At 44.3% G+C, this 72,089-nt stretch overlaps 2 long non-coding RNA genes across 2 annotated transcripts in view; both read right to left on the reverse strand.

The window, feature by feature from the left end:
• Positions 1–6,954, reverse strand: part of LOC116884593 — a 7,118-nt gene extending 164 nt beyond the window's left edge. Inside the window, exons 1-2 of the long non-coding RNA XR_004385885.1 lie at positions 6,811–6,954; positions 2,605–2,759 (exon numbers count right to left, since the gene is read on the reverse strand). This is a non-coding gene — a long non-coding RNA (uncharacterized LOC116884593). The remainder of the gene's footprint in view (positions 1–2,604; positions 2,760–6,810) is intronic.
• Positions 6,955–13,369: 6,415 nt separating this feature from the next.
• Positions 13,370–51,859, reverse strand: LOC116884594. The gene is made up of 3 exons (XR_004385886.1): positions 51,705–51,859; positions 14,153–14,231; positions 13,370–13,497 (listed from the first exon to the last, which is right to left on the reverse strand). It is a non-coding gene; the product is annotated as an uncharacterized LOC116884594 (long non-coding RNA).
• Between the last annotated feature and the right edge of the window lie 20,230 nt (positions 51,860–72,089).

A 72,089-nucleotide genomic window follows, 5' to 3' on the forward strand; every position in this document is an offset into this window, starting at 1 on the left:
AAGTAGCCTGATTCCTTAAACGCTGTTTCTTAGGAACCTGACTTTCTTCACCCTGGTTCTGTTTTCCTCAAACAACCCAAATATGTGTACAATCATTCATAGCTTCAGAGGTTCTGGAATTTGGGAGCAGCTTAGCTAGATGATTTTAGTTGATGTCCCTTGTGCAGTCACAATTGAGATGTCAATATATACTGTAGTTACCAGGAGAAGCTTGGGCTAGGGAGTGTTTTCTTGGCCACACATGCACATATGTGGCTAGCACACTGTCATGTATAACATTTTTTTTTTGGCCAAATATATGTACCAACTTTGATACCAAGATGACCCCACAGAGGCACAAATAATCAAACAGTCATGAGCTGAAGCCATTTTGATTTCTGGATGTGACAGAGAGGAGGGGTGAGTGGCAAAGGAAGAAGAGGATGCAAAAGGTGAGAAAAGAAAATTGCTCATCTGAGAATTTGGTTTTAAAAAGTGACACTGGGTTGAACTTTAGGGACAAAATTAAATCAGGATGGCTGATTGTAGTGGGGAGCTAGTAACGGCCACGCCATTGAATGAGCCAACTCATTTCTCAGCAGCTGTGGACGGTGTGTGCAGGATTCAGGTCGATGGTCTGACTTGCGATACTTCACCTTGGACACATGGCCTTCCTGTAAAATGTGTCTGTCAGGAAAAGATACCAGGCCATATAAGTCAAACTCTTGCTGGAGGCATATTGAGTTATTTGCCAAGAGGAGAGAGACAAAAGCTTGCCCTCATGAGAAGTCCTTTCTACGGCATGGCTCTGCTCACTGATCTTTCTCGCTCAGTCAAGATCTTTGTATCTGTGCATGACTGACACATCAAGGGCCTTCCATCGCCTCACCAAACTCGAACACACTCTCACCTCACAGAAGTACCATGAAGATTTAAGGCCCCTTTGTCTCTTGGTTCAGTGCGGAGTACACATCCTAGGAGAGACTTTGTCCCGCTGTTTATTTGGTGGCCAGGTTCCTTTATCAAATGCTGCTCCTCTCAGAAACTGTATCCTACCAAGCCAAGACTAGAGTTATTTTCTCCTAAGAAGGCAGGTGGGTCTTAGTGCAGACAATACTGAACTGGAGGTGGTCTAGCCCCACTGATGAACTACATCTCCAAATCCTGTCCTCCTTCATATCTAACTAGTGGGTCTTGTCATTATGGGATATGGGAGCTTCCTCTGGCCCTAGAGTTCCTAAAGAATGGAAGGAAGGTGTCTGGCCTCAATCCTAAACCTGTCCACCAGGGCAGGGAGTCCGCGTGCACATGCCCTTCCTTGCTCTTTTGTCTCTATCTTAGCTGGTGCCCCGGCAGGTCCTTTGATGCCACACCTCACTGGGAGTGTGTGAGTGACTTTGTATGGCTTGCCTCTGTTTGTGCAGATGAGCATCCAGTTCCACACACAATGGAAGAATAGCAGCAACACAAATTACAAATGTTAGGATGCATTATGCTTTGATTAAATAAGAAATGTGATCAGCTGAGCCCAAAAACCCAGAACTCGAATTCCGTCAAGAGCAAAGATGAATGAACAGAGCTGCAGTGACATCTGCTGGTCCCTCCCACAGAGTGGCTGGTTTCAATGCCACCAGAAGTCGGCGATGGAAAAAGATACTAACGATGAAGAGTCTGTGTGGAAAATGAATCTTTAAAGCATGCCTTTAGGTAAATACATATTAAGTTTAAGTGTTTTTATTGGCATGGTTGAAATGAGTAAACAAAGCATCACTAGGAGAGAGAACTGAGAATGGCTACGGGAGTTGATCCTAGTGGCAATGCAAGAGCCCAGGCAAGCCAGTGTCGTGTACGGTCACTGATGCTCAACCAGGACCTGACAGGCAAACAGGACCATGGAGGACGGGAGATGCATGTGAAAGAACGAACGACACTCAAAACTCTGAGTCTCAGGCTATTGACGTCCTCTTCATATTTTCCAGAAACTGAGGTTCAGTGACTCACCCTCTGGCCCATGATGTCTTACTTGGTTTCTCTGAAAAGCCTGCCTTCCACTGTGATGCTGCCATACATTAGAAAACATTAAGATGTAATCAGAAATTCCCTAGGGGCCAGGCTTTCTGTGGGATCAATAACCTTGGTCACCCTCTTGGCTTGCATTCGGGCAAATCTTCAATTATCAATGTTCATTGTCCTCTCTGCCAACAACTGGAGTGAGATCTTGCTCTCGGACTCAGCATTCTGAATACGGGATGCCCAAAGCTGCCTCCCCGGAGGCTAAAGAGAAGCCCAGCCAGGCAGCTCCCCACAGCCCCGCCTCTCTCGGCCATCACCTTTTGTGGAAAGGGCAGGGGTTTTGTGACATAACCCCCCCACCAAGCCGTGTCACAAAAGCAGCCATCATCAGGGCCCTGGATAATAAAGACTGTTCTGTTTTCAATAAAACACAAACCACAAGGATTACATATTTTCCCCCTAAGCGTAGCCCTAAACGTTTGCCTTTGGTGGATGGTGCTCACGAAAACAGATTCTAAGGCTGTCCTGACACTGCCACTTAGCACAAAAACTAGTGGACATTGTGTCTTTCAGCAATTATTGAAATTCTTTTTTAAAGTGATCTGTGTGTACCTTAGCTTCTGGGGTCTGATTGACAAAAGATGGCCATTGCGTGGTGAACAAAGGGCCTTTTTGTAGCTGCTTCGTGCTTGGTCTGTGGGACTGCTCATCGTCGGGAGGCCTGGCTGTCGTCGTCTCGCTGTGCTGAAAGCATCCTTACCCCACATCTGAATAAAGGACAAAGAGACTCCTGTCTAGGCAGCCTGCAGAGATGTGCACATCTAACAATAACCATGTATTGTGGGGAAGTATAAGTGTGAACAGACTGCACTTCTCAGAAGCTGAGTGTTCCAGCTATCCAGGTTCCCTTTAATGACTCCGAGGGACAATGCTGCACCCGCAAGTCTGCAGCACATTTGATAACACACCCTGGAGCCAGCACCTGTGGAACTCATTTAACAGACAGTCAAGCTGGGGGTTGGCTCCTAACTTTCTCCTTCCTTCCTTCCTTCCTTCCTTCTTTCCTTCCTTCCTTCCTTCTTTCCTTCTTTCCTTCCTTCCTTCCTTCTTTCCTTCCTTCCTTCTTTCCTTCTTTCCTTCCTTCCTTCCTTCCTTCCTTCTTTCCTCCTTTCCTTCCTTCCTTCCTTCCTTCCTTCCTTCCTTCTTTCCTTCCTTCCTTCTTTCCTTCCTTCCTTCCTTCTTTCCTTCCTTCCTTCCTTCCTTCCTTCTTTCCTTCTTTCCTTCTTTCCTTCCTTCTTTCTTCCTTCCTTCCTTCCTTCCTTCCTTCCTTCCTTCTTCCTTTCCTTCCTTCCTTCCTTCTTTCCTTCTTTCCTTCCTTCCCTTCCCTCCCCTGTCTCCCTCCTCCTTTCCTTGCTCTTTTCTTTTTTATTCCCCTCTCTCCCTCCCTCCCTCCTCTCTCACTCTCTCTCACCCTTCTTTCCTGTCTTTCTGTCCTGTCTTTCTATCTCTGCGTCTTTTTTCCTTCCTTGTATTTTAAACCACAGAGTTACACCCTGGCTACACACCTTACCTCATGGCTCAGGCCTGGTTATGTATCTATGGGTCCTCAATGTTTAAGCAAGTTTTTTTTACAAGTGGGGAGGGAGCGATAAACTAAATGATTTTCATGACAATTTCAATTCACTGAACCAATTCCCGTGAACTAGTTATGCCCTGGATAGTTCTCGGTGGTGAGCGACTTATAGATCCACAGCCAGGTTGATGCATTTCCCCCTCTTGGACCCATCCATCTGGTTCTAACAGCAACATATCCATTATTTCCATAAATAATGCTAAGGGAGGTAGCATTGGGTAGAATCCAGACTCTCTTTTCCTGCATTTCTCCCTAATTACAAGAGGTTGAACACCTTCTCCTCTGTACAACTCTACCATGATATATCTATTTGCAAGAAGAGGAACAGATTTCTAGAAACTTCACCACCTTCTTGTGAACACTGTCATTAGGTCCTTCAGCATCAGTAGGATGTCTTGATGGTCCTGTTGTCTGAAGCCAGCCTATAGCTCAAATCTTTTGCAATGATTAAACAGCTACTATGAATGGAGCAATGTAGGTCAGCAGCTGAATGCTAGCATAGGATTTGTAAAGCCTTGGGTTCGATACTCAAAACACAACATAAAATATAGAACTACTTTGTCATTTCCATCTACACAGACCACAGATCTGGTCACTAAAAGTCCTTTTTGAATATCCTTTTTGTGCTAAGTTCTGGCCCAGCCACATACACCTAACATTGTAATGCTTAATATTTCTGAGGCCAATGGGGTAGAAACACACATCAAGTTGACTAGAGAAAAGGGTGTTATCTGTGCTGTGGCAACACAGAAAGGGGACATTTTAAATGTGTGCCAAGTTCAGGTCAGCAAAGTTTCCAAATGGGGTACACATCAGAGCTAGCCTTTGCAGGGAATAGAATTCATCACATAAGGAAAGAAACCCATAACAGGTATGGGAAGGCAGGCACCATCAGTGAAGACAACCAGGAGAAGACCTGGATAGGTAGACAGCTGTCCTCAAGTGGTTGGAGAGAAAGGTATCTCATGAGTCCAGCCGAGTCATGCCTTGGGAGGCATTTCCATTTATGGGGTTCTGTAAGTTTGACAATCTGTTTTATTTAAGATTTGTGGAACAGCATTTGTATACAGAGGATTGTCCAACATCTTGACTTAGAAGAATTGAGAAGAATCCATCTCTGCTTTCCATATCCAGGACCCGTGAAGAGTCCACTGCACATCAGACTACCGGTCTCTCTGTGTCTCTGTCTAATTCAACCCACATGATAAGCCAGGAAAGGCATCACCCTCCCAAGTTCACAAGTGAGAGAACAGGAACCCTAAGAGCTAATGAGAATTTCCTACGATCAAGTACATGACCACACACACACACACACACACACACACACACACACACACACACACACACAGAGCTGCAAACAGAATACTTCAGGTTTCCTGTGACAATCACACCAGAGGGAAGAGAGAAGGTACGAATATCTGGGGTGACCATAGATCCCATTACCATGCAAGAACAATGACCCTAGAATATCTGGAAATTTCTAATGAGGACAGGAAACTCCTCAGAGATACACTTTGTCCCTCCTGTGCCCTCTTTCTTCTCCATCCCAAAGTCCTCCTTCCTTTTACACACCTTCTCCTCCCCTAAAGAAGCCCCTGCCTCTGGCCCACATAAGCAAGGCTCCCAGCTTCTCTCTGGACCTGCCATTGCCCATGGACTTTGGCATGGTGGCATTTCTTCCCCAAATCCTCCCCTTTCAGGCACTTTCCCAGCAATACAGAGGGAAGCTGAAAGCTACATATTCAGGAAAACACTGGGAGAGAGTATCAGGATTTGTTCCTAACAGTGACATTGTTTTCTAGGTAGAACAGTTCTGACACAGTAGCTGTCCTGAGTTAAAATACTTAAGACAATGCACATGTTTGACCCTGTGAAGGTCAGCCTCCTCCTGACATTCTTCCTCAGGTGATAAGCTCCATTTTTAACTCCCAGTCCTCTCCTCAATGATCTCTTCACCCCAAATGAAGAGGCCAAATAGATGAGCTGTGGCCTCTTGCAAAAGAGTTGGTGTCCCCCAAAAAACAGAAAGCAAAGGATACTCAGGAGTATCTTAAAAGCTCTCTAAGGGGCAGTCTGCTTACAAACAGAATGCTCTATGACATGCTCAACCTGTGGATCAAGACCCCTTTGAGAGTCACTGCCCCTTTTATGTGGGGCTGCACACCAGATAGGCTGTACATAAGATATGTGCATTATGATGCATAGCAGTAGGAAAATTACAATTATGAAGTAGGACGACATAATTTTTATGGTTGGGGGGTCACTGTCCTCAGGCCCTTTAACGGTCATGTCCTCAGAATGTGTGGGGCCCTTCTTTCTCAGAAAGAAGAAAGGGGGTGAAAGGAAGGAGGGAGAGAAAGGGAAGGGATTGAGTAGGGGGCAAAGAAAGATGAACTTAACAGCTAGCTCTCTGTTAGAGCAGAATGCTTCAGGTATGTTACACATATACAAGAAAACTCAAGGCTAAGATGGTTGTAAAAGCTGAATTCAGGTCTGGACACAGGTTGGACACCCCCAGAACTCTATGGATCTAGTTTATGCCCAAATTCCCCAAGTGCGAATGTCTTTTATGTTTGGTTTTGTACACTCAGAGTCCCCTAGGGCAAGGTCACACCCAATGCCAGTCTGTAGAGCCCTATTCTTTCAGACCCTCGGGTGTGTTTGCTCATTGCCTCTTTGGTCTTTGAGTCTTCAGTATTCCTAGAACATTGTATTTCTGAAGCGGTAATCCTTCACATCACAGAGGGAAATAGAAAAGGAAGACGCTGGAGGGAACATAAAGCGAGACAAAGACGAGAGACTTTGTCAGGAGTTTTAAACTTTCTTATTGAGTTAGAAGCGGCCCTGGGGAGAGGGTGTTTTAGATGTTTGGGCCTTCTGGGCTCACTGTTGCCGTGGAGAAGAAAGAGTGTGATGATTTAAAAGTGGTTGGGACACACCAGGGACTCGGGAGAAGGTGACTACCTCACAATTGCTCTTTGATGTGGGCATTAAGGCTATGACTGATATTGTCATCATTTACAGACTCTGCTTCCTTCCGAAAAGCAGGAGAAAATTTGGCCTTTTGACTAGAAAGAGAAAAGTTTCCAGGCTTTTCCTTACAATCCCTTGTCCCATGATTCTCAGCGTTAGACAAAGGGCCCGGGCACTTAAGGGAAGGGATTTCTAATTTATTATCCACTCACCTGTCCTGTGCATTTGGCCAACTCTTCAGCTCACTGACATTATACTGGTAACCGTTCATAGCTTGAGCAGGAAATAAGAGGACTTCTGAGGTAGCAAAGTGGCAAGAACATTTGTGGTTAGGCAAACATTCTAATAGGCAGTCTGCAGGGAATTAATATCAGGATCCACCCTCCAAAGAAACCCCAATCCACAGATGCTCAGGCCTCTGTGTCAAGGTGTTTGCACAGAACCCGCACATGCCTGCAAGATTGCTTTTTAATTGTCTCTAGATTAGTGAATAGCAAATTTGAGGGAAAGGCTGTGTAAATGACTGCTGTTCTGTATTGCTTAAGAGATAAAGACAAAAAAAAAAGAGTAAAGTATGTACATGTGTAGTGCTCTGAATGAAAATGGCCCACACATGCTCATAAGGAGTGACACTATTAGGAGGCGTGGCCTTGCTGGTGTAGGTATGACCTTGCTGGAGGAATTATGTCCCTAGGGTGGGCTTTCAGGTTTCAAGTGCTCAAGCCAGGTTCAGCCTGTTTTCCATCTGATTCGGATGCAGAACTCTCAGCTATCTCTGCAGCACATGTCTGCTTGCCTGTGGCCATGCTCACCGACATGATGGTAATGGACTAACCTCTGACTGTAAGCCCGCTCCAGTTGAAGGCTTTCCTTTAGAAGAGTTGCTTTGGTCATGGTGTCTCTTCACATCAATAGCAACCCAGACTAAAACAACGTAAATGCATACATGGACTATTTATTTATTTTCCTATTGTTTATACATTAGTGTGGATGCAGGTATGTGTGTGTGTGTGTGTGTGTGTGTGTGTGTGAGCAATGAGTGTTTTCTCAACACTCTCCACTTTATTTTCTTGAGACAGAATCTCTTACAATACACAGAGCTCAATGAAGTGGTTAGAGTGGCTGGTCTTAAGCCTTGGGCATCCTCCTGTCTCATTCTTCACCCTCAACAATACATACATGCACAATTGCTCCTGGCTTTTAGTGGGTGTTCTGGAGAACTTGGGGTCTCACACTGGTAAGTCATAAGCACCTTACTGACTATACCATCTCTCCAGATCCAGCTGTAGTTAAGAAAAAGACAGTTTCAATCTGCGGATGTTGCATCCAAGCATGCAAAGCCTGCAGGTACAGAGGGCTGGCTGAATGGAGATTGTAGCACTGAGGTTGAACTGTAAGGATGAAGGGGCAACAATGCTGGGGAAACGGGATGAGACCTAATCTCCCTCAGCTAATAAACAATCCACAGAACCTATGTGGTAGTTTTCCTTCTGTCTCACTTCTACTATAAATACTAAAAGTCAATGAAAGGGGTGGTACAAAATGGTTGCCGGTTTTATGAACATCAATAGGGTCATTGTCAATGGCTACCTAGCTTAGCACTTGGTCACCTATGAGATACTTTCTATATCTTCTGTTGCATTTCCTCAAAACTCAAATGTTGAAATCCTTCAACCTAAGTGCCTCAGAGTATGACTGTACAGTTTTGGTCTGTATTTGAGGGCTCCCCATCCACAGCCAAAAAGTATTTAGTGGACAAAAGCATCCACATGAACATGTGCAGGCCTTTCTTCTTGTCATTATTCCCCAATAATTGGTATAGTAGCTCTATAGGTGGGAATATGCATGAAGTATGAGAATATTCTGCCACTTTATAGGATCTATATATCTGCACATTTTGATATCTGTGGGACATACTGAATCAAATCTCCTTTGATATTAGAAGAATAACTATATTTGAAAATAAATCCTTGAAAGATATAGTTGAATTAAAAGGAATATTTTTTGATGTAGCTAAGGAGATGGTTTGATGAATCAAATACTTGGTGTGTGAGCATGGTAACCTGAGTTCAGAGTCCTAGCACTCAAGTCAGGCATGGAAGGGTGTGCTATAATCCCAGCACTAATGGTGAAGACTCCAGGATTCCAAGAGCTTGTCAAATTAGTGACCTACAAGTTCAATAAAAGACCCTGTCACAAAATTTGAAGTAGAAAAAGATGGGCAAAGACTCTAAAATGGGTCTCTGAACTATACATATGCACACACACACACACACACACACACACACACACACACACACACAAGCGTGCGCACTATTATTGCAGTGAGCAAGTGCTAATCCAATATGACAGATGCCCTTTAGGGAATAAAGCAGCTCATAGCCATACACAGAGGGAAGACCATGTGAAGAAACAGGGAATGGGGGACCATCTATTTACAAGCCAAGAGAAGAGTCCTCAGAAGAAAGCAACCCTGCTAATACTTTGATCTTGGATTTCTAGCCTCCAGAACTGTGGACAAACAAGTGTCTTCCCAGTCTATAGGGCTTTGTTATGGTGGCCCTATGAAGGTAATACTATGCCTGTGGTTTTAGACCAAGTAAAAACAAATAATAAATGAATCAACCAATAAATGTTGAATCACAGAAAACCAGAAATCTGTAGATGTTAAATTGAACAGTTTACATTATAAAACATACCCAAGTATTCTGGTTCTATCCATTTCACTGTTGCTATTCAGGCTTCTTAATGTCTCTGAGCATTAGATCTCCTCAGTGAAATGAAGACACTGCTACTTGATTATATGCTATGAACTTGGAAACTGCATGATGGGTCCTTGGCATATAAACATATGAAATGTAAACATATGACTCTTATGGTTCCTATTCTATATTGACGCTAAATAAGAAGAGAAAGAGATACACATAAATGGTTAAATGGTTAATGAAGAGCTTCCTGATGCTATAGAAACTTGTCCATATGTATGTATGGAAATATGTGCACATGTTAAGGCTGCTTAAGGCTAACTGTTGAGAAAGGATCTGGCAAAACCTTAGCAAGGTACAAGATGGTCTTAAGATTCACACAAACAGAAGGCTTGGGCATAAAGAAACATATCTGTAGGTAAGGGTGTTTGGGTGTGCATGGCAGAGAGCAACTGGGTTTAAGACAGGACAACTAGGTTGCTATGAAAGCCATCAAGGTCTCCAATGATAGGCTAAGTGATTTGGGCTTTGCTCAGTCAGTCATTAGGGGTCACATAAGGTTTCTTAGCAAAGGCATGGGTACGGATGGATCTGCCTTTTAGAAAGCAAACTTAGAAACTCATCTGTGATGAGTACTACTGAATGGAAGATGGATGAAAGGGAAGGCATTGAGAACAGCCAGCTGGCAGCAGGCACCTAGGGAATCTCAAGGAATCAGCAGAACTGGTTGGATAATAGATGTGAACCCAGACTTCAAGTAGCGATAATAATTGTGACTATTTTGTGGGACAGAAGAGAGAGGGAGAGAGTTCGTTGGTACATGTCAATGCTAATGAAGTTTACCAGGCAGTTTCGAGCAATTAGTTAATATTACACATAGCAAGCATATGGCACCAAGTAAGTTTCTTAGTTGGGAATTTAAGATGGTAATTAATTAATTGATAAAGTTCCTTCACTTAATATAAAATAGCTACTCATTTAAATTCAACAACCAACCAAGCAGAAGTAGGAAATAGCACCACAATCATTTCACTCCATCTTGACTGTAGTCTCTACAGATAATTTTGGTGGCAATGTGAAGAAATATGCAGACTACAGCAAGGGTGTTAAATTCTGTAGGCATGGCTCTTAAAGTTCTACTGACAAAAGTGCAAATAGCATCAGGTTAAGAAAACTGAATTGTGAACATCTCTACCCCCCAAATCTCCACCCAGCCCCCAAAAGTAACATTCCTAGACAGGAAGCTAACAAAGAGAACTTTAAGACATGTGACCGAGATAAGGAAATTAGCTCCCCACAGTGGATGACTTCTGATGGGATGTGGGAGAGGAACAACTAAGTTCTATTTCAAGAGCAGGCCACTGAGAGTTTGACCATGCTCCAGTGAGTATATAAATAACACAAATCGGACTCGTTTTTATTTTAATTTAAAAACTTTGGGGGAGTCACAAGGGTGCAGGCAGATTGGGGTGCATGATGTGAAGTTCCTGAAAATCCAGTACACTACATATAATATATATGTGTAAAACTTATAACATTATATATATATATATATATAGTATTGTGTATTCTTTACCAATATGCTTCCTCCTTTCTCTGTACTCTGTACCCCTTTGAGCTCTCAAAGCCCATATTTGCATGTATTGTACTGCAGAAGGAAACATTTACAAGCCTCTGTCTCCACTGAGAGCTCACAAGCTCGTCTTTATCATCCATTCCCCAGAGCCTAGCACAGTGCCTGCCTGGCTACAGCATTGTTTTCATTTTCATCTTAGGGTAGGGGTGTGTGTGTGTGTGTGTGTGTGTGTGTGTGTGTGTGTGTGTGTACTATAAACTCAGAACATAAAGCCATTCTCCCCTCAATAAATGAGCTGACACAATCTGGTGAGAATCACACATATCCATTTGCCTTGAACAAGATCTTCTACACAGAATCTCATTGTATGAAGGTAGAAAAATGCTTCTGCCTTGGTTCCAGTGGTCTGGTGTACCCAGGCTAAAATACATATGTGAACATGTTCAATGCCACATTCTTCAACAAATACTGAAACTTCTTCATTGTATTTTAGTTGGTTTGCTATTCAGAAATAGGGAAGGAAATTGCACAGTTGTTTGACATAGGAAGCATCAATAAAATGGCTAGGTGTCCTGATGTCCAGTGTTGTCAAGCTCGGTGTAGCCAGCACATGGCTTTTTCCTCATTTGTAATCTTTGTCGGGTGGCAGTGAGACCACATCGTGCTTTTAAACCTAGATTGTCTTGCTCTTCTACTGAGTCTCATGGGATTTGGGTAATCTTAGGATATACAGCTTAGGAAAGCACTCACGTTCAAAGGTACTTGATCCTCTGGCTTAGGTTTTAGTTCTATTTATAACTTACGTGTGAGTGTGTGTCTGGGTGGGTATATGCCCCATGTGTGTAGATGTACATGCAGCCACCCCTCCCCGAGAATGCATTGGATCCTCTGGAACTGTGTTAAAGGCGGTTGTGGGATGTCTAACATGGATGCTGGGAACCAAACTTGCGTCCTTTGGAAGATCGGCAAGTGCCCCGACCTATTTTTGAGAGCATTTACAACCTGTTACACTCAATCCGTTAAGTCCCTCTAGTCCTCATCAGCCATACATGATAAATGCCAGTTATGTATGTATGTATGTATGTATGTATGTATGTATGTATGTATGTATTTATGCCTGTTGGAAGAAGCATAAATCAAAGCAATAAGTTGTTTTTCTGGACTCTATCATACAGGAAGTGAGCTTGAGACTACATCTCTCTGATTTGCATCTGGCTTTAGCTTCTTTACCATGCAGCTCCAGCCGACTAAGGCAGTACCCAAGTCCTTGCCTCATCCACTTTCTCTGAAAACAGCAGTAGCTTCCAACATGAACTGAGAACTCCAAATATGTCAACAGATGACTAAGAGAGCAGTAATCATTAGCTGTGGCTCCAGAGGGAAGATTTATAAATAGCAAAATAGGGCTATTTTTGCACCTGTAGAACAATAACATCAACAACGGTAATAAGGATAACAGCGATCTACTTCATCTGTGGAGAAAACGTTATCAAGACATCTCCACGTGTGTGATCACGGCGAGGCAATGGGAGGCTCTGGGGCGAGCAGGTGCAATATCTTCACGTTGGTCCTATGGCCCCCCAAAGATCTGTGAGACTTCCCAAGAAACACCCAAGGGGTAATGACAAATGCTGGATAAATCATTCCAAAGCTATTACAGAGAGACTCACTCTGCCATATGGAAAAAGTGGTCAGGGAACAATTAACTTCAACAATGTATATTGCCCCTGGAAACAAACCTGAGCTAAGCTGCCACCATAAGGCTGACTGAAACCTCCATCAATTAGTCAGTAATAATGGCCATGGTTTGAAACCATAAAAACTTAGAAAAAGTGAAATGAATGCAGGCCATGAAGTCTTCTCGAAATGATTCAACAACAAATTTTGAGGAAGACACACTGAGCCCCTACTTCCTGTTTAATGGATTTCCTTCGCTAGCTTAAGGAAAGCATATGTTGGAGGAGCGTGAATGCTCTAGTGTCGCGAGGGTAATTGGCACTAGAATTATTGCAAGTGTTTAATAAAAGAACCCTTGTTTATGAAGTGCAGAGTGTGTAAAACAAGCTACAGAGGATGGGACGCAGGCTTCCATCGCTCCATGCCACCAGCAGGGTAAGCAAGCAGCCATGCTGTAAATCATGGGCTGGCCTTTGAAAGAGAAACGGAGAGATCGACACAGGAATCACTTAGGACCACAAGCTAAGTTAATCCAAAACATTCAAATATAGCACACCCAAGATAGTCACAGATCAAGAGTTTCAGGATGTAACATCAACAGTTTACTACGTGGTCAACTGGATGAGGTAAATAGAACCCTGGGCAGAGATAGAGCCTGGAGCCTTGTGTTTGAAGAGCAGCCTGGGTACCATGAAACCAAGATGTCCCTCCCAATCAGGGATTCATTAAGATGGAGTTTGTCATTTAGGGACCCCAAACATGCGCTATCTTAAAGAGACTTTATGGTTTAAATGTAAAACATTGCCTTCAAGGTTTATCTGGTGCATATGTCTTTCCCTGGCTGGTTGCAGAAGGTGGTCTGCAGCCCTACCCTCGTTTCCTGCTTGCTGTCTTCCAGTGGTCAGCAGTCTCCTCCTTCACACCTTCTGGACAGCAAGGGCCTAGAACCAACAGGGCCAAAGAATCAGGAACTGAAATCTCAGTGAAGCAAAGTCTGCAATTCTTCCCTTTAAGTTGTTTTTCTCAGGTGTCAGTCATGGCAGCAATGAAACTGGATAACACAGAAGAGTTATACATGAAATCTGTTAGCGTGATTACAAAGTACACCTTCTTAAGACCTTAATTTAACTTGTGTATATCAACGCAAGCACACCTATGTGTGTAGGACTGTATTATTGTGTGCATGTGTGATATATATATATGTATCTTTCATATATATATGATATATATATATGTATCTTTCATATATATATGATATATATATCTTTCATATATGTGATGTATATATGATATATATCATATATGTGACGTATATATGATATATACATATATATATGCACACATATATATATGTCTTTCATGTATCTGAAGCCCAGAGTTGATATTAGGATTCACCTTATTATTAGAGCAGACTCTTGATCAAACCCAGAGCTCACTGATATGCCTGGTCTCATTAGCCTGCTTGCTCTGGGGATCCTCGATCTCCACCTCTCAAAGGCAGGGATTTTAGGACTGTTAATGCTGCCTAGTGTTTGCTTTTATGTGGGTGTTAGGGATCCGAATTCTGGTCCTCACAGATGCACAGCAAATACTTACCCACTGAGCCATTTCCCCAGCCACAAACAAGGTTTATTCTTAAGGCCATGGAGTTGACAAAGACCATGGGTTTCCTGATCTATTAAATAATTAAGAGAGTCCAATGACAGAGCCAATATTAGAATATTTCTTCAGAACACTTGCACCACGTTTTCTTCTCCCATGATCAGCCCTCTGAGTTTAAAAGAGATATGAAATGTAAAATACTAGTTGATTATAAGAAAAACATGCATCCAAGTTGTGAGATACATTTAAATCTCATTAAACTAACTGAAAAATTCATGAGCAATACATGGATAATTTGTTTCTTATTAAAACATTAAACTTGTAGAGAATATTTAGCTGTTCAAATGTCAAGTAACGGGATAGCTATAGTAAGTTAATTAGCTACCAATTCATTGCTAAAGATACTTAATTGACATTTAATAAGCATATTAAATACCAATTAACCAACTATATTTAGAGCTAACTATATTTAGTCAAAGCTGTTTTGTTAATTGCTTGCTCAGTGTCTTAGTATCTATGGTCAATAGATTATAACCCAATTAAATATATACATTAATGTGTTTACATATATGTCTCCCCAGTGGGAACATTATCTGGATGCACATGTGAGGCTTTAACCATTGTCACCCATCTTGGTAAAGACAACAACTTCCAACAAGTCACCCTGACTCAGAGCTGAATCAGACTAGAGAGGATGTCAGAAATGTGTCTCTCTCTTGTCGCGGCTGAAAGCAAGGAGTCTCAAAGGTTCTGCCAAGTAGAAGCACAGGGCTTCTGGGGGCTGGGTCCACCATGCCCTTTGAGACCTGTGCAGAGGGGCCTTGGTGAACTCTCAGAAATACTGTTGATACTACGCTTTGGTAGAGGGAGAACAGACTTGTTGTGATAATTGCCTCCAGGATCTCATGGCTGCCCTGGGCTCGAGCGCTCTTGGCTGGCATTTTTTTGGACTGTTTGCTGAATAACATTGTCAGTCACATGCTGGGGGAACGGGATTGTGTATTCTGGTCACAACACTTTCCTGCAGACTTGATACTCAGCACAATAGAGGAGAGACACGTGAAAAGAGAGCAGGGACCAAAACACATTAACCTTGGGCCACTCTTCCCTGACCCCATGAAGGCATTTAATAGGTTTTGTAGGTCCTGATGTGGGGCACCCTTCCTGAGGTTTAAATATGCAGAAGCGCTGAAGAGTGGCATGAATCAGTTATCAGAGGGCTGAAGGGCGATGCTGGTGGTCCTGCAGGCAAGAAGCATCCAACATGGCCAGACCATTTAATCATTGCCTAAATCCAGGTGAATTGATATTAGAGAACCTTAAAGCTTGGGAGGTTCTTTCAATTGTAAAATAATTAACAGCTGCACCTCACGTTCACCGAGCTTCTACAGAGCAGAAATCCAGGAGTATGAACACATGGCTACATTTTTATATTAACAGTACAAGTCAGCCATTTGGCTAGTGAAGTAGGCAATTAGTTTTGAGTACTCCAAATAAAGAGAAGAATTGTTTTTAGGGAAGCCTGAAATCCAAAGTCCAGAGGAATAGCTGAGCCAAAAGCTAAGAGCACCATAGTTACAGAAGACAGAAGACAGCGACAGGCACAGAGAGATCATTGCCTGAATCGGGGTGAATTGGTATGATAGAATCCCAGGAATGCCAGTCTTACTACAGCCAACACTCCTAATCTGTGGGAGCCACATTCCAAGATCCTCAGTCAGTATATGAAATTGTGGATACACAGAACCCTATAGGCACTCTGACTGCTACAACAGCCTTGACCACCGAGTACCAGAATTAAAGCAACTTCCGAAGCCTTAGCACTTTCCTGTATCATTATTGTTGTGTTTTGAGGCAATTTATAGGTAAAGAGGGTCACCTGGATATAAGCAATATGAGGCCTCATTGTCAGTTTAATAACAGAGATGGCTGTGCTACTAACTAATGGGCAAGCAACCTACACAGTATGGATGCTTGTCACAGAGGGACGATTCACATCCCAGACCAGATGGAAAAGAGCAGCTTGGGATGTCAATGGGAACTTGCAGCCTTGGAACTGCTTATTTCTGTAATTTTCCATATACTATACTCCGATTGCTAGTGAATACGGGTTACTGAAACGGCGGAAAGTAAAACCATGAATAAAAAGAAATGAGAGTGGCTTGACTCTTGCCTTCCGTCGTCTTAAGGTACTACTGGCCATCTCTGAAGGCATGACCTCAAGAAAACTGGAAGAATAACTATAATTCAGATAGATCAAGGCTGATAAAATGAGGCACAGAGTGATCAGGGGAACAGTGATCATTTCAAAGGCTAATTGTTATACAGGCTGCATTTACAAGTGAAATAGCTGGCTACAAACAAAGACGTGGGAGCATTAATTGGCTACTGGTTGAGAGGGCTCCTGGTTATGGTGACTCTGGTTTATCTGTCCTGCCATCCCACCCACTGAGCGATGTCTCTGAGGACTTATTGTCATAGATACATCCTTGGTTACTGGAAGGACTGTATCTGTGTGGAGCAAGGGCCGACCTCCTTCTTCAGTGGACTGCTCCAGGCTCGGATGGGAATCTCCCCATCATCTTGAGACTTGGCAGCATGTTACCATGCAACCACGCCTTAAGCTGTCCCAGGGCGGGGTTTAAAAAAAATGCAGTTTAGCTCACTTGCCTCTTGCCTTGTTTTTTTCATTGCAAGGATCTGTGCACTTTGCCTGTTTTCATTAATGAATGACTGCAGTTCGCCTGTGAGCTTTGTTTGAAGATACCACAAAATGGAGGAGAAAATTCAGATCCATAGGGAAAGCCTTGTTACCCTGGATAAGTTTGATCAATGAGGGAAAGAAAGAGTTTGCATGAAAATTTAAATTCTCCAATATGAGATGCTTTTGGGTAAGCGGAACGCTCAAGCTAGGGTTAGTAATGAATTAGTTAACACAACAGAGGCCCAGAATCAGAGTCCACAGACAGAGCCAGCATTTCAATTTTCAGCTCAGTTGGCGTAGAATCAAGGTTGAGATGGGGCTTGGCATAAATCGTGAATTCCAGTGTATTGTGTTCTTGCCTTCTCGGGGGTTGGGTAAGCCACAGTTGACATATAGATTTGAGACTCAAAATCCAGTTATGGTGTTTACAGAGGAAAGGAAAGAAAGGGTAAAGATAGAGGTGTGGATAGCACAAGAAATATAGGTAATGGATTAGAGTCTCTTCTGTTGAAAGAGAAATGGACACAATGGGCTTCCATATTTAGTTCTAAAGGTAGGTGATTAAGGGGGCCATCCACATGAAGTATTAAAGCTGATGTCTTATAAATTTTTAGTTAATGATCAATTTGAGTTTATTAGGTAGATCAGAACAAAAGGACATAAATGCAAATCAGGAGGGGAGGTATGTAAAAGTCATTTAAAGAGCTACTTTATGGGCAAAATGATGACATTTAGGGTGAAGTTGATAATGATATGGATTCCGGTAAATTAAAGAACAAAATTGTTCTCCTTAGGGAAGAAACTCCCTGAATTTCAATGGTAGTCTGTATGGTACCTCAGGAAAGAAAACAGTGAGCTCACCTACATTGCAGAATTCCTAGCTGATCTGTCTCCTGAAAGACACAAGCCGTAAGTCAGTGGCTCAAAACCTTCCTAACCCAGTGACCCTTTAATATAGTTCCTCATGCTGTGGCGCCCCCTACCCATAGAATCATGTCATTGCTACTTCATAACTGCAACTTTGCTACTGTCTTAATTAGGATTTCTATTGCTGAGAAGAAACACCATGACCGTGGCAACACTTACAAAGGAAAATTAGGGCTGGTTTACAGTTTCAGAGATTTAGGTCACTATCGTCATGACAGGAAGCATGGCAGCGTGCAGGCAGACATGGTGCTGGAGAAGAAGCTAAGAGCTCTACATCTGGATCTGAAGGCAGCAGGAAGTGAGAAACACTGGACCTGGCTTGAGCTTCTGAGACCTTACATTTCCTCCCTCCATATATACTTCTTCCAACAAGGCCACACTTACTCCAACTAGGCCTCACGTCCTAGTAGTGCCACTCCCTGAGCCTATGGAGGCAATTTGTATTCAAACACTACAGCTATTATACATATTTGATATGCAGGATATCTAAATATGCAACTCGCCTGAGGGGCACGGCCCACAGCCTGAGAACCAAGGTCCTGGCAGAAGGTGTGAACATTGACAGAAGTTCATTTTTTTGAATGGTTCCACTTCTAAGCCCTTCAGAAGGCACCGAGCACGGTTCAGCAATATGTATTGGCAGTTCCTGATGCTCCATCCCTTATCCCAGGCTATATATGGCTGTCAGTCAGGGCTGGGAGCAGGTAAGACACAGCTTTCATTGGCCAGTGAGTACAGCAGAGGGAGTTTGGACTCCAAAAGGGGCTTCTCCTGATCCGGACTAAGGCCTGGGTTTCTGCTAGGACTGGGTTCTGCAGGACTGTGGAATGCTATCAACAGATCTTCCCCGGAAGGGAGATTTCCAGGGGTCAGGGTACTGTCTCATTCCCCCCTAATTTCAGCATGGTTAGCTCCGCATTGGTTCTGGTATGAGTATTTTCATCTTTATAATGAGATTCTGATAAATCAAGGTCATCCAGAGCATCAACAAGATTCTAGAAATAGGTTAAGCCGGTCTCAGGCACCCCACCCCAGTGGCTGGGAGTTCATGACAGCTGGGTAGTGAGTGGCTCTCAGTGCTCAGGTTGTAACTCTTTAACCAAGGAGCAGAGTCCAGCAGGCAACAGACTCTCCGTTTAGGGCTTTAGCGACATATGAAAGCTGGGAAGAAACACAGAACTTTGGACTCCACTGCAGACCTATGGAGTCAGAGGCCACATCCAGAGAGACCCTTAAGCAAGTCACATGTGCATTAAAGTTTGAGAAGCCTAGTGTAGGCCACCGGCTGGCTAAGGTGCAATGCTAGCAACTTGGCGTCGAGTCGTGGCTTCTCCCATCAAATGATCTTCATTATTTAATCTCTAAGTCTCGGTGTCATTTATATACAATGGAAATAATGGCATTCATGACTCGACAGGGCATAAAATGAAATTAGTATTACCAGTGGGAGAGCAAACTCTGAAATCACAATCCGGGCCCTCACTCTCTGACTTCGTCCCATCGTGTAACTTCACCGGGCCATGGTCTCTTCATATGGAGAGAAAAATGCAACAACAATTCCTATATGAAATCCAAGGATTCTAACATAGACATTCCAGTAGCATTCATAATGTTTACTTGTGTGTGTGCACATGCAGATGTGTGTATGAGGGGCACCTGTGTTGGGAAGTTGGGTGTACCATCAAAGAGGCCAATGAAAGACACTGGATGCCTTACTTTATTTTTTTTATTTTATTTATTTCTTTTGGTTCTTTTTTTCGGAGCTGGGGACCGAACCCAGGGCCTTGCGCTTCCTAGGCAAGCGCTCTACCACTGAGCTAAATCCCCAACCCACTTTATTACTTTCTTATTCCCCTGAAGCAGAGTCTCACGCTGAACCTGGAGCTCTCAGGTTCAAGGAGCCCCAACAATCCCCATGTGGCCATGCCCTACATTTTATGTGGGTGCTGGAGGACTGTGACCCAGGTGCCCATGCTTATGGAGCAAGAGCACTCAGCCCTGAACCGTCTCCCCAGCCCTGCAAAGCTCGCGGCATCTAGCTTACATAGATACGTGACTTGACGTACTCACATACAAGTACTACGCACATCAGCTAGCCAAAGAACAAATACGTATCCAGACCCAACATTGGTTTCAGTGTTAACTGTTCCTGGTAACACTGCTTGCAAAGGGCTCACTATTGCAGAAGCAGTTGTACCAAGAATGCGAGGTAGAGAACAGATTCAAACATTCAGTAATTATCCGTTTGTCATACATAGTACTTATCTTCAACCTCTAATAGGGAAATGCTTCTTGGCAAACCAAATCAGGAAAGTATTGTAGAATGTCTTTCCATTCAAGTGGGCTGGAAAACAAGTTAGTTCATACAACTCAGCTTAAAATTGCTCTTTTCCAAACAAAACAAAAGACTCCCCCTCCCCACTCTCCTAACTCCTTTGGTCTGAATTAACTTCTTTTTGACTCTGTAAATTCAATTTACCTCATTCAATCTACGTTTCTTTAAAGCGGTGCTTCTCTGTGTAGCCAGCAGGAGCAATCCATGTCCTAGCAGAGGGTAAGAGAACTGCCAGCTCTATTTTCTCTTCCTTCACCCCTTGCCCGCCTGTGACCTCCCTCCCTCACAGAGCTCATCAGCCCCCTTTAGCTACTTGAAGAACTCTCTTCCTGAAGAGCTGCCCTCCCCACTGCCTCCAGCCTTCTGACCTGGTTTCTGGCTTCAGGTCTCCTCCTGACCCTAGCTCAACCCCTCTCGCTCCTCACAGCATCATTTCTGAGACCTCAGGTTGCCAAGGACCACAAGAGTCTCCAATTCCACTGCCTTTTAGCAGCCTTTGCAACCCTGAAATAATTTGCCTCAAAGCCAGTTCTTGGAGAAGCTGGTCAGACAAACAAGGGATTGAACCGTATTTCCTTTTTGCAAGCGAATGCCGATGGCAACATTTGTCCACTGCAGCAAGAGTAGGATGCTGTTGTGTGCTCCTTCGCTACTCAGTCTGGCCCTTTCCCTGGTGGACCAGCCCCTCCCGCAGGGGTCACCTCACAGCGTTTCCTCTGGAGCCTAATCTGCTACACTAAGAAACTCATAACTAACTACTGTGAGTTCAGATCTTAACTTGGTCAGCTGTGTCGAAGAAAGGCTACCCTGGCCTCTCCAGTGCTGCAGATCTATAATTTATCCTCCGTAAAAAAGTCAATATTGGAGCAAAAAAAAAAATATGACATTTAAAAATCATAAAATAAGTAGTCTGGTATTTACCTTACATGTTCTTTCCTTCTCTTCGTTTTACGAGGCACGTACTGTCTTGTTGACTTTCTTGGGAGAGGTAACTCTCCAGTTTCCAGTGACTTCTGTGTAAGGGACAAAGCAAGGCCACCAAGAAAAGACAACAGAACTGTGGATGCTACCTCAGCAAGTTTGATCTTGGGAAATAGGTTAACTTTAAGACCCGTGATACGCAATTTAGTCTTTCTCCCCCATGATTCTAAAACTGCACTATAAATTTTTATAGCTTAACAGATTAAAGAATGATTAAAACCACACAGCACATGTTAATTACAAACAGCTCACCCATGGCAAATACACTTTCAGCCATGTCAGGGTGGTGAAAGCAATTCTCTCATCTCGAACCGAGGCAGGCTTCTCATCCTTCTAGAGCACAGAGGCCCCTCAGAAGGAGCCACTGGTTCAGGAAGGGCAAACAGAAATTTCACTCTCAGCCCCAGGAAAATTCTGCTTCAAGATAGCCCCTGAGGCTGAGGAGACAGCTCGGTGGGTAAAGCCCTTCCTGAGAAAACATGAGGACCTGAGTTTGACTCTCCAGCACTCACTTAAGGTCAGACATAGAGTTTCAACTGAAACCCCAGAGAGGAGGAGACAAGGGGTCCCTGAAGCTCACTCACCAGATAGTCTACTAGGTTTGGTGAGAGAGCCTGCCTCAAAAAAGTAAGTGGAGAATGACAGAGGAAGACATTGTCTGGCCATGCACCCATACTCAACACACATGACACACAGAGTCATCAACGTGCTTCTGATCCACCTCAGTGCCAAAGCCTGGCCTGATCCTTCATGTTCCTCAGGGGGAAATAGTTTTTAAACTTGTGACCTCTTTTGCTGGCCCAGGAAGGACATAAAGGAGGTTGGCTGGTTCATAATGGTTGGACTTTGGGGCATTACTAGTAGGGCCCTTTGGCCTCTGCAAAAAAAAAACAATATTATCAATGATCTGGAACAGGAAATAGGCAGAGCATGCAAGTCAAAGTCAGTGACAAATCACTATTTAGCTATTTAGCTAAGCCGTGATGAAGGACAGGTTGGCATGCATTAAATATTTGGACAGTTGTGTAGATGTATGAGAGTGCTATAGAATTTTCATTTTTTTCAGTAGGATGTATCAACACAATACTAAGCAAGTCACATGGCAAATCCATTGTGCTAAAAGAAGCATGAGGGAAATATAAAAATTAGTACATGAATTAAAATATTCTGCAAACTGTCTGATCATTTAATAAAGATGTGTGTGTGTGTGTGTGTGTGTGTGTGTGTTAAGTGTGGTGGATTGCACATGCTTGGCCAATGGGAAGTGGCACTATCAGGAGGCATATCCTTATTGGAGGAGGTGTGGCTCTGTTAGAGGAAGTGTGTCACTACGAAGCAAGGCTTTGAAGTCTCATCTATATACTGGGCAGTGTGACACAGAGAGTTCTTCTGACTGCCTTCAGATGAAGATGTATAACTTTTGGCCTCTCCAGTACCAAGTTTGCCTGAACAATGCCATGCTTCCTGACATGATGATAATGGACTGAACCTCTGAAACTGTAAGCCACCCCCAATTAAATGTTTGCCTTTATAAGAGTTGCCTTGGTCATGGTGTCTGTTAACAACAATAAAACCCTAAGACACTAAGTTATTATCAACACAAAATAACAAAATTCCATTATCACTAATGATGAAATATCTGTTTTATTGGCTTATTTATTTTTCTAACTTTTTCGTTGATATATAAAAAGTGGGTCTAGCGACAGTTTCACTCCTATATAAATAATTGTGTCCCATTATTCACCCCTGTCCTCTTGAGGCTCCCATTTTTCTCATTAAATATTTCTTCCTTCTTTCATGACATATCTACTGGATTCCCATTCTGGTTCCCTTCCTCTTCCCTTTAAATCTTCCTCACTCCCAAAGTTCTCTATCCTAAACACACACCATCTGCTTTCATCTCTCTCTCTCTCTCTCTCTCTCTCTCTCTCTCTCTCTCTCTCTCTCACACACACACACACACACACACACACACACACAAATCTAGATTGTGTATTTAAGACAAAGCATGTGCTTGTCTATCTTCCGGAGGCAGGGTTATTTTGCTTTATCTGGTGGGATATTGGTATATTTGACAGTATGGCATGGACAGTAACCAAACTACAGTTTTCAATGTATTTATCAGACATGAAGGGATCAAATTTATAAAACAAAAAGGAACAGAGCAAGACATGCGTATTTTAAAACATGCCCTGTTAAATTGGGACAACCTATTTAAAAAATGGCTACTGCACATACCTCAAGACCTTCAAGGTTGACCTCAAGCAGAAGTCCCCCAGGTCCACTGTGAGGTAAGTGTGAGAAGCGCTTAAAACATTTGGCCATTTCTCTTTAACAATGAAACTCACCTTCTGTTTGCCCAGAAACACATCTCCAAGGGCTGCACTCTGCATAAGACTTCCTCAAAGACCCACTCTGCACGCACATTGAGACCATGCTTAAATTGAGGTTCTATTTCCTCAATGAGAGTCACGAAAGAATAAATTCTTAACTGTCTAATAGTAGGTTGTTGCTTTTCAAGCTTGAAGTCCAAGCTTTGTTTGTCCATTGCCTCAACTTCATCTTCCCCATTCACAGCACAGACCTTCACAGTGCCTGGGCCACAGTGGACAGGGACAGCTCTGTGCTGTCTCCTACCCACGTTCAATCTGTAGTGATGTGCCCTGCAGGATACTGGCTAGTCTAGGACACAAGCTGGAGTCATCAGGCATAAGGGAATCGCAATTGAGAAAATGCCTCCGTAAGATTGGGCTGCATAGAACTCTGTGGGGCATTTTCTTAATTAGTTATTGATGTGGGAGGGACTACCTCTGTGCTGGCAGTCCCGTTTCTATTAGAAAGCAGGTTGGGCGAGCCATGAGGAACAAGCCAGTAAGCAGCACCCTTCAGTGGCTTCTGCACCAGCTCCTGGTTCCAACTTCCTTCTTAGGTTGAGTTCCTGCCTTGACTTCCTACAACAGACAGGAACTCTGGATATGAAGCAAAATAAACCCTTCCTTCCCAATGTGCTTTTGGTCATGGTTTCATGACAGTTATCGTAACTCTAAGGAGGACCTGCAGTAACGCCTGGATCCGCAGCATTGGCTTGCTGGGCATCACACTCTCCACCTAAGGAAAGCTCTAAATGTTCAGTGTTGCCTGGTCTCCTGCTATTCCCCATTCTTACTCTGTGAGTGTTGAGACCAATACCATCAGGAGAAAGACCCTGAGTATGTTCTGGCCATGACTGCTTCAAGCTCTAGTTATATGTCATCCCTTCTTTGGTTCAATGAATGTTGGACGGCCTGTAGCCTGTGGAGGTTGATGCTAAGCTCTCAACCCCTTTTCTTCCTTTGATGGTGTCTTGTACCTGTTTGTGTCTCATCTCCTCCACTCACTTAATTTGAAGGTATCTCTTGTCCATAGTCAGGTATTGTCATTTAAGAAAAGGTGGAATAAGTTTTTTTGTTTAACTTATTCACTTCACATCCTAGTCACTGCCCCCTCCCAGTCATCCCTCCCACAATCCTTCCCCCATTTCCCTCTTCCTTTCTCCTCTGAGTGGATGGGGCCACCTGGGTGTCCTGGGTATCCCCTCATCCTGACATGTCAAGTCTCTGCGAGGCTATGACTTCCTCTCCCACTGAGGCCAGACAATGCAGCCCAGCCAGAAGAACATATCCCATGTATAGGCAACAGCTTTTGGGATAGTCCCTGTTCCCGTTGTTTGGGACCCACATGAAGACCAAGCTGTACGTCTGTTACATATGTGCCAGGGAGGCCTAGGTCTAGCCCATGTATGTTCTTTGAGGGTCCAGGTGAGAGAAAGAGAGAGAGAGAGAGAGAGAGAGAGAGAGAGAGAGAGAGAGAGAGAGAGTGCATTTGTGAATATGTACAGGGGAGTGTTCATATCTGTGTGTATGTAACAGCTAGGAGAGGGTGTAAGGCCTTGGAGCTGGAGTTGGGGTGTTTTATGGAATCCTCATTGCTGCATGGGTCTTAGGATCTGGGCTGTGGGTGGAAGGGTATGTGCTAAGGAGCACTGTGCCTCTCTATTTTCTTTGCTCTTCAATAATCTTGAGACTGGATAGGTTGTGAAGGAAAGATATTTGCTTTGTCTTGTGGTTCGGAGACTTAGGAGTCAAAGTAAAAGGATCCTACGCAGTGACGGGGACATGCCACTCCAACTCAGGATGAACAGTGGAAGGCCAGTGGATACATCTGGAAGAGACCAAATTCGAGGCTCTGATTTTCTAACCATCTGTTATCATAACTAATTCAATCTGATAAGAGCAGAACTCACTAGAGGGAGAAACATTAACCCACACATGACAGCCTCCCCTGCATCAGCAAAAGATGGCAGTAGGCACCACAGCCCAGCGCAGCTGCATCAAGGAAAAGATGCTGCATCGGGGAAAAGAGCGCCACACGCGAGCTTTGGAGACACACTTCAATCACGGTGGTACTGAGGTAGCATAAATAGCCACAGACCTGGTTGGGAGTCCCCACCTGTCCTCTTCAACCCAATTCCATAGGAAAGCAGGAGGGAGCTCCATGCTCATTAGAGTTCATGGGTTGCTATCGAGGAAAAAGGGAGAGAGTGATCCCAGTTCATATTCCCGAGTCTGAAGGGAAACTTCTGGAGGTGATGTGAAAATCTGCTATCATGTGATGCTAAATTTCAAACGTCAGCATGATGTCCAGCTGAAGACAGCCCTGAAGTTGGAGGAGAAGCAGGAATGGGGAGAGAACGAGTTGCCAGAGCAACAGAGGAGTGGAAACTGCTTTCAAGCCGCCTGGAACTTAACTTCTCAAAGTCAGATGGGTTTGTCTGGGGCAGTTACTGGGTGAAGACAGTTGAGAAACAGTCTCTGTATTTCTTAGTTTCCTTAGACTTAAGGAGAGAGAGAGAGAGAGAGAGAGAGAGAGAGAGAGAGAGAGAGAGAGAGAGAGAGAGAGAGAGAAATGAATCTGCTTCAGGGGAGAACAAAAATGCCTTGTAGCCAGTAAAACAAACAGCACATTCTCAATGAGACAGTTACCCTGGGCTAGGACAAAGTTTCTTTCACTGTGTTTCTCAGTTGTGTGTGTGTGTGTGTGTGTGTGTGTGTGTGTGTGTGTGTGTGTGTGTTTGTTTTCCTGCCACCATGCATGTGGGTATTCCCACATAAGCATGTGAGTCTATGCATTAAACAGAGAGATTGATATCCCGTGTCTTCCCCCACCCAGGCCAGCAAGCCCCAAGAACCCTCCTGTCTCTCCCTCTTCAGGTTAGGGAGTGTAGACACATACTGATTTGCTCTAATTTTCTTTCAGATTTGTATTTTGCTTTACATGCATGAATGTTTTGCCTGCAGGTATGTATGTGCATCCTTGGAGGTCAGGAGAAAGTGAAGGATGCCTTGGACCTGGGGTTGCAAATGGCTATGAGCCACCATATGAGTACTGGGAACTGAACCTGGGTTCTATATAAGAGCAGTAAGTGCTCTTAAGCATGGAATCATTTCTCCAGCCCCACTTGGCTGCTACTCCTGCTGCTGCTGGTGGTTCTTCTCCTTCTCCTTCTCCTTCTCCTTCTCCTTCTCCTTCTCCTTCTCCTTCTCCTTCTCCTTCTCCTTCTCCTTCTCCTCCTTCTCCTTCTCCTATTTCCCCTTCACCTTCTCCTTTCCCTTCCCCTTCCCCTTTCCCTCCCTCTTACCTTTCCCCTTCCCTTTTCCCTTCCCCTTCTCCTTCTGAAATCTGAGCACTGAGGATTGAACTCGGGTCCTCATGCTTGCATAACAAGCACCTCACTGACTGAACTATCTCTCCAGGCCTTTGAACTTCTATAAATGCAGAACTCCAGACAAATACTAAGGTAGCTTTTCTCTTTAGTAAGCAGAGAAATGAAAAATATGAAGTGTTTATAAAAATGCTACCCTATGGGGTTGGGGATTTAGCTCAGTGGTAGAGCGCTTGCCTAGCAAGCACAAGGCCCTGGGTTCGGTCCCCAGCTCCAAAAAAAAAAGAAAAAAGAAAAAAAATGCTACCCTATAAGCTACCTGTCCTCTTTACAGTGAGGCACACAGTAGTATCTTCTACATGTGAGTCTCCCTTGGGGTCATATGAAGAGCCAGCTCTACTTGTTTCATAGTTAGAGAGCTGCAGTTGTGGCTTTCAAAGCAGAAGCCGGGGAGTTTTACAGAAACGGAGGTGGACTGTGTAGTGGAAAAGCTGAGGTCCATGCATGAAGAACAATACTCTGAGTCATCTGTTCATTTTCTCCAAAGACGTTTGCTGAACATCCACCTCTCTCAGAACCAGGGACACAACAATGAACAGATCAGATAGGGTTCTGCTTCTTCTGAGCTTTTAAACTCACAGGAAAACAGATTAATCAGAGAAGACGCAGGGAAATGAACCATTGCAGAGCAGGCTTGGTCTTGGGTAAGGCACTGAGAAGGCACTGAAGCTTAGGCTGGGAGCAGACAAGGAAGCCTGACCTTCCAGGAGCAGAGAAGACAAGTTCAGGCAGACAGGACAGCACATGCAAAGATGAGTGTCCAAGTCCTGGGACAGAGCACAGACCAGGCAGCAAGCAGCACACATGGTGACGGACCGAGTCCCATAAGGCCGTAGACTCAGTGCCTTGGAGACTGTGACCAAAGTGTGGTTCCAGGAAGGGCTCTGTGTCTGCTACTTCCTCTTTGCTGAAAGAAGCAAGGTAAGGAAGGAAGGATTTATTTTGACTTAGAGTTGAAGGGATGAGTTCATCATGGTGGGGATGTGGTGGCAAAAACGTCATAAAGCGGGCTGGTCATACTGTGTCACAGTCAGGAAGCAGGAAAGAGACAGGAAGGAGAGCCCAGACTATAACACCCCGGGACCATCCCTTTGTGAGCTATTTCCTTCAGCAAGACTTTACCTCCTAAAAATTCCACAAGTTTCCAAGACAGTGCCACCAGTTAGGAAACAATCGAATTAGTTCACATTCAAACCACAGCAGGCCCTCAGAGCTACCCTCATTAATAAATGGCCACCCAAGTCAGTCACTCTAAACTGGGGACAGAATCGAATGTGCCCTGTCTGGGTAAACCGCTTTCCCCCAGGATTCACTCCAGATCTTACTGGGCAAATGTGAGGATCACTGATGCTCTTAGAGACACAGTGCAGAAGGAAAAAGGGAAGCTGCAGCCTTGCGAATCCAATCTTCCTAACCACTAGGCACAGCAGTCTGCCCCTCATGGGCTCACCTGGCCTTCTGTGTCAGCTAGAAACCTTCCCAATACTCCCACCTCCATGGTGTCCTGTATATGACCTGAAAGAGAGAACCAACTAAATCCTGGGCATCCCCACTGGAGCCCACCTGAAGGGAGCTCAGCCCTGGAGCTGCCTCTGCCCAACCTGGCTGCACTGCTGTATTCATGTGTCCATCCAGCAAGCAGCTACTGAGCCACGGTAAGATTACAAGGCCCCATGATGAGCATTTTCTCTTCCGTGCCAGCCTCTAAAAGCCCAGTGGAACGTGTAGGAAATATTCTCAGACCCGCCTTTATCTCGATTTTACAGTCACCCAGTCTTGTCAGAGCCCTCCCAGCTCTTGCTTATATGAGAACAATGGCCTGCCTGGCTCTAGTCGCCTTTCAAAATATTATATCGGATGACAGAATTATAGCGATACCATTAATGTGCGGTAGAACATGGGCATAGTGATTAAGGATACAGTGATTGAACTGTGCTCCAATTCCACCTCGGCTGCTTACTGCCTGGGACCCTTTGACCTTCCTGAATTCCCATTTGTTCTTCTACAAAATGTGCAGACACAGTTTCATACATAATATAGAGTGTTATATATTCTTACGAATAAGTGGTATTATATGTAACAAACTCTGCGAATCACCCTTCACACCACCCAGGGATAAATGCTCATTTACACATTTCTCTTGTGTTCTAATCCCCAAGGTCTGTAATCACAGTCTGGCTTTTGTTTATGTCCATGTTCGTCCACTTGTCATTATGCATACACTGCCTGGAAACGTGTTCAATACAGAGAAGACAGTAGCCCAGTGCTTGATGCTAACCAATCAGGACACTCACAGTGCACACCAAAAGGGGGTGAAGAAAGGACAATCAGAACTGATACCCATGAAGGGCCACTCTGTTCCAGACCCCCCTTTGATGTGTTACAGTCTTCAGTGATAATCATCAGAACAACTCCAGCAAGGGTTTTAGAAAGCCTGTCATTTGGTTGGTTTTTATTTGGTTGTTTGTTTGCTTCTTGTTTTGTTTGTTTGTTTGCAGTATAGGAAATTAAGGCATGAAATGTTTGAGCAAAGTCACTTGGTTGGTAAGTGGTTGTTTCGTTTGTTTGTTTGTTTGTTTGTTTGTTTGCAGTATAGGAAATTAAGGCATGAAATGTTTGAGCAAAGTTACTTGGTTGGTAGGTGGTAAAATCCAGACTTGACTCGCAGCAGTGTGGCTCTGAGATAGCATTCTTAACAATTGTGTGATAAGCCAAGGTCATTTAACAAAAAGCATTGTGGTTCCAAGCCAATAGCTTGATGTCTTCCAGGAACAGCAAAATGATTGAAGAAACTCTAGGAAATTTTGCTGAGAAGGATTGTGTAGGGAAGGAGACAGGATTGCATCCCAGTTGGAAAGAAAGGAAAGGAAAAGGTGAGAGAGGAAAGCCCAAAGGCTCCACCAGTCTCATTCACGGGGTTAAAAGGAAGGAGCAGCCCTTTTACAAATACATCAGACGGAAAAAGAAATATCAAGGAGAAAGTGGTCCCATTAATAAATAAGGAAGGCAGCGTAAATCGATGGTATCTTTCAGTGGGAACTCCTCAACTTGCTTTGCAAAATTGGATTCTAAGGAGTAGAGCAAAGAGGTAGAATGTAAAAGAAGCCAAGCGGGTCCTTGGTAAAAGCTATCAAAGGAAACACTGCCACATAGGAAGGGTGCGGCTTCCTGAACACCAGGGAACATCAATAGAAGCAGACAAGTTCTGTGTTAATCAGGAAGGTCAAGTCCATGTGGCGGAGATTGCCCAGGATTGTGTAGCAGAGTCTTTCACAACGAGTGTGGTTTGCTTCCTAATCTAGTCTCTATGGAGCCCCTCATAGAAGGAGGTAAAACGCAAACCACAAACATTTGCTTACGTGTTAGGTATCTACTAAGAGTGATAGACTGTTGCCTTGCCTATGAAAAACCTGAGATTCTTATGTGTCAGAAAGCATAAGTGGGCAAAGAAACCTGAAACCCAATTGAGAGACAGAGGAAGAAGAGATCACGACCATAAAAGACTGCCCCAAGGACGGTGTGTAGGCATGAGCACTGGGAGGGGTGGGGCGGAGTTTTTCAATGAACTACAAGTTGCTGGGTTTGTGAGGACACAGAGGCAGTAAAGAGAGAGGAAGAAGACGAGACTGGGCAGGGAGAAGGAACCCCCGTATGTAAAGTTGTACGTGTCATGCTGAAGGTCGTGAATTCTTCTGGATGGTTACGATTAAGATTGTGAATGACAAATTTCTCTTCTAGAAATTCTGCTTTTTAGAAAAATAGCTTTAACAGAGGTAGGAAGAAGTGGGTAAAGTCCAAGGTGGAGACACCATTGAAGGAGCTATTAAAACAGTTAAGGGGAGAGGAAAAGGGTTTGACATGACCTCAGGGAGAAGAAGAAGAAGAAAAGAAATGATTGGAGACTCATTTAGAAGAGCAATTGCAGCAGGGAGATGCTCTGAGATAAAGGCTGGAGATCACCCATCGGGTTTGGCATTTAGGTCATTGGTGACCTTTGTTGAAGGGGTTGTCAGGAATCGGCAGAGGGAGGGATGGAGCAGGCAGAAGCTGAACTCAGGGTTAGAGTTAACTTGTGAAGACAGAAGTCTGGCTGTGAGACAAAAAATGAGGAAGGACCATGCGCACACAGGGTAAGCCCGTTCACATTTTGTTCTCTATGGAGACCTGGTGACATGACTTAGGGGCAGAGTGGTGGCTTTGGAAATGTACGAAGCCCTGAGTCTGATCGTGATCTCCAACAGCACAAAAACAAAAAGCAGAAAAGCATGTATCTCAGAGGCAGGCTGAATAGTGAAGGAAGAAGAGAAATCACATCAGCCTGAAGTTGGGCTGTAGAGAGATTTCTGGCCAGAAGGAAATGAGTTGAAGATCCTTGTGCCCAGTGGTTATCACTTAGCCTGCAGAACAGCTGCATAGGATGGAAAGACGAAGATGGGGGAAGGCTGAAGGTCAACGTACATGGCTGAGAAATGGCTGAAGATGAAGTGAATAGAAGGCTTGTTCTATTCCACCCAGGACCACGTGGGCTCTGGAAAACAAGCTCCGCACTCACTATGGCTTTTCCTCCTACTCAGTGTCCCTCTACCAACGACCTTGATGTTGCTCGGATTGTGCAGATTACAGCTTCTCCTGTTGTTCCATTGTGTGGTTGTATGAGTTACGTGGGGGCAGCCACGTTTGGGTGCACAGTGGCACCTGCAGGGGGTCATGAAGGAAGAGACCCAGCAAAAGAAGAAACTAACCCAAGTACAGATGATCAGGATCCCTCCCCTAGGAGTCTAAACTAGATGGGAAATTCCCCATCAGTCAGTCTTCTCTCAGCTACACACTCAGGAGTTTTGTGGTTGATGGGTAATGTGGCAAAAAGGAGTGCAGACAGAGACTCAAATAGAAGTATGGAAGGGAGTTCCGGGCTTCCTTTGCTACTTAGGACTGTGTCCATGCTGCCTTGGCTGCATAGCAAGTTTGAGGTAAACCTAGGCTATGTAGGACTGTATCCCCAGAAGGCATAGCACTCCTTGCACTCCCTCCCTCCCTCCCTCCCCCCACTCCTCCCTCTCTCTCTCTCTCTCTCTCTCTCTCTCTCTCTCTCTCTCTCTCTCTCACACACACACACACACACACACACACACACTCACTCACTCACTCTAGGGGACTGGGAAGAGGGAGAGACAGAGAGATACAGAAACACAGATTTCTGATTTTTGCTTGTGTCTTTGTTTTGTTTTTTATTTATTGCCATTGTTTTGGTGATTTCTTTTGGTTTGGAGTTGTTTTGTGAGTGGAACACACTCTGTATTTGAGGGTGTCCTGAAACCTTGGTCTGCCATGGACTAATGGCGCTCTGCTTGGTTCAGCTTCCCACATTCTGGGATTATGGGCATATGCTGCTTAAGAGATTCTCGGTTTTCCTCATGTTAGATTCACCATCTAGCATGCCATATTGAACAAAAACTGCTGGATTTATGCAGATTTGAGTACATTTTCGGGGATTAGCAGTATTATAGATTGAATCTTAAATGTCCCCAAATACTTCTAAAAGTGTCACTGCTTTGTAGAGTAGAACTTTCAGGAGATGGGGAGAAAGCCTGTCCTTTAACGGAACTTCGAGATCATGGACCTTTCCTGTCCCTGTGCTTTCTGGATGCCATTATGTGAGCAGCTTTTCCTTCCTTGCACCTCTGCCATAATCTTCTGTCCCTCCACAGGAGCAACAGGGCCAGGCAACTACCGACTGAACCTTGAAAACCCTGCGCTGAAACAAACCTTTCTCCCTTTCATTTATCTAGAATATTTATTACCCCGATGGAAAACTGAGGGATACAAGTGGCCCGCGGGTAAGAACAGAAGAAACAGTACACAGAGCCAAAGGGAGGAGGGGTCTCTCAGCGGTCCGGGTGTTACTGCGCATGCTTCTGATACCCCTTTTGCCTGGGCAACACAGATCTCATCCACCACAGCACAGGGTGAGCGTCTGTGTCAGCTGTTTGCAGCGAGAAACAAAGCTAACACACATGTAGCAGGGCCAGGTTGGGGCCAAGAGACTTGGGAAGAAGGGAGGGCCGAGAGATGAAAGGACTCTGGGAATAGCCTGGATGTCGAAGGGGCAGAAAGAGAGCTGGGAGAGGAGGGGGCCTGTGCAGTGGGCAAGACGCCAAAGGGTGATATTTCAGAAACGGATCTCCTTTGAGTAGATTGAGCAGTAGGTTTTAAAAGTACCAGAGGAGAGAATTGTGAAACAGGAAAGCCAGATGCATCTGCCGCAAAAACACAAAGGCCCCTAGTGGATAGCAGGTGTCAGAGATGAGAAGAGCCTGTAAATTAGAAGCCCAAGGGTGACCTGGCCTCACCAGACAGCAATCAGAAAATAGAAAATTAGAGCCGTAGAATAAACCACAGGATCCTTTCTCCATCTAATACCCCTTCATACCACACTGAGCTCTTTCCTAAGGCATGTCCGAGAGAGAGCGAAGGAAGCACAGCAGAGGCCGACAGCATAAACTGCAGATTCTCCCAAACTTCCTTCCACCACTCCCTGCTGTGTTGCTCACCTTAACTCTCTAAGCCCAAGTTCCCATACAGGCAAAGTTCAAGTGTCTTAGAATAAATGAAATGTAAGCAAGCTCATAAGCAAAATGATGCATTAATACGTGTTCAGGACACAAAGCCTTTTTAAGTAAGTGTTCAAAGGGCAGAGTAGAAGTCGCAGTGACTGCTCACTGTCAGGAGCACGTGCTGTCCTGGCAGAGGACCTGAGTTAGTTCCCAGTGCCCATAGTAGGCAGCTCGAGCCCATCTGTTTCCAGCCTGGGCGTTCTGACGCCCTCATCTGGCTTCTGCTGGTGCCTGCACTTATGTGCACAGATGCACGCATAATTAAAACTGAAATAAATGTCAAGGGGCAGAGTGGAAATGTTTGGGGACAAATCAGGTAAGTTGATGGAGAACAAAGTGGGAATAGATATGTAAGAGGAAATGGTGAGGGTCTGTGCTGGAGGTGACCAAGGAAGATAGAGTGGTCAGCGTGGAGGCTGGAGGATGGCTCCCTTCATTCTTAGGGAGGATAGTGTTCATACTTCTGTGGCAGATCACTACCTAAAACTCAGGGGCTTAAGGCAACAGAGATGTAATGGCTTATGGTTATTGGGGCTAAAGAACAAGATACCAGGTGGGCTGTGTCCCTTTCTGGAGGCTCTGGTGGAGAATTCCCCCCTCTTCTTTTTATGCACGGGCTGTCCAACCATGTCCATCTTCAGAACCACACCTCTCCGTCTGACCCTTCCTCCCTTTCTGTGTCTTTCCAGTCCCAGCTGGGAAATGTCTACCTTTCAGGGGCGCTGTAAACGCAGCGAGTTCACACGTGTAGGCAACGATGCTTTCCACATCTCTAGGTCCTCAGCTTCCTTTGCCTCTCAAGTGTTTACAGTTTCTGTGCGGGGTGAGAGATGTTTGCCTGCTTCTTTGAATAAAGTATCACACTGTGGCTCCTTATCGTCTGCAGACCCTGGCTCTTGCTACAGGTTCATTGGGGTGGAGTAGGTGGAAATTTGATCAAGATTCGAAATGAAATGGAGTCATGAGGTTGTTTTGATGGATGTGCACTGTTTCTCCCAGGCAGAGGGCAGCGGGTCAGGAAAGCAGGATGCAGAGTCAGCCGTGAGGCTCACCTCGGGGCACATCTCAGACCAGCTGGCTGGAGTGGGCGCGAAGTGCGGGGGCTGAGAACTGACTGCGGAATTGGTTGGAGCAGATATGGTGCCAAAGGTGAGCGTGAACCTGCCCTTCCCGGCTGGGGGGCCTCCTCTCCGGCAAGGACCTTCTGCTGCCCAGAAGTGTGAGCTCAGGAGAGGACGCAGTCTGCTGGAAGACTTTTTTCCTCCTCACCTCGCCAAGCTGCTCCCACCCCAGCTCCATCTAACTTTGTCCTCGGGAAAGTGCCTGACACGGAGACAAAAGACTGAGGCAGATGATGGGCAGCTACGGTGCAGTCGTTTCCTCATGAGAATTTTCATCCTAATAGAGAATCATATCCTAACTCAGGGAAAGAATTGCTAATGGTGGGCTTTTTATACTCTTACACGCTCTAGAGAGCACAAAAGGGACCACAAGGCACATTTCGAATCAAACCAGGGGGTGGACACCTATAACAGTCGTCCCCAAGCAGGAGCAGATCCAGCTCTAAAATAAATAAAAGACACAGTACCTCACTGCCTGCCAGTAACAACGTCTTTGAAGCTGAGGACTCCAGCTGCTCTGCCCCCAGCATGCTCTGCCTTGCTGCAGAGCACCGCACCAGAACACCCTCACTTCCGCCTCTCATGTTCCTGATTTGGGAGCACTCTGGCCAACTTCCTGTCAAATCTCACCAGAGATACCTGTGGCAGAGGCGGAAGGCCCAGTTGTGGCCATTGTTTCAAACCAGACCTGACAACCTACCTGCTTGGGTAGAGGGGAAGGAGGAAGGGGCGGGCACCGGCAATCGAAGGATTAGAAGGTTTAATAGCTACTCTCCGCGTTTAACTTTACGACTCTGTAGTCTTTGAAACATTAATAACCTACTTCATGACATCTGTGGTCCCCAGCCCCCAGCTCCGGGAATGTCGATGCTGAAATGGGGCCTTTTGGGGAACTGGCACACACATTTTTTTGTTCTTTCTTTTATGACTGTGCATCCCAGCCTCTGTCAGACACAGCAAAAGGCTTTCCTTTACCTAGACAACTTTCCCTTCATTGATTGGAACCTTTTATCTGGACATCAGACGTTATGATTCCCCAGCACAAGACGGAACTTGCTGACAACTGAAGTATTCTGATGGTCAGCACACCCCATTGGACCTACCTCTGTTCCTCCATTATTGCTGTGATGAGAAAGAATTTCTAGAGCAGTTTTGTTTTTTTTTTTTTTTTTTTTTTTTTTTTTTTTTTTTTTTTTTTTTTGTTTTTGTTTGGTGTTTGGTTTTTGCGAAGCACACGTCTCCAGGCCTGCCCTGCAGAGTGAGGCTGTCTTTGAGCTTTTCACTGAGCTCTGCCACGAAAGGAGCTGTGGCTCACTGGACCATCTTTAAGACGGTGCTTCAGAGACTTGCTAGAAACCAATGGGTAAACGTCAGCAGTGGGGAATGATGTGAGTAGTCCTGTCTGGGTTGCTCTCAATACTTAGGAACAGCCCTGGATGCCATCCATGGCTGCCTGCATAAGGGAAGCCCCATCGTTCAGTGAGTCCACGTGCCCAATTCACTCAGCTAGCCCACGGGCACTGCAAGATATCAGTTAATGACAAGATTCTTACCTCTGCATCGAAGTGAAGACAAAGTGTCCCAGCTAAATACAATAGAAAAAAAGTGACCCGAATCTAAGTAGAAAGGTACCTCCTACAAAATACTAGAATAAAGTGAGGCAGTGATTCTTCTACTGTGGCACATTCTGAGGAACCGAGAACGCGTATCTAAAGAAAACTGTAGATATTCACTGAAGATTACATATAGAGTCCCAAGAGGGAATTAATGTGATGTCCATCTTCTGATGACTACTAGGTGAAGACATGTGGTGTATCCATACATGGAACATTGTTAGTTAGACTGTAAAATGAGAATGAAGCTCTGATACATGTCTCACTGTGGATAAGCTTTGTGGCCATAATGCTAATCCAAAGAAATGAGGTGCAAAGACTATGCTACATTATTCCTCTGGTTTGAAACACCCCCAAATAGGCAAATGCATAGAGACAGGAAGCAGAGCAAGGGACAAGTGAGGGAAAGATAGTAAGTATGACGGGGTCTCTAAGGAAAGCTGGAAATGTTCTGGAAACAGTAGTGACAGTTACCCAGCTACACACACATGCTGAAAAGAACAGAGAATCGGGTCATGTTACATGAGTAGACTTCTTTATAGCACAGGGATTTTTATCTCAATAACAAAAATTATGAAGCCATTGTCATACAAGGAAGTTTAGGTGGGAAGAGAGATGAAGATCACCATGTTCTTTCTCCAGAGCAAGAGAATTTTATCAGCACCTGCTATGGGAGCTGTGGCATGGCACCGTACTCAGCAAGCAGAGCCTGCTAACACTGAGAGACAAACAGGACTCCTGAGCTCTTGAAGGATATCATCCAGTTGTGAGTGTGCATGCTGATATGACAAAATATAAATAAATGGATGACTGGGTAGATAGATAATAGATATACAGAAGATACATAGATGTTAGATGATAGACAGACAGACAGACAGACAGACAGATAGATGATAGGTAAATAGGTTGTAGATGACTGATAAAAAAGGTATCAAAAGATAAATGACAGATAGTTGATTGTCAGGTGATATATACATATATAGAAAGGGTAAAATTAAGTGTTTAAATGTGAATTTCTACTGTAATATTCAACAAAGCTTAATCTTTTCCATTCCATAAGACTCTTGACTCACCAGTAACATCCTAACATCTAGAGATGCTGGGTTTACTCAGTCCTTATACCAAAATAATTTTTTGTGACCACCTACAACAACAAAGAAAAGGACAGTGAGACCATCATTCTTACCACTGGCTGACAGCGCAGATCACGGTAAGAGATATTTGCTACCCTGTGACCATTGGCAGAGCAATAGAGGCCACTTTGGAATGATGGAATGATACCAGTGGAACACACACTGAAGGCCCACTTCAAAGATGGAGAAAATCAGGCTCTGAGACACAAAGTGGTTCATCCAAGGTCTGGCAACTTGAATAGTAGACCTGGGACTTGAACTCAGGAATTCTGTGCTCCAGCTCTTGAGCACCAATTGCCACTCCCAGTGTGAAGAAAGATCGCAAAGAAGTAATGGATGACTCTGGGCTAATGAGCGTTCCCTCGAGACAATCCACTTTTGTGTCTATGTAAGCCTCAAGGGGAGGGGAATTATATGCCCCAACTCACAGAAGACTTTGGGATCATGGAAGTCTCAGGGGCCTAGAAAAGCAGGCTGTAACCTGGCATGTGTATTGCTCCCAACCAAATCATACTTAGATATGTTAAGCCCACTTGGTACTTATCTCTATATGATGGCTCAACCTTATCATTAACTTGCCAGGATTTACAGTCACCATAGAAACACACATCTGTGTGTGTATATGAGAATGTTTCCAAAAACGAAAGAGAGAACTCATCTAGAACAGTGTAGTAGCATCCCAGGGACCAGGGTCTCAGACTGAATTAAAAGATGAGGGAGACTTAGCACCATTTATCTATCATTCTCTGCTTCCTGGCTGTAGAATCAGTGTGACCAGCTGCCTCACACTCCCGCTGCTGTGCCATCGCACCATGGCGGCCAATACCCTCAAACTGTGAGAAAAAAAACAAACATTTTCTTCTTTCATTTACCTTTGTCATGCATTTTGTCACAGCAATGAAGAAAAACGAAAACTAATATAATCTAATTCACTATGACATAGTCCCTTTCTGCACAATTTTTCCACATAGTTTTAGAGTGCTTTTCCATGATTCTGGCACATTTAGAGAACAACGGATTTTGCAAATCCTTGTAAAAGGACTCTCTTATTATTCAAACCCAATATATCTCCCAGGAGCTCCTTCTGCTTGACTTATCCTAGCTGCTGTCAGTGATGTTATGAGAGGTTCAGGATGTGAGGCCAACCAGAAGTGTAACAGTGCAGGTGTACCTTGATGGTTCTGGTCTAACTTTCTCCTCCTTGGTCCAGCTGCTGTTTAGAGAGCATGTCCACCTGCCTCTGTGCCAGGGAGTAGCTTCATCATTCCATGCTCATAATCAGCTGAACCCTCCGAGAGCATGAGCCAAGATAAACCCCACTGGAGGTGTTAGCTATATTTCAAAGCATGCATATGCATAACTACTAGAGATGCCGATACCCTCAGCGCATAGACACGGCCTTGGATAGCTCTACCGAGAACCACAGCCTGACTCTCGGCTCAGTTCTTGGTCATCTAAAATAAGAGACAGTCTCCGGGTATTTTTAAATCTAGACTTGGAGACTGGTACTCTTTAGTTTCTAAGTATCTGACCTATTTCACAAACCAACATCCCTGGGCAACACTTGCTCGGTCTACTTTCACTGGAGGCCAGGGTCTTACTCTCTGTTAAGAGCTGCAAACCCCACCACAGTGGCCATGTTCCACATCCTTTCTCTCCTCTTCTGCTTGTGTCCACTTGACCAGGATTCTCTTCTTCTCTCACTCACCTTCCCGTCCTCTTCTTTACTATATCCCTCTCATCTCTCAAGAGGGATTCTGAACTCAACTAAATTAATATTTTAAAATATAAGGGACACAAGAGGCTCCTGAGTATAAATAAATGCATAAAGAAATGTTACATAAATAAATGTTCTTAGCTTGACCCAGTTTCTGAAAGAGCCTCAGTTGGGCTCAGCCCTCCAGTGAGCTGGGTCCACTAAAACCCTAGGCGTTTCTTTCTGGTGAACTTGCCACTTTCTGTCCTATCTTAGTGTATTTGGCTAGAGCCTTTAAGCATGGTTTTTTTGAAATAAAAGACATGGAAGAATAATAGGTACTGGAATGTGTAATGTGCATAGCATGCTTTGTGTGTGCAGAGCTTCCCAAAGATTGTCAAGCTTACTCGCAAAACAACTGCCTATGTTGGTGAAGGTAGATGAAGGCTTATAGGTAGAAAGTATGTAGGTGCATGAACTATCCCATCTGGTGGGTGAAAAAGTACAGCCTAGGAAGCAGGCGCTTCTTCCTGGACATCTAGAAGGAAACGGTAGAACAGCAACACTCACGTGCTTTGCTATAGCGCTGGCTCATAGAAAAGAGAAAGAAGACGACAGATAGATATGTAGGAGAAACTGAGGAGACGACAAAATAAAGAAGAAGAATGGAGGTTGGAGGGTGGGGACATAGCAGACAGAACCAGCTCTCTATGGCTGGAGGGATGGCTCAGCAGTATAGAGCCCATACTACTCTCCCAAAGGACCTCCGTTCAGTTCCTAGGACCCGTGTCAGGTGGCTCATAGCGTAGCCCGTAACTCCAGCTCTTGATGTCCTCTTGCGTGTGTGGTTGAGCTGGGGAGTTTTATGTTAACGTGATACAAGCAGAGTCATCAGAGAAGAAACGCTTCTATAAAATGCCTACAGGGCATTTTCTTAATGAGTGTTAGATGGAGGGGGGCAGCCCGTTGTCTGTGGCCGTCCCTAGGCTGTTGGTCCTGGGTTTAATAGGAAAGCAGGCTGAGCAAGCATGGGCAACAAGGCAGAAAGCAGCACCCCTCTGTGACCTCTGCATCAGCTCCTGCCTCCAGGTTCCTGTCCTGTTCGAGTTTCTGTCCTGACTTCCCTCAGTGATGAACAGTGATGTGGAATTGTAAGCTAAATAAACCCTGTTTCCCAAGTTGTTCTTGGTCATGATGTTTCGTCGCAGCCATGGTGACCCTGACTAAGGCAGTGACACACTGCCTCATACACGTGCATACACAAATTTTTTAAAAAAGCTGCTTTCAGAAAATATAAAATCTTCAGCTAGCTCTTTGGAGTGAACGGGCTCACGTGTGACAAATGGGAAGCAGTCTGGGCTCTTCTAGAAGCTCTCTCAGAAACACAGAAACAGAATCCATTCTCTGTGTCTGGGGGTCCCACATCCTCAGGGTCAACCAAAGGCAGATGAAAAATGCAGCAGATCCATGAGGGCTTTGTGGACAATTAACATGAACGGACCTTTTCTACATCATTGTCCTCTCTCTCTCTTAACCCAGGATAAAAAGTGTGCATGTGACAGTTCCTTGTGTTAGGTAGGACCCTTGGGGTGGTTTCTGACCTCCTCCATCTCCACTGTCTTGCTTATCCTCATTTAAAACTATTCCTGTCCATAATAAAGTACATATACTTATTAAAATATAGTAAGTACATAAATACAATAATATAATATACAATGCAATAGTATATAATATAATACTATAATAAGGATATATAACAATTTTAGCCTTTATCACTATTAATACTTTAACAAATTGCCTAGGAATCAATTTTCTCATAATTTCGCAAACCCCTCTCTGTGCATTCAGCTTTATATCTGCAGACACACACACACACACACACACACACACACACACACACACACACACACAAGATCCTCATAGCTGCCTGATAGTCAACCATGACTGTCACCTTCTTGGTCCTCTCCAAGATCTTACACTTCAGAGATGGATCTCTCCCTGGATGGCTACAGGGAGAGGAAGCACTGGTACCTTGAGATCTGCGCTATCTCTAGGATACCATAAATCGTGGTAAGGATGATGAGAGCCAGGAACCAGTTCCTTAAGTCTGAGCATCTCTCTGACTTGCTGCATACAGAGCAACTAGTCCTCCTTTCAGCAGGCCATCCATATGGTTTATGGGAAAGTGCCTCAGTGGACATTTTAACAGTACAAAAGCCAGGCAAAGAGAATGCACTGAAATAAAGATGTTCCAAGATGCAATTGCTGCAAGCAACGAAAGAACAGGGTAAAATACCAGTGTCAAGGGAGACGGTAGCTTCTGCAAATGTACTTTAGCTGTGGGGTGAGGACATTGATCCTGTCTCTATTCCCTGCTGGTGCTTGCTTGGACTGGGTTTGAGCTCCTGTGCTTAGTGGTCGGAGAGCTTGAAATTGACGGAACCATGCTTCCGAGAATGTTTCAGATTTGAGACAAAAGTAAGTAGCAGGAGCTGCACGCAGGAGGCTGAGATTCTAAACATAGCAATTTTCTTAGACCCAAAGGACAGAGTTTAGCTAGAGAGAACGGCAGGCTGTGCTCTGGCCTCTTTTGTGTGACCCACCTGGCAGAGGTCCATCCTCTCACAGCCTTGGGAAAATGATAGGAAGAAAACAACCTGTCCCACCCTATGGTTGAGGAGGGAGGGGTCTAGGATGTCCCGCCCTAGGATGTCCCGCCCTATGGTGAGGAGGGAGGGGTCTAGGATGTCCCGCCCTATGGTTGAGGAGGGAGGGGTCTAGGATGTCCCGTCCTATGGTGAGGAGGGAGGGGTCTAGGATGTCCCGCCCTATGTGAGGAGGGAGGGGTCTAGGAAGAGGGAGGGGTCTAGGATGTCCCGCCCGATGGTGAGGAGGGAGGGGTCTAGTACTTTGAGTTCTGACTCATCCATATGTTAGCTGTGTGAGCCAAGACTTGATTAACCAGTTCCACACTGCTGTCTCCAGAGAGCTTCACAAAGGACTTTGATGTCCAATTACCATGGCATGTGTTTGTCTTCTGCTTCCCCCTCACGCTCCCTCCCTCCCCGCATGCTTGAACCCCAGACTTTCATTTCTAAGGGATACCCAGAGCTCTAGCAGGCCCTGTGAAGTCGGTGGCCAGAGTTAATCTTCCTTGAGTGGCTCTGTGTCCTTTCAAAGGGAACGGAACAGAAGAGACATAGAAAGACTAAGCAGACTCGAGATTGGAGGCCACCAGAGTGACCTCACTTCACATAAGGGTTTCTTAGGCTTTTTCTACTCTCAACAACTTCTCACTTTGTACTTTTAACAATTTTTTTTTAAATTTATGCACATGTGCGGGCCCGTGTGAGTTTATGTGCGCCGTGTGAGTGCAGGAGCTCACAGAGACCAGAAGATGGAATTGGGTCCCCAGGAACTGGAGTTGCGGCTGTTGTTAGCTGCTAGGATGGATGCTGGGAGCTGAACCTGAATCCTTTGCAGGGGCTGTCACCCCAATTTCTGAGCCAACTCTCCAGGCTCCACGCAGTAAACTTTCATGTGACCCTAAGCATATAGCTTTATAAGATACTACACAAACAAAACATTACAATAAACATTAAAGAAAACTTTTTCAAACAATTATATATATAATTTTAGTGTTAAGTATTAACACAAATTTGCATATTAATGAGATGGATATACTGTTTGTCTTGTATAAAAAACTAAATTTTTGCTGAATGGTTGATATTGCAGTGTGTAGGGCATCGCCAACATTTTTTTAAAGAGTTGATTAACATTGATTTTATGATCACTAACGCTGAGAGAGCTGATTCACACAGCACAAAACAACAGAACTGTGTTTAGGAACATTACGCAAATGGCTGAAATTCTATCCTATATCCCAACACAAAAACTCATTTAATAACTTTTCTTTATGAAATTCAAGTCATCAGAACAAGAATCAACTTTAAAAATTAAGCAGTCCAAAGACATACTCGTTTGGTATTCACCTGGAACAATGTTAGGGTCTCTAAAAAGTCCCACAGGTAAACCGTTGTTTCTGTAAGAGCAGAAGTTTTGTATCTACAGTTCAGAAAAACTACAGGTCAGAAGATACAGCAGTGTCATGTATGAGCAAGGCATTTTAGACAGTGTTTGCAGTATCTGGAGGGGTCTGTGTGTGTGTATGTGTTTGCTTAAGATCCTCCCACCACATGGGGGTCAGGACACAGGCTATAAGTGGTTCTAGAGGACACGTGAAAGAAGCACTGAGAACTAAGTGTCTGGTTAAGAGGAAGAAAGGTGCTATGTAATTAGTCTTTAAACGCTTCCACATCTTCATGAAGACCAGAGAATTTAGAAATGTCCTTTCCTTACATACAAGAGGAACAGAAGATGCTTCTAGGAATGAAAGCTAATCTCTCATTTAAACCACACTGGCAGGAAATTGGTGAACTGTAACTCAGATCTCCAAGTCCATTTTCCTATAAACAGTACTTTCCAAATCTCGTTTTCATGTTCTGTTTGCATTTCTGCCTCTACGGGTAGCATATACCCCTAAGGCAGAGCGTCTCGTCTGTTGCTCTGTTCCTGTACGGCATCTTGTCTTTCACTAGTACTTGTCAAGTACTTACATAGGTCTTGTCCCGTATTTACAGAACAGGTAAGGGATCTGACTGGGCTCCCTGAGCTTTCAGCACACAGAGTTATTCCAAGACTCATGAAATCACATTCCTAATTCATATATTCTTGGCCAATGGATCTGAGGACCACCATTGACTAAAATGCCTAGCTGATACCATGGTAAGTAAACCCACAGATGTACTGCGCCCAGCTTATCCGGTGCTTCCCGAAACTCCTTTCCCTTAATGTCATCCCCAATCTATGACAAACATACTGAAGTAATTCTCCAACTGGTTTCTAGGCTTCAAGGGTGTCTCTCAGTTTTGTGAATGACCCCAGTTAAAAGCCTCCGGACTTCATACCATTGTGTCTGAGCTTCTTTTAAGATATGTGCTGAGGTTCACACCTGCATCCTCCCTGAGCTCCAAGCATCTACGGAGAAGGAGCGGAAACCGGAATCCTGGCACACATTAACTGAAGACTCAGAGACCACCTGTAGACCGACAGGTCATTGCCTGCCCTTAACGCACAGCTGTGCTTCTCTCTAGGAACTGCCTTTAGCTGAGGGGAACTGCTTCAGCAATGGCTATCCCTCCAACCTGAAATCAGTGTAGAACAAAGGATGAAAGACTCCTTTGACTCAGAATTCTTTGAAGGGTCTTCCAGACAAGAACCCCCCATGGGAGGAGCTGAGTCCTCTGTCATAATCCCACTCATCCTACAGCCAAGTCCTCTCCTGCTGTGCGTGTGTGTGTGTGTGTGTGTGTGTGTGTGTGTGTGTGTGTGTACTTCTCTGAGAAGCCACCCTAGTATGCCTCTGGACATTAATCTCAGAATTTGAATCTGTTTCATTTTATAATAACCAATACACCTATCCTTGCCAGGCAAATGCAATTATAATAGCAAATTTGTAAGGGACAGCTAACGTTTTGAGATTCTGAGGTATAAACACAATAGCTCACACTTGCTTGAACTGCCCCCTCGAATCCGTGCCGTGCTCGGTACCTCGACCAGCAGGTATCTCCAGATACCCGGATAGGGAAGTGAACACAGTGTAGCAGACCTGATGGGGTGTTCAGGTCTTTATAGAAATACAGACTGCCAGCACCAGTTTCCTCTCAGCCTGCCTGACTTTACTGTAAGAGAGGGTCTGTACGAATCAATCAAGGGCTCTTACTCTGAGTGGAGGATGATACTTTCCCTTCAATGCTCTCTACTCTGTAGGGCAGGGATCATCTGACGTTCAGATGTACAGAGCTCAGCAAGATATCCTGCTGTCTCCCTCAACAACCATAATCACTCCTCCAAGGCACTGTGTTAGAGAATGCACACCAAGCTTGAGTACACTCTGAAAATGATTTTCACGAATGCAGTCTGTCTGTGTCACCTCCCGCTGGCCTTCCCCCCACCCCCCGCAGAGCAGGACCCTTATCCTACTCCTTTTCAGAGAGGAAGAACCAATTTCTAAACCTGGCTTCTGTATTCTATGCCAGGCTTCCTTACAGCGTGTGTTGCTGATTGGCTTGGTATGATGTAGTTTCTTCAGTTGTTCGGTGTCGGGGACTAAGACCTTTAGTGATTCTCTGCCCACTTCTGCTACTCCATGATCTGCCCGCTCTAAGGCAGGTCTACCTACCAGAAAACGCTATGCAGCTCTCTAACGTAGCTATCTATGTACAGCCACTTTGCCAGCTAATGAGGCAGTCGAGAGACTGAAGAGATAACCTCCAAAACAGAGAGACTCAGAGCGATGACCCCAGAGGGGGCATCAGCATGCGACTTGCTGCTATGTTTGTTCAAAACGACTTCCCATTAATATGACTCCTGCACTACCCGAACAGAAGGAAGAGTAGAACTTCTGTGGCATATCTCATCTGTTGCTTATTTCATCCGTCTCCAAAATGAACCATCCTCCCGTCTTAATGAAAACACTACTCAATTACTATGATTTTATTAACAAGACAAGTGTAGCTATTTAGTGCGTAACAATGCAAGAGTTATAATTCCAAGGGGATTGTCAGATGCTAATTCCAAATTCAAAACGCAAAGCAAATTTTTATTAGCCTTTTCCCAGCAAAGGATACTTCAGCTCTGTGCTGCAATAATATTTGGATGTGATGCCTGCTTTATTAAACCCTGAAAGTTTTCCATCAGTGCCAGAACACTGTAAGTGCACGTGAAGAACCATTCAAAACAGTTTAAACCACGCCTTTATCTTTCTGTTATTGTTTTCATAAAGTCAATAGAACCAAGCATACAAATGTGCCTCTCCATTTGAATTGTAGGGCGACATGATTTAGAGAAAGGCCCTTCAGACCCATTGCAGGTTCCCATGAAAGGGCTAAGCTTGAGCCTAGAGCATAGATGAGGAGTTTTTAATTGAATTTGGGGTTGGAAATTGAAATGTAACTACAATGGATTTTTTTTTTAAATAGTTGAATACAGTCTTAACTATCAAAATGGGAGTTTTCCTGTCAATGAAAAGCCTTTGAAGATATTTAATCAGAGAATGCACACAGACACGGTAAAGGGATATTTGTCCAAAGATACTAGGAAGAAGTGGTTACAGAGTAATGAAGCCACTTCCTGTTTATTCCCTGGTGAGTTTACATGTACTTAGTAGACAAGTTACAGAAAGCAAACTCAATTCAATATTATAAAATGTTCTTAATAACATACATGTAGAGCCATATGCTAGGAATAGTGTGATATAATAAAAGATTAAAAACATCTACAACAGGCCTTACGGAGGGTATAATTAAAACTGAAACCATGGTCATAAGTAACTACAGTTGTACATCATAGTGTCTAAACAGGAAACAGAGACACATCTTAACTAGCTTTTGCTACATGTTTATCTGAAAGTCGGTCTAGAGGCCATCGAAAGGGCTCAGCAGGTCAAGGAGCTTGTGGCCAAGCCTGGAAACCAGGGAGGCAATGGCAGAATGAAAGGATCCATGTCTTCAAGCTGTCTTCTCACCTCTGAGTGAGTGCCACGGCACATGCGCACACAAACAAATACTAAGAAATGGAATTTAAAAATTTTAAAGATTCAATCTGAGAACGGTGGGTGCTTAAGAATATCGGATTTGGTAGAAGTCAGTGGTTTGTAGGTTAAACAGTAAGCCATCCGAATCTGCTTGCTTCCCACAAATCTTCGCAGCAGTACGACGCAGAAGTAAAGGATCGCCGTAAAGAAGTTAAGAAGCCATTTTGCTTTCTCGGAGAGCGGCAGAAGCAGTTTGGGGAGGGGTGCTATGTGATTTGGCCTTGAAGGATTTAGCAGAGAGTAGTTAAGCCTCAGACATCTGCATAAAAACTCAGTCCTTACTGTTTCCTTTCTCCTTAACAGGCTAAGGAGATGGTTCAGTTGGTAAAGTGCTTGCTGCTAAACTGCGAAACCTGAGTTTAGATTCTCCTCCCATGTATGCCTCCCTCTCCCTCTCCCCCCCTCCCTCTCCCTCTCCTCCCTCCTCCCCTCTCCTCCCTCCCCCCCCCCCTCCCCCTCCCCCCCCCCCCCCCCCTCCCCCCCTCCTCCCCCTCCCCCCCTTCCCCCCCCCCCCCCCCCCCCCCCCCCCCCCCCCCCCTCCCTCCCCTCCCCCCCTCCCCTCCCCTCTCCCCCTCCCTCTTCCCTTCCCTCTCCCCCTCCCTCTCCCTCTAAACTTACTGTCTCTGTGTGAATTCTAGATAAGACTTAAAACCAATATTACCAGTCTGCTTCAGTTTCCCCACTAATGACCTACGTCTGGAAAAGTCAGCTGTTTCCTCTCACCAGAACAAGCTGGACTAACCTTAGGCACCCTGGATTGGAGCCCCAGGCCCTGGGTTTTCAGTACATCATAGAAAATTCCGTTTTCTCTAGGTCACATTTAAATCCACCCTGAACTCTTCCTCCAGCTCATTCTCTATCCTAATCCCTGACTTAAATTCTTGTCATTCCTTCCCGAATCCTGATGTCCCCTTTGAACACCTTTCTTCTGCAGCCGGTGGAATTTATTAAACCTGTGATTAGTACCACAAATGGGTCTGGTGGAGGAACAGAGGGAACTTGTAAATTCTTGAAGACAGAGGGCTTTCCTATTTAATGCCAGTGCAGGATTCCTGCCTTTTTCGCCTGAACACGTGTTTGACAAAGGTTTTTAAATTAACGGATTAAACTCCACTGTTGAACAGGATTGATTAATCAAGGCAACTCAGGAAAGATGTGTTTCATCAGATGGGCTTTGCACACGCTGAACAGTTATTAGAATGATAATGAGCAACATAAGAATGTTTTAGGGTCTACCAAGTTGTTTTGGCTCGCCCGCAAGGTCAAAGCGCGCCGTAAAGTTGATTGATGCTTTCTGCCTTCCGCTCAGCGGACGGCCCTCCTCTCACTCTGCAGTTTATGGGTCCCGACCCCACATTCCACAGATGACCTGGAAGGGCTATGTTTCTGGGAGCCAACTCCGATAAGCCACCCGAGAACACTACTTGGAGACAGGCAGGCGAGTAGAGAGGGGTGCCCATGAGCCAGCTGGCGCAACCCGGTGCCTTCTGCAAACTTCCCCCAGATTCAATCATGGTGTGTTTGACAGACAACAGCACTAATCTCTTCAGGAACACCCAGAACACAGAGTCATCTGTGCTTCTAGGCTGGATTTTGCAGAAAATGGGAGATGGCACCCAACCCCCTCCGGCGTGCCAAGAGCGTGGCTGGTCTATGTGATACCCAGGCAGCTGGCACACTCTGGCACTCAATGGGACCACCACAGAAGCTGGTGAATGGCGCTCTGGCCCTCTGGGGTGGGGGTGCAATCTGCATTACAATATGTGCTCTGAGGCTATGGGGAAGGCTCTTACTGTAGCCCAACACTTTGTACAAGATGGTACTGGGCACTGAAGCCAGTATCGTTAAGATTTGTAGTTGTGCCTCTGCCTGTAGATCTGAAGTCCAGAAGTCTGCCTGAAGTGGGGAAGACAACCCACAGTTCAGAATGGGAAAGTCAGACTCCCACCCTCCTTTAAGGGAGGTACCCCAATGTGCCCAAGGAGTTGCATGGCCCATTTGTAAAAATGGAAGCCACCTTGCTAATTGACGGGCCCGTGAATGGCATGGCACTTTAAATTACCTTGGCATTAATTGTCTGGACAGGTTGTTCACTCAAATTGCCCTGGCTCGCTAATAACCTGAACGGGCTGGTGTTTTAAATGACCATGGCACTAATGGCCCAGGCTGGCTGCTATTTCATAGCGTCCTGGCAGTAATGACCTGGAAAGGGGGCTTGCGTTGCAGATTAACGAGTGTCCTCCAAATGGCAAAGGATTATGGACAAAGAAAGAAAAACAAGCATTCGAAGGGGAAATCAGAAAAGTTCTCTCTCTCTCTCTCTCTCTCTCTCTCTCTCTCTCTCTCTCTCTCTCTCTCTCTCTCTCAGGTGCTCTGAGAGCAGGCCAAGAGCACTCCCTTCTCTGTGAGCTGCCTCATTTTCCTCTTCTCCACTCCTCCCCAGCCACACTGGGGTTTGTTTTGTCTTTTTTCTTTTTGTTTTTAGTTTAAAAACCAGACCCAATTCACTGAAGAGGAAACAATTCCTTCTTTGCTCCAACCATTATGTGTTTTAGTTTTTGATCATCCCTATCCCCCCATTCCCGTGTACCCCCAAGTCATTTGTGGGCTGATCAATTTATTGACCGATCATGAGGCACTGATCAATTTATTTATCATCTTCCATGCACAGGAGCCCTGTTGAGTCCTTGAGGAAGAGAGAAGAGGCCATAGACTTAACCCTGACCTGCAAGAGCACCCACTTCAGTCCTCCCGAATGGAGTCATTCACAGATAATTGCTGGCACCTCGGATGGCTATGAGCATCATGGGGAGCGATGGACTGGAGAGCTCTACAGGAGAGGTGAGACATGAGGAGACGAGAGGGTGCGTCTCTCCAGACAAATTGTGGGGGAGGGGAAGGTCCTGCAGAAAGAGAAGGGCACAGAGGCAGAAAGGGAAGAAAACACAAGGCTACAATGTAGCTCACAGCTCACAGGAGAGATGCAGCCAGGCAAGGCCAGAAAGAGGCTGGAGTTGGATGGCCGGTGAAGCCTGGGGAAGGAAAGGGAGATCTGAGAAAGGCTTCTGAAATCAAGCCTCCAGGATCTGAGGACTGACTGCTCATGGGAGCAGAGCATGAGAAACAGGTTGCTTCAGGCTGACGGCCAGCTGCTGCTACACGGTGTAGAGACAAGCTTTTCAAGAGGGGAAGAGTTAGAGGAGGGCGGACATGAGGGTGTGACCATTGTGAGACAGCGGTTTCTTGCTCACTTCTTCGTTTACAGGTACATGGAGCAAACACAGCTCCAGAGGCTTTCTCTGTACATGACAATCTGAACCTACAGTGGGGATCGGGGATGGATTGGAGAGAGTATTTGTTTGGGATTTGGGGCTTTTGGTTTTTTGTTTGTTTTTGCCTCGTTTTTTTCTGTGTTATTAGAATAATGAAAAAAGAAACAGGTTTGAACTCCTCTGAATTTTCCAGAAAAGAAAGAGAGAGAGAAAGGAAGGAAGAAAGGAAAAAAGGTAGAAAGAAAGAACAAAAGAAAGAAAGAGAGAAAGAAAAGAAAAGAAAGAGGATAGAGTAGTCGTACAAAGTTAACTGTTTTGGGACATTTAATGCTATCATATCAATGGGCTTTGACAAATAAAAACAGAAACCCAGAACTTTCTGTTTCTTCCTCTTACCCCCTCCTCCAACATTTGTAAGGCTGAATAAATTGAGAAAGTGAATGAATTTTTTTAAAAATCAAGTAACTTTCATTGAGTTACCTGATTTCAATTGAAGACTGATTAATTGAGAGCCTAGCATTGGCAAAGCCCCATGTGAGACAGTTAAGGGTCTGAAATGAGAAGAACTGTGATCCTTACAGCCAAGGACATTAATGGCCCAAGCCAGGTTACTACACAATCTCTTTACAGGCTCCCTGACTTGAGATTTTGTCTCAATGACCAGCCTTTCCAAAGTACACACAAACAGTGTGGAGCAAAGGTAGCTGCTTTGAAAGGGAAACTCGCTGTTCCATCAAGCCCTCTGTAGACACAATGTTTGCTAAGTATAGGGCACCTCGCTGGGCACAGTGGGGTGTCTAAGATACTGAGACATAGACCTTGACCTCCAAGGTTTTACCTGTGAACATCCAAAGCCCCTTGATGTCTGAGGAAGGGCATAGCAACCTCGGTCCTTTTTGTTAAAATACACTGTCCTAGGCTGTCTTTTATCTTAAATAATGCAATTTAACAAAGACTTAAGACAGACCTTGGACCAGAAAGGAGCCTGGAACTCCCACGATCTCACACTCATAGATAAACAGAAGACCCAGAGGAACTGAATGGGTTGGGGGGGCTGCCTAAGACCACACAGTTGGTGGCAAATTCTGAACTAAGCCTTAGGTCAGCCTTTCCCTTCCCCACCTGTGCTTGCTCATGTGACTTGTCTCCGGTGTCACCAGATGCTACAAAGCTAAGGCGAAGTTTAAAAGCAGACAGAGTCTGTGGAATATCATGGGGACAGGCTGAAAAAGCTGGCAGGCACGGCATGGCCTTTCTTCAGGAAAATAGATCTGCATCTGTCTCACCATGAACTTCTTGGTCAGATGTATTTTTAGCGCTCACCCACCCCCACCCCCAGCTACACTAAATGGTACAGTGGATTGTTTTCCTTATAGCATCTTCAGGGTGCTTAGCCCTGCCTCTGTTTCCCCCCCCCCTTTTTCTTTTGCCATGTTTCACATTGCCGGTCACTTCCATGTCCTTCAAGAAGCCTTCTGTAGACTTCAGCGGTACAGTTAAAATGGGGCGCCTACTGCAATAGTCATTTTTCTGCCGTTGCCCCTCCCCCACCGCAGGCCTGCATCACAATTCAGTATCTGTGATCTTCTCCCACGCAAAAACATTCAGTAGAAGACCTTCCCCCATAAAACGACTCGTAAGTTTTAAACTGCACACCATTCTAGGGGGCCGTGGACCTTTCCTGCTGCCCAGGGTACGTCGCACGCAGCAGATGCATACCGCGAATGTTACCCACCCATTAGTTAGCATCCATCTTGATTATCACAAGGGTGGCTGTGGTTTCAGCTTGCTTGAATTCAACTTGTTTTTCTCACTAAATGTCCCAAACCATCTAGCGGCAACACAGACAAGGCATTCCCAAGGGATGCTGGGAAATATTTAACTTGTGTGAAGGCATGACCTGTGTGTGTGAGGACATGAGAAAAACAAACAAGGGAGCATTCTGATTGGGAGCAAAGGGCTAGTGTAGAGTGCTCTGGGCTTTGTGAATCACACTGTATTATGGGTACATGTGTGTCGTACATTATAAAATGTTCTCAAGGGACTGAATCTACACACTTGCCCCCAAGAGCATCAAAGCGGACTTCATCACCATTTTACAGATGACACAACTGAGGCTCAACATGGAAGGCTCTCTTCCTTCGGGCTCAGTGCTGTTGTCCTGGTCCTAGACCACCCTCTTCCTCTGTGAACGCACATACCCACCCAGGACTATTTCCTGCATTCTGATGAACTCTGTCATTTTCCTCAAGTATTTTATCTCCAAACCTAAGTGGAAGCTGTGAGATAAAAAGCTTCGGTATCCCCAGTGACAAGTGAAGAAAACGCGGGGCATAAATCGCATCCTATTCGGAAGGCAGCAATACGTGCAAAGAAGAGAAAAGCAACAGGACAGAAACACGGGAGCAGCAAATGGTCTGGCGGGCTTGGAATTTGGACCTCTCGGCTTGGTTCGAATGTGTCTTATGTCTTGTGTAAGCAATTCAACCGCGTTGTAAAATAACCAGTTCTCCGGATACACAGAAAGGCATTCCATTGAATTCCCATATGTGGAACTTGGAACCGCCTTCCTCTAAGCAGAAAGGAGTGCTCTGGAAACGCACCACTTCAGAAATGACGATGACCACATGGAAACCATCGAGCTGTCAGGCCACACCCATCCATCGAGCTGTCAGGCCACACCCATCCGTCGTCCTCCCCGATTGGTTTTGGGTTGTTACTGAAGTGTTTTTAGAACTTTCAAAAGAAAACTTTGCAGTGCTTCTCAGTGATGGGTTCGGTAAGCCCCCTGAGTGACTTCTGCAAGATCAAATTAGCTTTTGTGATAAATATTACCATGAAGCCAGTAATTAGCTTCTAATGATCCTGCGTTTCTCATCGGCTGTGAAGCCATAAACAGATTTGGCTCCTTGGCAAACTCTTCTTGACATAAATACCTGAGATAAGGAAGGGGAAAAAAAAACTCAAAACTCTCTTGTGGTGCCTCAGGCCATAGAAACCTGGCAACAACATTATAGGCTTCCTCTCTTGGGTGAGTGGCAATTTGTACTAATATTTTAACTCTCTCCAAAATTGAGAGTATAGCATTGCTGGTCAAGCTAGTAAGTGAAGTTTTTTTCTGACTTAATCCCCCCCCCTTAAAAAAAAAAGGATTATTTGTTACAAAGTGCTACCTTGACCTTTAGAAATGAAGAAACCTGGGCCTGGAGAAATGACTCTGTGGTTAAGAATGAATGCTTTTCTAGAGAACTCAGGTTCAAACCCTAGCACCCAACAGGGTTCTTATAATCCGTAATTCTAGTTACAGGGGATACCCTGTTTTGGCCTCTACGTACCTGTACACATGTAATACATGTGCATACCCTCAGGTGCGTGTGCGAACATGCGTACACACACACACACAATCACTGAGCAAATCATTCAAAAATAAGAAAGTAAAAACAATGATCAGTGAGCCCTATAAAAAGGACTGAGGAAAGACTTAATCAGATGAATTGGAACGTAAAGACTTAATCGTTTATCTCTCTAAACAAACAGTGGTCATTTGAACAAGAAGGTCCCATAGGCTAATATATTCAAATGCTTGGTCCAGAGTTGGTAAAACTATTTGGGAAGGATTGGGAGGTGTGGTCTTTGTGAAGAGGGTGTGACCTTATTGGAGGAGGTGCGTTACTGAAGGTAGTATTTGAAGTTTCAGAAGCTTATGCCAGTCCCAGTCTCTTGCTCTCTGCTTCCAGCTTGCAGATAAGACGTAAACTCTTAGCTTCATCTCCAGCACAGTGCTTGCCTGCCCGTTCCCATTCTCTCCCACCATGATGGCCATGAACTCACCATCTGGAACTACAATGAACCCTCCAGTTAAATGCATTCTTTTAGAAGTTGCCTTGGTTATAGTGTCTCTCAGCAACAGAAAAGTAACTAAGACAGGAACATTCTTTACCCCACACTTTGGGCTCATTGCTCATAAACCTATACTAGACAAGACAGAGGAGTCCCTGAGCTCACACACCCAACTCTGCTGTGGGTATACGAAAAGTCTAAAGAGAATGGGCATTTACTAGCAAAGGCATCTTCATGAATGATTAGAGAATTAAAGTGAGATGCTTATGTATAAATGTGATGGAGGTTGTGTTCAACCAGCGAAATCCACTCCTGGTGGGTATGTCTGTATCAATAACAATGAGGTCATAACTACTGAGGAAAGGGTCGTGCTGAGAACACAAGCAACTCATGCTCTGCGTACAAGAAGCAAGGTTTTCCATTTGTTTGGTAATAGTTCACTCAAAATTTGTCTACAGCTTTAATTTCTGACTGGGCTGTAGGGGCTACACCTTGAAAGGAGAGGATGCAGCAGGATCATGGGGTCTTAAGCATGTTTCTTATTTTTTGACATGTTCTTAGACTCTCTGAATTTCAGATTTCTTAGGAATTTGATTAGAAGTCTTAATCTAGGTCTCTTGGTGAGTTTCAGGGGACCTGTGGGTCCCCTGAAATGATGAACAGGTGATGAACAGATCTTATGTGTAATTGTGCACACATGCATGTGTGTGTACAGTGTACTTATGAGTATATGCGTGCATGTGTGTATATGTGTGCATGTATGGATGTATATTCATGTGTATATGTATGTATGTTCATGGCTGTATGTATATATATATGTGTGTGTGTGTGTCTGTATGCACATGTATATGTGTGTACATGTATGTGGCTGTACATGTATGTTGTGCATGTATGTACATTTTCCAGAAGCCCAATGACTTCCACAAATAAATTTTAAAACAAAATAAATAAAATTGAGTTGTCTTTAATTACAGATCCAAAACTCTTTACATTTTTAAGTCTATGCATAAATTCTAAGTTCTAAACTTCTGTATTCTCAGCATAAAACTCAGACTGCTCATTTTAAAAATAGTAGAAGTCTATATAAGAGTCTGTGGGTTCTTCCCGGGGAACAAGTACTTAGTTTTTAGCTATCTGTGTGGGATGGAGCCTTGAGATATCATGTTAAAATTAGGGTTATCCTTGACAAACACAAATGTTTTCCAGTGAAATAACCATATTACCAACACACCAGTGTCCAATCTTGCTTGTGTTAGTTTTCCAACATTAAGTTCCAGTCTTCATATTGTTGAGGTTAGGATTTTTGAAATGATCTTTATGCTGATACATTGTTTAGACTTATTTTGTTTTGATACAGCAAACATTCGAGGGCCAGACTAGCTATGGTAGCACATGCCTGTAATGTTAGCACTTGTGTTTAAAAGAAAAAAGAAGGAGAAGGAAGAAACAGAGGAGGAGGAAGAGAAGAAGGAGGAGGAGGAAGAGGAGGATTGGAAGAGGAAGAGGAGGAGGAGGAAGAGGAGGAGGAGGAGGAGGAAGAAGAGGAAGAGGAGGAGGAGGAAGAGGAGGAGGAAGAGGAGGAGGAGGAGGATTGGAGGAGGAGGATTGGAGGAGGAAGAGGAGGAGGAGGATTGGAGGAGGAGGATTGGAGGAGGAAGAGGAGGAGGAGGAAGAGGATGGTCAGGAGTTCAAGGCTCCCAGAGTGGAATCTTGTCTCACAGGTTTCTTCTAAAGGGTTATAGGCTCCAACCAGAAGAACATGGTAATTACTGAAGGGGACAGAAAGAGGCTGATAGAATGTCCCTTGAAGAAGGTTAGTGGGCACAAGGCAGTCCCTGTAGGTTCTTTTGTGTGCTCAATCAATGCTTCAGTATTCATTTGTGAGATCTGAAAAATAAGATTTGCTGGCAAAACCAAAAGTATTGGCCTCTAAGCCAAAAGACATAAAGTTGTTATTCACAGAAGATACTCACAGAGCCAACAGATAATCCAGGACAAACTGTCCTTAGTAATAATCAGAAAAATGGATTTTAACCAACATTATGATATCACTTTATGCTAATAGAGTTGAAAACAGTTCAGAATGTTAGAAAATGGCTGGGTGATGGCTCAGTCAGTACGGTGTTTGACTGAGTTCAATCCCAAAACCAATGTAAAAAAAGAAAAAGAAACAGATAGATAGCATACACTACACTTGCAACCCAGTGCCCAAGATGCAGAAAGAGACAGATCCCAGAGGGTCACCAGACACCAGTCTAGCCACCTACCAGACCAGCAAGAGACTTAGTGTCAAAATTAAAAATAAAAATTAAAAATAAAAGGAGCAACATCTAAAGTCATGCCCCAGTCTGCACACCCAGAAACACACACATATATATGTGCACTTGTACATATTCACATGCACATGCACCAGGCCTAAAATACTAATAATAGCTAATTTACACACATACACATATATATGTAAACTTGTGCATGTGCACACATACGCATTAGACAAAATATTAGTAGTAGCTAATATTAGGAAGAGAAAAACAAATTTCAGTAAAGATATATATACATATATATACATATATATCAGTACACATACACACACACATATATATATATACACACATTTGGTAGTTTTAATTCACTGTATTCATGTGTGTGTATGATTTGAGCAAAGGATGTCAAAGAATAAATTCAAAAATCAATATGGAGTCATAGGGAAGAAAAAAATAAAGGAGGAGGATTGGGAAAACAGAGAAAGGGCCAGAACGGTGTGACAGAGACTTTGAAAGAACCAGGACGAATAAGATTCTTCCGTGGTAGAACAACTGGAGACTCTAAAAGAACACAGGAAAGCGGAGTCCAACTTGTTTCCACGTGTCTGCTATAAAGCCCTTGTATCTACATCAGAACATAGAGTCTACCACGTCCTTAGGACGGGAAAGCAGAAGGAGGTCCTAGACTGGAGTCAGAAATAGTGTACAGAATTCACCCTATAGGGTCAGCCAGATTTCTGTCTCTGGGGCAAAATTCCCAGGAACAATGAGAGAAAGGAGGTTGTTTCTGATCAGGATTTCCAAGGTCTCAGTCTGTAGTTGTTGGTCCCTGTGGCCTTTGGACTTAGAATGTCACAGTCCCAACAGATGAGCATGAAGGAGGAGGTTGCTCATCTCTTGAGGGACAGGAAGCAAAGGGGAGTGACAGTGGCCAAGGTTCAATGCCCTCTTCAAGGACAAATTCCCCGCCATGCCACTTAACTTCCTCCAAACTTTTAAAAGTCTCACCACCTTACAACGGTGCCAGGCTGGTGACTAAGTCCTCAACACATAGACCTTGGGAAGACATTCTAGACCCAGCCTGATACCATTTGGAAAGGGAAACTCCAGAGCCAGTGATCACAAGCTCCTGGGACCCTTTGATCACATTGCATTGCTCTGTAATTCCACAGTGTGAAAGAGAAGTTAAGGAGCAATGTTAGCTGTGTTTTCAATGCCAAATGACCTCAGCAGATAACCCAGAGTAACAATCACATAAAACGTTAGCACCCTTTATTCCACTCGTGGCTCCAGGGATACTTGTCTCCATCACATGACTTCGCTCATCACACTTTAATTTATTATGTATTGAGGTTCAGTTTTAATTCTCAGAGAGTAACCCTGTTTCTGACTGTCCCCATGTACCAGCCAATAGCAAAAATGAATGCATTTGCACTAAGTAATGTTTTTATTTTCTACTCTCTGGAAGATTATAATTTTAGGAGAACAAATAGGATTACTTGAGATACAGATTTTCCTGTTCCCGCCTGTTATTACTTGGGTATTGAAATATTGAAAATAGACATGACAACCTGGTTCAGTTCCTAGAAGGAACTTGGCCATGAATTCCAACATAATAATTTGGGCATATTTTTGAATTGATATTAACAAGATAATATTGAGATAGATTTCAGGGACATCAAAAGAAGGCAATTACCTGTCTGCTGTCTCCAAGAAGAGCCCCTAGTGGGAGAGGTGACATAGCCTAATCAAAATGACTCAGCAAACTAGTGCTCTAAGAGCAGGGGCTGAAGTGATGGCTCAGTGGCAAAGCTCTCGCCATAGCAGATAAAACACCAACCTCAGAAGCTACACAATGACCGCTGAGTCAGCACTCTGCTGTAACGCCCATGTTTGTACAGCAAGATGATAGGTAGATAGGAGACTAGGGCAAGCTCAACACAAAGACATGATGCCTTGAGAGGAGAAGAGCTGTCTCATGCATTTGTTTTCATTTAAATAACTTCTCTGTGTGTCTGTCTCTATCTCTCACTCTGTGTCTATCTGTCTCTCTTTGTTTCTGTCTTTCATTCTGTCTCTCTGTGTCTGTCTGTCTGTCCCTTTTTCTTTCTCTATGCGTGTGTGCATGTATGTGTGTGTGTGTGTGTGTGTGTGTGTGTGTGTGTGTGTGTGTGTGTAAATATCCTCATGATTCCAGATTATAGCCTATGACTGTGGTAATGTCAAGGCAAGAGCTTCACTAAGCTAATGAAATCGCATCCACAGTCAAGAGCAGAAATAAAGAAGGAAGATTGTGTAGTGTCACATCCGGCTTGCTCTATCTCTATCTCTTCACTATTAGACTGGTCAAGATCCCCTGCATGGGGAATGGTGCCACCCACAGTGGGCCTCAGCCATCAAATAACTGAACTAAGACAATCTATCACAGACATGCCCACAGGCCAATCTGTTACAAACAATCTCTCATCAAGACTCTTTTCCCATGTAATTCTAGGTTGTGACAAGTTGACATGAACCATCAGAGAGCAGCAGTGATTAAAATCACATCTTCCAAGGATTTGGAGAAATATGACTAAGAAATACGTACAACTATTCACGTGCATGAGCACAGGTTTCCAAGTATTTATGTAACATAACTCCATTTGCAATGTACTAGTAACTGGTGCTGCCAGTATATACAAAAGCACTTACTAGTCTCATGTCTTACATGGATAATATCCTGAAGACAATATCCAGAGCTTGCTTAATATCGCTTGGAAGCTTCATACCTCAAAATTAAATATTTCCAAACTCATAGTTTTTCCTAAGTATGGTCCTGATTGTAGACTTGGGGGGAGGTAGTGAGAACCCTGGTCAAAGACAGGTACAGTGGACCTGAGATGACTTTATGTAATGGAGACACTATTCCCAAAGACTCATATCTTTTCTCTGCCTCCAAGAAGCTACTAGTAGGAAAATAATCAACTTTGGGGTTTTAGTCTGCTCTAACAGTTATGATTATGGTATCTTAGATGTTTATTGAATAATTCAGCAAGTAGGTATTGATCTCCTATCACATGTCAAGTGCCAGGCAGAGCTTTAGATACTGAAAATACAGCAGAAGGCAGGCAGGTATTCCCTCTCCTTGTCATCCTGGGGAAAAATAGGCATTAAGTAATGAATCACAGAACAGCTATTTTAAGATAAAAGTGTGACAGAAGCTATAAGAGGAAATACAGAGTGGGAGGCAGAGGGAAAGAGGCTGATGTGGCTGATACAGTTGTCAACTGGAATGAGCTACAATCCAGAAATGGAGGGCACACCTGTGAGCTATTTTTTGCTTGGTTTGAAGTAGGTGAATCCACATCTAGTCCCAACATTTGGGATAGGAAGACACAGGCCTTTGATCCAGATCTCTAATCTGGGTCACAACTTCTGGTGAAAGCCTTTCTAAGGACATGGGGAAAGAAAGTTTTTGTTCTTTGTCTGCTTACCCTACCATTGCTAGCAAGTGCATCTCTTCACTAGCATTAGATCCTACTTCTCTGGGCTTTCAGAACAGACTGAAAGCCAGATGCGACAATTACCCTTCTGAACTGGATTCCTAGCCTTTCCACTCACAACCAGCCATTGTTGGATTAGCTGGACTGCAGCCTGTAACTCATTGCTATCTATCTACATCTCTATCTATCTACTATCTATCTATCTATCATCTATCTATCATCTATCTACTCTCTATCATCTATCTATCATCTATCTACTCATCTATCATATCATCTATCTACTCTCTATCATCTATCTATCATCTATCTATATCTATCTACTCTCTATCATCTATCTATCATCATCTATCTATCATCTATCTACTCTCTATCATCTATCTATCATCTATCTACTCTCTATCATCTATCTATCATCTATCTACTCTCTATCATCTATCTATCATCTATCTACTCTCTATCATCTATCTATCATCTATCTATCATCTATCTACTCTCTATCATCTATCTATCATCTATCTTGTCTCTATCATCTACCTATCATCTATCTATCTCTCCACCTCCATATATGTAATAGAGAGAGAGAGAGAGAGAGAGAGAGAGAGAGAGAACCAGGAATGCTCAGGAGGCATTCCAGTGTGTACACATGGCCACATCCAGGAAGGGAGGAGAAGCCCTTGGGAAATTGATTTGCCCAGCCTACCAAACTGAGCAATTCCTAGCCTTCTGAAATGCTGGAACAGAATCAGACAAGCACATTTGTTTGTTTCTCTAAATCTTCCAGCATTCCAAAAGAACTAAGAGAAAAAGGTAAATTATCAATACAAAAACAGTTGTAATTTCTGTTCTTACTCAGTAACTGTTGACATCAGGACTCTTAGAGAACCATAAATGATAAAGCATTCAAGAAAAGGGAGAGAAGCATCCCTGCCACTTTCTGAAGTGTTGGAAGAGGGTACAGTGTGCCATGGCATTGCTAAGGCCGGATGAGGTAGTGACTGGTAACCACAGCAGGGCCTAGAAGCATGGGGACCTCTTGAGGGTACTGCCAAAGTCATTTGAAATCATCACCAGGGAGGATCTGGGCTCCTGGCAGACAGCAGACATCATTAGAAGGGGCCAAAGCAGATAAGGAAAGAACTGAGGGAGACCACCTGGCTCCTGGCACAAGCCACTCATCAGCAGAGTGCGGTCTTTTGAAGACTTTAAAAACGAATTCCAGGGGTCTTTGTGAGACACTGAATAACCTGCTCTAATAAGTGGGGTGGGGCATGAATGCCAGGAAGACACAGGGAGTCAGAAGCTAAGAAAGTCAACAGTAATTTCTTTGGCAACCTCACAAGGCATCTTTGCATCAGAATTATGGAGTGATCAGTATTCTCCTTTCCCAAAAAGCTACTAAATAGGATTACTATTGGTGACAATAACACGATAAGTGTGTGTGGTGATGAATATGCTTATTACCCTGACTGGATCATCACATAATGTATACGACTGTAGAGGGTCATATGATAGATAGATAGATAGATAGATAGATAGATAGATAGATAGATAGGTGTAAAATATTCAATTATTTTGAGTCAAATTAAATATTAAGAAATGAATTAATCAACATGTCCAAATTTTCAGGTCTGTTTTTGGAAGATGTTGGAAATTTTCTACCACCAAAGGGAGAGAAAGCCAAACAACAGACAGAAACTAATCAATGATCTAAAAATGTTGGTTGACTCATAGAAGCAGGGTAAGGGGGATGGGACAAGCAGTTCTAGAGGGAAAAACCAGGAAAGGAGATCACATTTGAAATGTAAATAAATAAAATATCCAATAAAAATACTGTGATGAAACATCATGACTAAAATAAACTTGGGAGGGAAAGGTTAAAGAAAATGTTGGTTGAGAAGGAGGGGGAGGGAAGGAGAGGGCACTGTGGAAGTCACCATCTGAAAAGTCAGACACCAAATTTAAGAAAAGAAGTCGGCAATCTTCAAGAGACCCATTTTAACCAGCTCCGTGGATCTAGCAGAAAGACCAAATCGGGGAAGAAGGGCTGAGAGACAAAGGAGTCGGAGGAACTGGATGCTCTTCAAGCAAACAGACCCGCAGGCACAGGGACAAGCCATCCCAAGGTGTGAGGGGACCAGCAGACAGCAGGTGCCAAGTTGGCTGCACACAGATCCCTGCAGAGACCTGAGAGGCAAATAGGACCAGATTGCTACAGAAAAGCTTAAAGAAATAGTGCAATTATGTGGAGAGAAGAGAGACAGATTTTTAAAGACAGTTTTCCCAGAAAATAATAAATAAACCTTCCCCAGCAAAGCTCAGCAGAGAGTCTTTCAAAGGCAGCCTGTGCCCAAGGCAGTATGAGGGGAGTCCGAACCCCATCTCTGTCCCCACGAAGGTGGAGATGAGAAGTTGCCTTCTGCACTATCTGCCTGCGTGGGGACAGGCACCACCTGATCCCTTGGGTAAAAACCTGCTGCCTCCTGAGTGCTGGGCTCTCAACTGCAAGCAACAGAAGCAAGCTGACCACGCTAAACACAGAACTTTGTTTTTTAAGATATTGGCAACTTTGTAGACATGGGGACACCTAGAGAGGCAGAGCCCAACCAGGTCTGTTAGCAAGAAACCTTGCTGCTCCTACCCACATACATGCTGTAGCAAGTATCACAAAGACCCCCCCCCCCAAACTGCTAGCCATAATGGCCCCAGAAAACCCTAGCATCTTACAACCCGGAAGGTTCATCAGGGACCTGGGACTTTGGAATGGGCAGGATTCTTGTCCTTTCAGGAAACCAGTGAGAGCCAGCTGTTACTGTGTTCAACTTCAATTGCAGAAGACAGCTCAGTGTCCTCAGGGAACCCAGAAGGTAGTCGATCCCCAGACGGAGGCCAGGCCAAAAAGAGTGACAAGCATCCCACCACAGTGACACTCAGCCTCCTCGGTGACAGGAAAGGTCACTTCCATCTTGTCACAGACTGTCATTACCCAGGCCTGTGCCCTTCCTCCCTCCTATCTACCCATGATATTTAGTGCCTTTTTTCTTAGCCATTTCTGCAGTTTGGAGTGAGCTCTTGGTGGCAGCTGAGCAAGTCTCCCCCTGTTGCCAGGAGGATGCAGGGGAGGGTCAAGGAGGAAAGCTGTCTCTGCTCTATACCCAGGAGGGCCCATGGCTTCTGCCCTCCCTAGCTTGAAGGGGAGGAAGCAGGCCCCACGAACATTCCCCAAAGTACACCTGTCCATCTGTTCCACTTGGATGTAACGGGGGTGTCCTTATTTTTTTCTTTCTTTAATCATTTGCTACATTTTACTGGTAGCTTCCACGCTGGTTAAGCAGGTAATTGTCTAGTCCTTAAAAACCCTGGCACGATCTGCCGGAGAGTCTGCTTGGCTTTCTGATGAGCGATCATAATAGCTGTGCTTGCTGGTGGCTCCTGTTTTTCATTTTAGATTTATCAAGGTCTGATTTAATTGCCATAAACAAGGAAAAACAAGATCAAATTAGCAGATGAAATCATAGGGTTTCAGAGCTGATCCATATTAATGAGCCCTTACGTTTGTGATCTGGCTAATCATGACCCCAGACCTTGATAAAATTAGCCAAAAGGAAAACAAAACAAACGTTATCGGGACGCTGCAGCGTTTGCATGCTTCCAGGCGGGAAAGCCAGCAGATGCTAAGAGATGTTTCCTCACTGGGGATGGGTATGAAGGGCCCAGGGTACCCTGACCCCCACATTTGAACCTGTGTTCCCCTCAGGACTAGCCCTGCCTGCTGGTCCTCCTAGCTTGTGACAATGCCAGCTTCCCACCCCAGCAAACACCCGAAGCAGCATCCCTTGGTTATGCTCTGGATCGAGAAATCAGACACAATATGAGGTCCCCCTCCTTGGGAATTGCGTCAGTCCTTTTAACAGGCTTGAAGCATTTTACATCCATAGGAAAACCACCTTTGAATTAGTGGTTTTGTTCTCTGAATTGGGCTTTATATTCGTTCTAATCAAATTCCCTCTCACTCAGATAAGCATTAAATGTGGATCACATCACAGGCAGACACTTGCAACTCCCAGCCCGCCTTTGTTATGGAAATGTTTTTGCCAGCCCCTGACTCTGGGAGGCTGCACACCGCCCAAATGCACCCTTTCCACCCCCGATTTGCTAACTTAGAGGCGTGCTGGAGAGCAGTCTTGTTCAGGGTGAGAATTTTATTTCTCTAGAAACACATGTCAGATTTTTAAAGGAGCCAGAAGGCATCATTCCTGGGCAGGGCTGGGGTCTCAGGCCTGTAGCTGGAAGAACCATCTTCACTGCTGTCTGTCCCTCAGGGTCCCACTGGGTGACCCCGAAGAAGACACTTAACTTGCTTCACTTTCTCCACCTGTACAATGGAGGTAATAAAAATATCCACCCCCTACAAAGCACACATTGGTGGTCACATACAGTAACTCAAAACTTCATAACAACAAAACCACTCGAAGGTTCCTGTTTTACTATATTTGTTTAGCCCTTGTTTTATCATAAATGAATATTTATACTCTATATGGGTTCTCCCATGGAGGTCTTCCGTTTACTACAGCCATTTACAATCGTAATAAAGAACTTGGAAAAGCAAATGCCCAGAACCAGGGGAGATGGTTCAGCTGGTGGTAAAACGCGCTTGTCTCAGAGGCCTGGCCACTTTGATCTGACCCTCAGAAACCATAATCTCTAAGACCCAGGTAAGGAGCTGGATAGTGACCTGGGCAATCGCAGCACTCCGCCCGAGGTGGGAGCTTGAGACAGACTGAACAGAAGCGGGACAGCTAGCCTGGGTCTGAGGCACAGAAGCAGAAACAAGTGCCCCTGGCTTAGAACCAGACATGAAACCGTCCTGGAGCCCAGGAACCTGCATTTCACAGCCTTCTAAGAAGGAATGGGTGTACAGTCAGAAAATACTGAACCACTGAGCGGCGTAAACGTCAACGTTTGTAACTCCATGTCTCGTGTCAAAGGCCTTAGATGGCTCCACCCTTCTCTTTGCTGACCTACAACACACTTCTCTCTTTAGGGCTGGTTCTACTCCTTACATGTAGCCCTCCTGGGGTCTTATGGCTCTGGCGTCTCCAACAACTTGGGGTCACTACTGTAATCCGTGCTCCAGTTCACTGTTTCACACACTGGCTTCTCAGGGCCTCAGTGGAACACGCTGGCTTTAGTGGCTATCCTTGACTTCAGAGAAAGATTCCGTTCTCTTTTTTTCTTGTATCCGTCATAATGCTAAAGCCAGAACCGCATGGTCAGCACTGCCAAATCTGGCTGCTTGCTTGGGATGGAGCCTTGCCCACTCCTTTGATTATATGTGTAACAGCTTTCCTTTGTGTTTTTTAGGGGCATCAAATCCTTTAGGCCTTTTCCTTTCACAAGTTGCAGGTTAGCTGGATGGGGTCATGCCCTGCAGAGACCATTCCCCATACTCCCCTTTGCAACAGCCCTCTTCTCTCTTCTCTCTCCAACATCTGATTTTCTAATGTTCTTTTTATCTCTTTCATCTGTACGTTTTGTAATTCTTTTTGCCTTGTTCGCTCTTAGACCTGCACAATAGTGATCACTAATAACTGTGGGACAGAGTCAATATTAGGCTGTCTTGAAATCTCCCCTACCAAACTCTTCAATTTAGCCTCAGGTACCTTCTCAGGACAAGGCAGAAAGTAGCTACATTCTTGCCCAGATGTCACAAGAATGGTCTCTGGCCAAGTTGTTAATGTTTCCCTTTGAACCCTCTTGACCTGAGTCTCCATAGTCCTGTGTTGCTCTCAGCAGAACCGTCTTCTAAGTTTCTGCTGACATGGTCCTTTAAGCCCTGCTCATAGAATTCAACTGCTTTTCTAACCCAAAGTCTCAAAGACTTCCACCAAAATATCAGAGTCTGTTCTGTCACGGCAGTAGCCCACTTCTTGGTACCAACTTCTGTCTTACTTGTTTTCTCTAATGTTGTGATAAAGTACCATGCCTGAGGCAATTCAAACAGAGATCATTTAATTGGGCTTATAGTTTCAGAAAGGCTGAGTCAGTGATGGTGGAGTGAAGACTCATGGTAGCAGGCTGCTGGAACAGCTACTGAGAGTCACAACTTACAAGGAGAGGACAGGGAACACTCTTGGAACAGTGCAAGTCTTTTGAAACCTCAAAGCCCACCCCAAGTGGCACACCTCCTCTGACAAGGCCACACCTCCTAATCCTTCTCAAACAGTTCCATCAACTGGGGACTAAGTATTCAAACATATGTGTCTATGGAGACCGTTCTCATTCAAACCACAATAAAGACCCAAAGCACATCATGTCAGAAAGATCTTACTTTGACTTACAATTCCAGAGGGGCAAGAGGCCATAATGGCAGCAGAAGTAGGAAGGTAAGAGCACACACCTTCAAAGCAGAGAGAGATGTTGGGTGGAGAGCTGGAAATATGGTGAGGCTATTTAATGTTAAAGCCCATCCCTAGGTAAATATTCCCTCCAACAAGCTGACACTTCTTAAACCTCCCCCACACTGCTCCACCAACTGGCAAACACATGTTCAAATAACTGAGCCCATAGGGGACATTTTTAATTCAAGTCAACATAACAATATACTAAAAATACATATGGGGGTGTGGTCTGTTTCAGCTTGTAAACTTTTTTCAAAGTTTACAGAAAAGCACAAAGGATGAACCTTAATGACAGACTTGTGGTGGCTAATCTTGGTTGACAACTTGACACAATCTGGAAAAGAAGATCTTCTTTGAAGAATTGCCTCTGGCAGATTGGCCTGGCATATCTGTCAGGCATTGTATTAATTGCTAATTAATGTAGGAAGCACCAACCCTCTCTATAGTACTATTCTAAGAAGGATAGCGTGGCCTCTATAGGAAAGGTAACTGAACATGGGGCTGGAACGGTAAGCAGTTCTCCTACAGGCTCTCTGCTCCCACAAGCCAATACACTTCTTCGTCCTCCTCAGGTTGCTTTTGGTCAATGTTTTATTACAGCAACAGAGAAGCAAAGCAGAATACGATCCAACCAGGTAGGAAAGACAGTGAAGTGTTTGCCTAAGAGCTACAGAACCTAAGTTCCAACCCCAGAGCCATGTTTTCAAAGGGGACATGGAGAACTACCTGCTTATAATCTCAGTGTAGGCAGGGCAGAGAGCCACATGGATCTCTGGGGCTCCCTGGACAGCTAGCCTGGTCTACTTGGTAAGCTCCGGGCCAGCGAGAGACTGTCCTGAAAGGCAAGTTGGACAGTTCCTGAGAAACAGTGGTACAGGTGCACATACACACAGAGACACACTCACACACTCACAGACACACCCACATACACACACACACACACACACACACACACACACACACACTCACACAGACACACACAGACAGACTCACACACACAGGCACTCACATACACACACAGACACACACACACTTACTCACTCACTCACACACACTCACAGACACACACACATACACTCATAGACACACAGACACACACACTCACACACATTCGCAGGCACACACAAACTCACAAACACACACAGACATACTCACAGACACACACACACTCACACACACACACACACACACACACACACAGACACACACACACATGCACACACACACACACACACACACACACACTCACAGACACACACACATACACACACACACTCACACACACACTCACAGACACACACACACTCATAGACACACAGACACACGCACTCACACACATTCGCAGGCACACACAAACTCACAAACACACACAGAGACATACTCACAGACACACACACACAGACACACACACATACAGACACACACACAGACACACACACACACACACGAATTCACTAAATGTAATATATCCTTCCACCAACATGTCTTGTGTGTATTTGCAAACATCTACAGAGGGGGATTTTCTGTCTCTGGAACTAGCAATTTGCCCTGGGTCAGGATTTTGTTCTCAACATTCTTTGCTTGTAAGAGTCTTGTTTGTGATGTTAATAAATGAATATTTATCTTAATAATTAAGCAAAACTAATACTCTGTCTTCCCAGAAAGGGAAATAGCAAGGGGCCTGAGGCTGCCAGTTCCACTCTGGGGCTATCCACAGATTTTCCATCTTGAATTACTTGTACCCAACACTTACAGCAGCAAAAGTTCCTCTCAGGAAGGCTTGGCAATGATTGTATTCCCTCACTGGGCTCTGACATCTGTCTGTTCTATTACACTATATTAGCCGTGACTGCTTTGTAGAGGCAGAGTCTCATCTTTAAAATTCTTTAAGATTAGAAATTCTCAGAATAGTGAAATAATGCACATCAGAATGGGGCAATGTCAATATTCTCACCATTCCTCCCTATGGCTCCATGTCAGAAATGGCCAGAAAGGGCTCGCTTTCACCTGGTGACTGTGGTTTGCAATGCAGTTGTTTTGGACTGAACAAAGTGTTTCTTCTTGTTTCATTTTTAATATCATAACTGAGTTAAGGTAATTAGGGTTGAAAGAAATTTTAGATACATACATTTATCCATAGAAAGGCTTTTATCAGTTTGAAAATTCTATTGATTGGGGCTACTGTAGTGTTTTTGTTTTTAAGGCATCAGTGATGACAGAGGCATTAGCCATGGGGCAGATTAGGAATCAGCTGAAGGCACTTTCAGAGAATGACCACAGAGGCCCATTTAGACCAAGATAGAACCGAATGAGTGAATGGAAGTCAAAGCCAAGGAACTCCTAAGACAGGTGATGAGGCTAAAAGTAAGCAAAAGAACAGAGAGCAAGCGATAGAGCATGGGTTTGTGCTGGGTTCCTCGCTAGGGGGAAGGATACATGGAAAGTTCTGTAGCCCCCACTTCTGCACCCATAGTTAAATGAAGAAGCAAACAAGGCAGAAAACACCACCTGGGATCTCTTCAGGATCCTGACACAGCTGGGGAGGACCTGCTGCCAATCTTGGTTTTTGTATCATTTATAATGCAGAGACCATAATGGGCAAGGGGGAAATTACAAAGGTCAACCCCTTTCTGTCACTCAGCCCTCACCCAGATGGAATGTCAGAATGATAAAAATTACTCCACAGGAAAATCACCTTGACCTAAGGCTACATCCCAGTCCCTGTTGTGCCAGTCACACCATAACTATGAGTTACCTCCCATGAAGACTCAGACTGCCTTTCTCCAAGGACCCTTTGATCATGTCGACCACATCTCTTCTTGTCTGTCTGGATAGCAGTCACCAGACTGCCATGTGTTCATTGTTGGCCAATTCTTTTCCTCTGAAGATTTAGATTTCCAGGAAAAAAATCACCCTGCTAAACTAAAACCTTCAGACTATCTTCAGAATGTAGCAAACTTATGGCTTCAAAACAAAACCCATAGATAAGGGGATGAATTCCCAAAGAACTAGAAAGATTCAATTCTTACAAAGAAGGAGGGGGGCCTACAAGTATGAGGGTCAATTTTCTGTGTTTGAAAGAACCACAGACCATAAAAGTAAAAATAAAAAATTAAATTTTATCCTGAAGATATGACTTAATATGCTGAATAGCTTTTTGTCAACCTGACACATGATAGAGTTATCTAAGAGGAGGGAACCCCAATTGAGAAAATGCATTTATAAGGTTGGCTTGGGCAAGCCTGTGAGGCATTTTCTTGATTGATGATTAATATAGGAAGCCCATCATTCCACTGTGAGTGGTGCTACCTCTAGGCAGGTGGTCCTGAGGTATGGAAGAAAACAGGCTGAACAAGCCATGAGGGGTTTCTTAACTACGGTTTTACTGCTGTGAAGAGTCACCATGACCAAAGCAACTCTTAAAAGGAGAACACTTAATTAGGGCTGGCTTACAGTTTCAAAGGTTTAGTACATTATCATCAAGGTGGGAACATGGCAGTGTCCAGGCAGGTATGGTTCAGGAGGAACTAAGAGTTCTACATCTTCATCTGAAGGCCACTTAGAGAAGATTGGCTCCTACAAGGTTAGGAAAAAGGTCTCATTGCCTAGGTCCCCAGTGACACACTTCCTCCAACAAGGCCACACCTACTCCAACAAGCATATAGCTTCTAATAGTGCCACTCCCAGGGCCAGGCATATTCAAAGCACCACAAGGAACAAGCCAGTAAACAGCCTTGCCTCATGGCCTCTGGATCAGCTCCCACCTCCAGGTTCCTGCCTGAGTGCCTGCCTGACATCCTTTAGTGATGGATTGTGACCTGAGAGTTTTAAAATGAAATACATGTTTCCTCCCCTACATTGCTTTTGATTATGATGTTTAATCAGAACAATAGAAACTTTGCTAAGTCAGTAAAGCACTTGCTTTTCAAGTGTACAGGCATAGTTCAATCCTCGGAATCCAATTTGGAAAAAAGAAAAAATCAGGAATGGTAGCATGTGTTTGTAATGTCAGGGTTGCAGAAGCACAGACAGGCATATCTCTGGAGCTCCATGGTCAGCCAGTCTACTCAAAACAGTGAGCCTCAGGCAAGTGGGAGAGTGCCTCACACAACAGAATGGACAACACCTGAAGAAGAGACCCAAGGTTGTTCTCTGCCTCTGTAGATGTACACTGCACACATACATGCACATAGCCCCATACGCATGTCTACACACCCACAAACAAACCAAATAATCCTTACAGGTCATGAATTATCCTGTAAATGGATGCAAACCATCTGAAATAAATAAAATAAAATAAATAATACATAAATAATTCCACCTATTAGAGCACCCAGCACCTGCTGAGCTCTTAGGGTATGTTGGGGTCTTTGAACATCCTTTCAAAAGGATGCAATTTGCAACTTTGACATGGTGGTCAGATGATGGTGAGTAGATGCATGAATGGTGCATGCACTGGTGCACTGAGGAGACAGAAGGTGCATGCTCCCTCCCTGAGCGAGTTAGGACCAGAAGCGTCTTTCTTTGCACGGTAGCATATTTGTGTTAATGCGACACGGTGAGGATGGGACCTAATGAAGTTGACTATTATCTCATTAGCACCTGGATAGAGCCCAGACATAACTTTTCACAATAGTTTTAATGTTTTGTGCATGAAATGAAGTTTACAGAATAGAATTTTCCATTCATGGCATCATTCGGCAAAATCCAAGATGCCTTGGATTTTCGTGTACTTCAGATTCCCATGGAGTAAGCACCTACTGTACATTCTGGGGAGATACTTTAGGGAATACCTCGTGTCTTCAAAGCGTCTTTGCATTTTAACAGTCTTCCCTGATTTTACGTTAATTCTTCATATTCTAAATAAGAAGTGGCTTTTCTCACAGTTCCCTCCCTCCACAGATCTCTCTATGTGAGTAGCAGTTTCTTCTTAGACATTTTGATGATATTGGGAGTCCAGAGAAACCATAGTAAAACAGAGAAGAAAGCAGAGTTAGACCTCCCAATTCCAAAGCTGGTGGGACTAGGCTGGTGGGTGAGTCTGCTGGTCTCTGCTGCCATCCCAGAGAAGACTCCAGGGGAACAAAGCTCTAGTCAGTGATTACGTTCCAATTCTCATGAGCCTGGAAAAGGCCACGAACAAATGAAAGACAGTGGGGTCTCAGAACTTCATTCCAGGGCTGGGATATAGCATGTTAGAGAATGCCTTGCACCACGTTAATGGGAAAAGAAAGAAAGGGAAAAAAAAAGAAAGAAGGAAGGCCAAGTGTGACTGTGTAGATTTATAACTCTGATGCTATGGAGGCCAAGGGAGGCACATCCCTCCCTGTGGCTCACTGGCCAGCTTGGCTGACTCAGTGAATTCCAGGCCAGTGAGAGACCCCATCTTTAAAAACAATTTTTTTAAAAATGTGGACTACGTCTGAATAACAACACCTGGTTCCACCTACACATATATGTGTACCTGTACATACACGAACACACACACACACACACACACACACACACACACACACACACACACACACAAGAAAGAAAGAACTGAAAATAAAGCAATGTCCTCTAAAGCATCGTTACTGGGATTTCCGAGACAGGAAAATAAGAGTGGAAGGAACGGAGAAATAGGTTGAGGTAGGTGGGGAATAGATGAGATTTGTTCAAGAACAGATTTAAAGCACTTTGCTTTTTTTTCCCTGAAACAACTTACTTTGTAATCATTACCTTGGCATCTGGCCTTCTCTCATTTAACCTCATCTGCCTGACTTTAAATTCATGGAACAGATTTTCACTGCCCTGGATTCCGCGCAGTTGGCCGGCAGACTGTTCTTGGATGTTACCAAAAAAAAGGCATTTGATACCATTAATCATATTGCCATATGTAATAAATTGGCTGCCTATGGTACATCGCCTAAAATTGTCACATGGTTCCAATCAGAGCTCTGCCAACTGCACTTGGTTACTGGAAATTCTGATTCTCCAAGCCTGCCTCTGCTGGGTTCCACCATCCTGTACGCACCACATGTTAGTGACATGCTGGCCCACCAGCTACACAAAGGGCAGTCCTTGCTAGGATGCACATGTCTGGGTGTGCTGCTGGACACAAGCAGGGACCTGCTTGGGATCAAACTCACATTGT

Source organism: Rattus rattus, chromosome 15 (genome assembly GCF_011064425.1).
Source record: "Rattus rattus isolate New Zealand chromosome 15, Rrattus_CSIRO_v1, whole genome shotgun sequence".
NCBI classification, from domain to species: Eukaryota; Metazoa; Chordata; class Mammalia; order Rodentia; family Muridae; genus Rattus; species Rattus rattus.